Source organism: Primulina tabacum, chromosome 1, assembly GCF_025594145.1.
Source record: "Primulina tabacum isolate GXHZ01 chromosome 1, ASM2559414v2, whole genome shotgun sequence".
Classification (NCBI taxonomy): Eukaryota; Viridiplantae; Streptophyta; class Magnoliopsida; order Lamiales; family Gesneriaceae; genus Primulina; species Primulina tabacum.
Window position 1 is genome coordinate 19983377 of NC_134550.1, and position 72089 is coordinate 20055465.

General features: G+C 38.0%; 3 protein-coding genes, 1 non-coding gene and 1 pseudogene across 5 annotated transcripts in view; all 5 read left to right on the top strand.

The window, feature by feature from the left end:
* Positions 1–1446, top strand: part of LOC142518387 (uncharacterized) — a 1461-nt gene extending 15 nt beyond the window's left edge. Inside the window, exons 1-4 of one of the 2 annotated variants that reach the window (XR_012813537.1) lie at positions 1–208; positions 278–334; positions 413–1133; positions 1258–1446. The exon at positions 1–208 is cut by the window's left edge and continues 15 nt beyond it. Coding sequence is in view for 1 of the 2 variants with exons in the window: in XM_075621173.1 (XP_075477288.1) it covers positions 100–208; positions 278–334; positions 402–721 (486 nt within the window). In the remaining variant the exon portion in view is untranslated. Of the gene's footprint in view, positions 209–277; positions 335–401; positions 1134–1257 lie in introns of both variants that reach the window. The other variant, XM_075621173.1, reaches the window with a different exon arrangement.
* Positions 1447–13673: 12227 nt separating this feature from the next.
* On the top strand, positions 13674–15973 carry LOC142506171 (replication protein A 70 kDa DNA-binding subunit B-like). The gene is made up of 9 exons (XM_075619338.1): positions 13674–13817; positions 14073–14166; positions 14258–14354; positions 14438–14647; positions 14731–14866; positions 14970–15127; positions 15217–15340; positions 15680–15730; positions 15803–15973. Exons 1-9 carry the CDS (start codon positions 13674–13676, stop codon positions 15971–15973), a joined length of 1185 nt encoding a protein of 394 aa, XP_075475453.1.
* Positions 15974–21951: 5978 nt separating this feature from the next.
* On the top strand, positions 21952–48884 carry LOC142506175 (uncharacterized; annotated as a pseudogene).
* LOC142521379 (small nucleolar RNA R71) lies at positions 31947–32053 on the top strand. The gene has a single exon (XR_012814146.1). It is a non-coding gene; the product is annotated as a small nucleolar RNA R71 (small nucleolar RNA).
* A 693-nt stretch (positions 48885–49577) lies between the features above and the next one.
* LOC142542809 (cyclin-H1-1) lies at positions 49578–56719 on the top strand. Its single transcript, XM_075649643.1, has 13 exons — positions 49578–49762; positions 49899–49949; positions 51348–51426; positions 51538–51656; positions 51745–51818; positions 52082–52202; positions 52280–52348; positions 54647–54688; positions 55480–55557; positions 55823–55881; positions 55967–56051; positions 56195–56283; positions 56367–56719. The coding sequence occupies exons 1-13, from the start codon at positions 49703–49705 to the stop codon at positions 56407–56409; spliced, it is 969 nt and encodes a 322-aa protein (XP_075505758.1). The 5' UTR covers positions 49578–49702; the 3' UTR covers positions 56410–56719.
* Positions 56720–72089: the final 15370 nt, after the last annotated feature.

The following is a 72089-nucleotide window of genomic DNA, read 5'->3' on the forward strand; positions in this document are numbered from 1 at the left end:
GAGATAGATTTTGGTGAGTTAATTTTATTAATTTTATTTATGTTTACGTAATAGATTGATTTATTAGAATTGTCATTCTAATTTTAATTTGTTTAATGTATGCTGTTAGGTATGGATGATAATCTGGCTAGGGAAATTGGCAGTAGTAGCCAAACACAACAGATATTTGAGCCTAACTTTCCAGTCATAACAGAGGAATCCTCAGAAGGTGAGATAATGCACTTTTTTCATTTATATTTATGTATAGTTTATTAAACAATAAACTTTTTGTTTTTAGATATTCAAGTGGCTCCTGATGCGGGTATGTCAGGTGGCGAGGCGACCACGTCGAGAGGTTAGTACACCACACCTTATCTATTCATATTTGCATTAAAGTTGTTATAATTTATCAATTTACGCAGCGAACCGTCAGTTTTGGGCAATTATAGATGACGGTGTGAGGCCACTTGCAGAGACCGTGACTTTGAAGGTGAACAACTCGCTGGCACGAGTTAGGGCATCGATGCTCGACCGTTCGCCAAGTAGGATTCCAGATTTTTATGCCGAATATGGGAAATTGTTCTACGGGCCCAAGGCGATCGCGAACTCACATGTCACTATCTATGTAAGCATTTACAAATCGTGTATATTTGTAGAGCACTTATTTTTAAACTTTGAAAACGTATTCTTCTTTCGAATTCAGCACATCGACGAAGCTCTCCGTGGATTTCTTGAGATGTAGATCCAACATCCTGAAGTGATGTCACCAAAGGTGTCGTTGATGGACACGCATTTCTACACTTCGATGTTAATATTGGCCGAAGATAAAGATAAAGTTGTCAAAAATCTGGTGGGGATAGTGAAAGGTATTCATCCAGAATGGTCGTGTCTCTCGTGGGAAAAGGCATGAAGAATTCTCATCCTGTCCACATAGATAGGCGCTGGTTTTTGCTAAAACTCGTGGCAGGGGTGAATAAGTGCATTATATTTGACTTGCAGCGAAGTCACGATCCCAACTTCAAAGCTCTGAATGAGAAAATAGAGCATATACTTATAAACTCTGCTCGTCTGCTATCCATTGTTGGGAACAACCCACACCCCGAGAGGCCATGGTATATAAAGCCACATGATGAATTCAGAGCCAAGATTAAACTGTACATTGTCCTATCTCTAATGTGTAGTATGTTTAGCATTGATACATAGATAGACTAATAATTTTATTACTATTTCTATTAAAAAATAATAACTTCAGTATTATTTTTATTTTTACTTTTACAGCGAGGATTCTGGAGCATTTGTATTAGCTGCTGGATATGCTTTGTCGAGGAGGAGTGAGCAAATAGTACTAAATTTAGATTATAAATTAGTATCAGAGTTCGGATATTTTTTAGCATGTAATATGTTTGATAATCAATGGACATTGTTGTGATGTATTGGACATTTTATATAATTATTGGACATTGTTTATAGTCGAATTTACTTTGTTTAAAGTAGAATTTTGTTTGTTAAATTTTGATATTCATAAAGTCAACCAGGTTCATTTGTGGTCGATTGTGTTGTTCTGGGTCGACCATGTTCACTTGTGGGTCGAGGTCGACCATGGTCGACCAACCATGTTGATCTGGGTCGACCATGTACATTTGTGGTCGACCATGTTGATCTGGGTTGACCATGTTGATTTAGGGTTTATAATATATGAATCATAATTTCATAATTATGTTACATTTTTTAACATAAGATTTTATGTTACATGATTTGACATATAAATCACAATTTCACGACTATGTTATGTTTTTATTAATTCGACAATTATGTTACAATTTATAACATATGAATCATAATGTCACAATTATGTTATAATTTTTAATATATGAATCATAATTTCACAATTATGTTACATTTTTTAACATAAGATTCTCAATTTAACAATTATGTTACATGATTTGACATATGAATCATTATTTCATGACTATGTTATGTTTTTTTATTAATTCGACAATTATGTTACAATTTATAACAAATGAATCATAATGTCACAATTATGTTACATTTTTTAACATAAGATTCTCAATTTAACAATTATGTTACATTTTTTAACATAAGATTCTCAATTTAACAATTATGTTACATGATTTGACATATGAATCATAATTTCACGACTATGTTATGTTTTTTTATCAATTCGACAATTATGTTACAATTTATAACATATGAATAATAATGTCACAATTATGTTACAATTTTTAATATATGAATTATAATTTCACAATTATGTTACATTTTTTAACATAAGATTCTCAATTTAACAATTATGTTACATGATTTGATATATGAATCACAATTTTGCGACTATGTTACGTTTTTTTTTATGAATTTCACAAGCATGAATCATAATTTTACAATTATGTTACATTTTTTAAAATATAAATCAAAATTTTACAACAATTGGGCCTACTAAACAGCGATTACCCAAATCCAGCCTTTTGGATCGACCCAAAACCAAAATGGTCGACCAATTTGATCTGCCTTTGGGTCAACCTTGTAAATTTTGGGTCGATCCAAAGACTGTAACTTTTGGGTCGACCCTTGTTGTTTGCTTTTTGGTCGACCTTTTTTACTTTGGCTCGACCCAAATGATTAATCTGGTTCTATCTTTTGCTGAATTCACCAATCAAAGGAAATCTCTTCTGTTTTTTTCTGCCAAGTCTCTTCTCTAACAAAGGAGATAATACCACTGGAAAATTAATGTTGTGTGGCCATTCACTTTCATCGGGAACTGGATACACAGTCTCTGAAATAAGCCATGCACAATGTCATCGTAGAATAATATTCTGAACACAAATCATATAAATCAATCTTGACTAACCAACTGGCTGTAATGGCATGAGCACATGAGATTCTATCAATATCCAAAACTCGACATGTGCATCTTTTTGATTCTAGGTGTGAGGCCCGAGGCCGAAGAGGGCGGGGGTGATCGCCGGTGCCATGAGGTTGCACGGACAATGAGCGGCTCCTGGTAGGCTTGTAGGTGGAGGGAACATGAATGAACCGATCCCACACCGGAATGAGAGGAATTCCGAGACTGTTCAATGTAATGGACTGTACAGTCGAAGAGGGCTTAAAAGATTTGATTGGTACTACTCATATCACGAAGGTGCATCTTCTTTTCAGCAGCTCATCACATAAGAACTTAAAAGTTAAACGTGCTTGACTTGGGAAAATTTTGGGATGGGTGAACCCCTGGAAAGTTTCCTAGGGTGCGTGTGAGTGATGACATAAGCACGCTGGAAAGACTCGTCTTGGTACAGTGAGGACAGTCGTCGATTCTGGGACGTAACAGTTGGTATCAGAGCGGTGTTCTTGTAAAGGGTTATGCCTACTGCTAGTTGCAAGAAGCTCACAAAACCACACCTCAAGTCTGTAAGTTTTAAAGTTTTGAATTATGTTATGTATTAAGCATTTATTCATGATTTCAGCATGCCATGTTTTAAGTTCGATTTACGTGCATCTTATGCTATTGATATTATGTTCATGCATATTGGGTTTAAGTGTTAGGTAAATTTTTGGAACAGTATGCCTCCTAGACGCTTTATTAACTTTGAAAAAGGGATGAGGACAGGGAGGCTCGAGAGGAAGGGAGAGACGATCCTCCACCACCGCAAGATATGCAAGCACAGATGCTTGCAGGTATGATTCAGTTCTTCGCACAATTTGCGAGGAACCAAGCTGCAGTTGATACGGGGGCTAGGCCCAGGCCAGAGGCGGTGTATGAGAGGTTCAGGAAGATGAACCCAAAGGAATTTTTGGGACTACTGACCCGATGATAGCTGAAGGATGGATTAAGTCCATCGAGGTTATATTCGAGTTCATGGAGCTGCAGGATGCAGACCAGGTTAGGTGCGCCACCTATTTGTTGACTGAAGACACCATGCTATGGTGGGAAGGTACATAAGTGTCAATTAACTTGCTAACACTGACGTGGAATGGATTTAAGGAGGTCTTTTAATCCAATTACTTCACTGAGAAAGTGTGCTCTCGCCTGATCAGGGAGTTCATGACGTTACGTCAAGGGGATAGCAGCGTTGCGGAGTTTGTGAGGAAGTTTGAGAGGGTGTGTCACATTGTACCCCTGATAGCTAATGATGCCCAGGGGAAGCTGAGGCATTTTATGGATGGGTTGTGGCCGATCTTGCGCCACGATGTGAGAGTTGCTGGTCCGACTACCTATGTCGTTGCAGTATCTAGAGCATTGGCGGCAAAGAAGGACCAGAAAGATATCGAGGTCGATTGGCAGGGCAAGAGGCCCTATCAGGCACCACAGCAGCAGCAACAGCGACCTCAGTTCAAGAGGCCATTCCAGGGACAGCGAGGGAAAAATCCGTATCAGAGACCGCCGAAAGACAAGGGTCCTATCCCACAGCCGAAGGCTCCTCAGAGGCCGGAGTACCCAGTGTGCCCGAAGTGCAACCGCCAGCACCCGGGGCAGCGTTTATAAAGGTCGGGCAAATGTTTCAAATGTGGAGCTAGTGATCACATGCTAAAAAAGTGCCCACAATGGAAGCAGCCAACCTAGAGGAGAGTGTTCGCCATGCATCCTCAGGAGACGAACCTAGACACGACACTATTGACTGGTAAACTCATTTAGTTAAGCACCGTATTATTCTGCCATGCATGTTTTGAATTGAATTTAGGATTTTAGTGTGCTAGTTAATATTTAGGTGACTTGGGGTATAAATTTTTTCTATGCTTGAGGTTGAGGTTAGAATTTGGGATATAAGTTTGTGTGTGCTAACGTCTCTCAGCAAACATTTTCATAAAAAGAGTCGCCACGAAGGCCCTGATAGACTCAGGAGCCACCCACCCTTTTATTTCAGAGACATTCGCTAGTCATCTGGACGTCAAGTCTATTGGACTCTACTTGAGCTACTCAGTGACAGTCCCATCAGGGGAAGAATTATCAGCTACTAGTGTGGTCAGCGACATCGATCTCGAGCTACATGGCCACCTAGTGTGTGCCGATTTGATCGTGTTGCCGATGCCAGAGTTTGATATCATTTTGAGAATGGATTGGCTGATGAAGAAAAGAGTTTTGATTTATTTTCAGAAAAGGTCAGTGTTAGTAAGACCTTTGGGAATGGAGCAGTTTCTCTTTGAGCCAGCTAGATGGAGGAGTTTCCCTCGCATGATCTCTTGCATGCAAGCGCGGAGACTTATTCAAAAGGGTTGTAAGGCTTTCTTGGCCAGCATTGTGTCTGCACCTGACGTACCCACTCCGTCATTAACTGATGTACCAGTAGTCAGAGAATTTCCTGACGTCTTTCCAGATGACGTCGCAGGCCTTCCACCGGAGAGAGAGGTGGAGTTTTTCATTGATCTTCTACCAGGCACCGTGCCCATCTCTAAGGCACCGTACCAGTTAGCTCCAACTGAGATGTTAGAACTCAAACAGCAGATTCAGGAGCTTCTAGACAAAGAATTCATCCGCCCTAGTTTCTCACCATGGTGCGCACCAGTGCTCTTTGTGAAGAAGAAGGATGGGAGCATGAGGTTTTGTATCGATTACCGAGAACTAAACAATGTAACGATCAAGAATAAATACCCACTTCCAAGGATCGAGGATTTTTTCGATCAGTTGCAGGGAGTCACAGTGTTCTCTAAGATAGATCTTCGATCGGTTTATCACCATCTGAAGATGAAGGATGCCGATGTTCATAAGACAAATTTCAGAACCAGATATGGGCATTACGAGTTTTTAGTGATGCCGTTTGAACTGACGAATGCTCCAGCGATTTTCATGGACCTCATGAATCGATTATTTCAGCCTTACCTAGATCAGTTCGTCATAGTGTTCATTGACGACATTATTATATACTCGAAGAGCCTTGAAGAGCACAGTCAGCATCTGAGTACAGTTTTGCGGGTTTTGCAGAGTCACAAACTATTTGCAAAGTTCAGTAAATGTGAATTCTGGTTGGAGAAGGTAGCGTATTTGGGTCATATAATATCTAGCAGCGGTATTGAGATGGATCCAGCTAAGGTAGCAACAGTCAAGGAATGGGTTGAACCAAAGAATGCGTCAGAAATTCGCAGTTTCCTAGGCCTAGCAGGCTACTACCGGAAATTTATTCAAGGATTTTCTTCGATAGCAGTGCCACTCACTAAGAATGCAAAATTTGTGTGGACTGAGGAATGTCAGAAGAGCTTTGATACCTTGAAGCAAGCTCTTATTTCAGCGCCAGTGTTAGTCATGCCATTAGGCCAAGGCGATTTTGTGTTATACACCGATGCATCTAAGCTCGCGTTAGGCGCAGTGTTGATGCAGCATAGTCGGGTGATAGCTTATGCTTCCAGGCAGTTAAAGGTGCATGAGAAGAATTATCTGACTCATGATCTTGAGTTAGCTGCGGTTTTCTTTGCGTTGAAGATATGGATTCATTATTTGTATGGCGAGAAATGCCAAATATTCACCGATCACAAGAGTCTCAAGTATTTCTTCACGCAGAAAGAATTGAATATGAGACAAAGACGGTGGTTGGAGTTGGTGAAAGACTACAATTGTGAACTTAGCTACCATCCGGGGAAAGCTAATGTTGTGGCAGATTCCTTGAGCCAAAAGGTTGCAGTCGTAGCACAGTTGTCAGTGCAGAGATCTCTTCATTCAGAGATTCAGAGTTTCGGGTTAGAGGTTTATCAGAAGGGCAGGGCTCCAAACCGTCTAATCTGACAGTCCAGTCTTCCTTTCTAGACCGAATCCGTGCAGGTCAGTCTTCAGATGAGCAGTTGCAGAAATGGAAACTGAAGGTTGAAGCCAAGGGCAGTGTACTCTACACAGTGTCTGATGGTATCGTGAGGTACAGAGGAAGGATGTGGGTGCCTAGTGTTGATTCGATCAGAAAGGATATTCTGACAGAGGCACATGCATTTCCGTATTCCATTCATCCAGGAGGTACCAAGATGTACAAGGATTTACAAATTCTGTACTGGTGGCCAAGTATAAAGCGAGACATCCGCCGATTTGTGTCTAAATGCCTCACTTGTCAGCGGGTGAAGGCATAGCATCAGAGGCCAGCAGGAATGCTTAAGCCACTCCCTATCCCCGAGTGGAAGTGGGAGAATATCATCATGGACTTTGTAGTTGGTTTTCCGAGGTCAGTCAGGGGATCCAATGCTATTTGAGTTATAGTGGATCGACTTACTAAGTCGGCACACTTCTTGCCAGTGAAGATGACTTTCTTCATGACGCAATATGCGGAGCTCTATATCAGGGAGATAGTACGATTGCACGGAATCCCAGTTTATATTGTGTTCGACAGGGACCCGAGGTTTACATCGTCCTTTTGGAAGAGTTTGCATGCAACCATGGGGATGAAGTTGCTGTTCAGTACAGCTTTTCACCCGCAGACAGATGGTCAGTCTGAGTGAGTGATTCAGATTTTGGAGGATCTATTGCGAGCCTGTATGATCGACTTCCAGGGGACTTGGGAATCTAAGCTACCTCTAGTGGAGTTTATCTACAACAACAGCTTCTAATCATCTATTGGTATGGCTCCATACGAGTCATTGTATGGAAGGAAATGCAGATCGTCGATTCATCGGGATGAAGTCGGGGAGAGGTCAGAGCTTGGTCCAGAGATTGTCCAGCAGATTGCAGATGTGGTGGTCAAGATCCGAGACATGATGAAGACCGCCCAGAGCCGTGAAAAGAGTTATGCTGACAAGAGAATGAGAGATCTAGAGTTTGACGTAGGTGATCACGTTTTCGTGAAGATAGCACCCATGAAGGGCGTTATGAGATTTGGGAAGAGAGGCAAACTTAGTCTGAGGTTTATCGGAGCGTTCGAAATTCTTCACAGAGTTGGGACATTAGCTTATCGTATATCTTATCGCCGAATCTGGCCGGTGTACACAAAGTGTTCCACGTCTCGATGCTGAGGAAGTACCTAGCAAATCTTTCGCACATTTTGAGTTTTGAGCCGTTGCAGATTGCTCCAGACCTATCATATGAGGAAAGAACTGTCCAAATCCTAGACAGACAGGAGCGTAGACTTCGGAACAGGGTGACCAAGTTGGTCAAGGTTCAGTGGTTGAACCAATCAGTGGAAGAGGCCACTTGGGAGGCAGAGGCGGATATGAGAATTCGCTACCCGGAGTTGTTCGGTAAGATTTAATTTCGAGGACGAAATTTATATAAGTGGGGGAGGAACTGTAGAGCCCAAAATCAGTACACGTAAAACCCATGCATTTATTTAATTGTTAAATCATTTATTTAAATTTAAAATGATTTTTTTAGTGATGCATGATTTATTAAATTGCATTATTTTAAATTATTTATGCTTATGTGATGCACGTTAAAATATTTCACGAGTTTCATGTTTCAGACTATTATTCGATGAGAGATCGAGAAAAAGAGACCGGTGACGATTTTGGCATTTTTTATGTGGTATTTTATTTTTAAGTTAAGGTTGGGGCATATTAATTAATTTAATAAGTTTCAGCATTTTAAATCCTAAATTATGTAATTAGTGAGTTTAGAATTTTGAAACTTTTAAAGTTGGCTTTGTGCATTTTATGTTGTTAAAAAAGATAATTTTATAAAATTAGTGTGTATTTATTTTAATTGGGGAGTTTGTTTAAAATTAGTGTGAGTTAACCTTTTTATTAGCATTTTAATTAGTTAATTTATCAATAATTTCTCCTAATTAAAACACACACCCACGTTAAACACACTCACACACACTTACACGTTTTTACACACACCAAAACACACAAAACACACCTACACATTTTATTTTCAGAATTTGAGAGCAAAACCTAGGGTTCTTGGTCTGGCACGGGCTCCGTGCACTTTTTCCTCCAAAATGCGAATTTCCAGTGCCTACCCGGACCCCTACACGGACCCGTACATGGGGTCTGTGCAAACCCCTTTAAAAAATTTTTTTAAAAAAATTGAATATAAAATATAGGATTTGTTTTGTGGTTATGAATATAAAACATAGGATTTGTTTTGGGGTTCTATATCATAGTTTAGTACGATTATTAAACGAGGTCAAGTCCCGAGTGATCTAAAATGTCATAAGCTATTTATTTACATTGGTGGTGAGCACGAGCTACCTACGTCTAAGTTATGCAAGATAAGTGTTTGAACTCATGATAGTATGTGCAGCAGTGGCCCCATGCGAGATCCAACGAATCCCTCAACGCCAAGTAAGTAAGTATGTTCGACGTGCAAGAAAATATTTTAAGTTTTTGAGGTATGTTAAATGTCTTGTGACCAAATTATGTATGAGATTGGAAAGCGGTAAAGTATGACAAGGGACCAATCCACCCCGTTAAATTATGAACAGATTTAGATCAGGGTTGAAAAGCGGTAAATTATTACCAGGGACCAATCCACCCGTTAAATTATGAACGTGGATCTCATGTATGTGGTAGTGGATCTTCCTTATCAGCCCAGTACTATGATTTAGTCTGATCAGACGTATTTATGTAAGGGTCACTTGCTTTGAACATGCCTCTATGCAAAATGATGAAGTTTATGTATGTTCAAGTATGTACGAAGTAAGCATGTTTAAGAAAATTTTTATGTTGATGGCACTTCTATGCATGTATATACGTATGATCAATCTTATTTATGCAAGTTCAAGTTCCAGTATGTAAGTTCTATTTTAAAGCTGCATGTGATCTTATTACGTAGTACTTGTTACTTCCAGTTTATACATGCTGAGTCTTTAGACTCACTAGATTTGATCGATGCAGGTGAGGATGAGTTTGAAGAGACGAGGGGTGGAGACCAGCGAGCTGGCTTGGACTGAGCGGGAGGCTAAACCCGAGGATCACCATATTTTAAGTTCTTATGAAATGTTCGAATTACTCCGATTTCACGTTTTGTTTACAATGTCTAAACAAGTATTTATTTCTTTAGCAAATTTTATTGGCAATCACTTTTAACGCAAATATGTTTGGATGAACTATTGATTTACGAACGAAAACTTAAAGTTACGTTATATTTAAGAAAATTTTTATTTTTTCGCAAATTTCAAGTATTTTAAAAGTACGGTACGTTACAGTTGGTATCAGAGCCGACCTCTCTTAGTAAGGTGTGGTTCGGGAACGAACCAAGCGGAAGCTGGTGGGCATGTGAGGCCCGGGGCGAAGAGGGCGGGGGGTGATTGCCGGTACCATGAGGTTGCACGGACAATGAGCGGCTGATGGCAGACTTCTAGGTTGAGGGAACGTGAATGAACCTGATCCCACACCGGAATGAGAGGGATTCCGAGACTGTTCAATGTAATGGACTGCACAGTTGAAAGGGGCTTAAAAAATTTAATTGGTATTACTCATATCACGAATGTGCATCTTCTTTTCGATAGCTCATCACATAAGAACTTCAAAGTTAAGCGGGCTTGACTTGGGGCAATTTTGAGATGGGTGACCCCCTGAGAAGTTTCCTAGGGTGCGTGTGAGTGAGGACATAAGCACGCTGGAAAGACTCGTCTTGGTACAGTGAGGACAGTCGTCGAATCTGGGACGTAACACCAGGTCCACAATGACCGAATGTCCGCGGCTCCTAACATCAAACTCAAGATGTCCTAATTTAAAAACATGCATTCCTTGGGCATTAGTGAACCTGCTACCAAGAATCTCCTCGATGGTAGGGGTCAGAATAGTATTAGCCTCAACTGATGTGTGGCGATATCGGGCAAACCAAGACGAGGCCAGTTTCTGCGAAACATCTAGAAGTGCAATGATGGGAGGTTTCCTCTCTTCAAGTAGTCTAGCATTGATCGACTCAACCCCGTTTGTCGTCATAATATTGTAACGGGTCTTCGGACAATATGCTCGATTCCATCGATCAACTGAATCTCTCTCGTCCAAAAATTGTGCGGCCTCGGGATATCTATTCCTAAAATCATTGTATGCAATATTAAACTCGACATGCTAATAAATTTTTGCAATGTGCAGAAACATTTCTGTTGCACCCTTCTTTTTGCACCTAGTTTTCAAGTTTTGAGATAAATGCCACGTACAATGACTATGATGCGTATTTCTATAGACATTAGAAACCGCATTAATGATTCCCTGATGTCTGTTTAAAATTATCACCAGTTTATCCCCGTCTGGTACTACTTCTAACAACTTCGTTAAAAACCAACTCCACGAAAAAGTACACTCGACATCTACTATTCCCCACGCCAAAGGATATTGGTGATAATTTCCATCTTGTGCCGATGCCACGAGTAAAAAACCATTATACTTGCCTTACAAACACGTACCATCAATTGATACAACTTTCCGCATACTTCGATATCCTTGACGAATGCACCAAATGCAAGAAACATATACTTGAATCGATTTTCCTCGTCGACACATATGTCTGTTAAGCTTTCTCGATTCATCTTCTGAACCATGTGCAAATAACAAGGCAATACAGTAAAACTCTTCGTAGGATCACCTTTCAAAACATTGTCTGCTAGTTTTTTTCCTCTCAAAGCCTTGTAATATGATATATCAGCATTCATACTATTGCGCATCATCGCCATCACCGTTTTTGGTACAGTTGGACCGGATGACCTTGGAAATTATCCACCAGTATATCACGTACAACAGCCGAACTCGCTCTGCAGATTCTATTGCATCTCCCTGTCAAACCACATGTGTGTGTATTGCAATATGTCCGAACGGAGAATGCATGTGAATCATTCTTAATCTTTGAGATCCAAATTCTCCACTTAAAATCAAACACTATACATTTTACGGCGTACAATTTTTGGCTACTTTTTACAGTCTCAAATTCAAAGAAAGCTTCCAAATTTATTCAACGTAAATCCTTTTTCACCGCTTCTCTGTTTGGAAATTCTTGACCAACAAACAATTTTGAACCATCTTCAAATGAAAATATATCATCACCAATATCCATATCTGCAACCACATTTGCGTCATTACATGCAATCACATTTGCCTCGACCTCAACGTCATGGATGACATTCACATCACGTGCTTCATCGTATATCTCAGCCGTGTTACTACGATCAACGTGGATGACATCCATATTATGTACTTTGTTGAAAAACTCATTGCTATTATTACGATCTAAAGAAACAATATTCAAGTGAAAATAACCTGTCAAAATGTCTATGTTCGTTAAAATTACTATTGTATTCATCAATACCAACTCCGTGCACATTATCATAAACATCAAAAGAAGCAACATGTTCAATTTCAACTTGAAGCATTGACCTAGTTTTCAGACAACCAAGATACAAATATGCTTTCAAATCATGGTCATTCTCTATATAAATCGGTTGAATGTTACACGGAAAATCTAGAAGATAACTCAACCTCAAGTTAGCAGTATCGTCTACTTTCCCAGCTCTATGTAGTTCACTTCTTAAATTTTAAAAATAACAAATATTATCATCTACTGAAATAGCTACAAACTTAGCATTGGACCCTGCATTCCATTTATATATCAGTTCTTCGCTTACTTCCCATTTATCATCTATATGAACAACAATAACTGTAGGCATATCCTACAAAATTCAAAAAGGATAATTAGAATTGGAAAAAATTTAAATAAAAAAAACATAAATAAGCACCTTGGTCGACCCAAAATTTGTTGTTCGACCAAAAAATTTGTTGGTCGACTTTCTTGGTCGACCCATAATTTGTTTCGACCAAAATTAAGTTGGTCGACCAAGAAGAATTAGTAAAAAGATGGAGCAGCAACCAGGTCAAGTAAAAATTTGAATTGGCTAAATGAAGAAATAAAGAAAACAATGAAATTAGGTCGAAGGAAAATGGAGAAAACTTACTTGTGTTGGACTTTTTTTTTTCAAATACAGAGGTGATTTCAAAAGGAATCGGGAAAGATTTGGAGTAGATTTAGATCTAAATCTAAAGAATGAGCAAGAAGAGTACACGAATGGGAGGTTGTGATGTTGAATTTAATATAATGCAGAAGCAGCTGAGGGGTAGATGGTTGTTTTAATGGTTTTTTATTTTTATTTTAATAACCTAATTTTAAACATATGTGGATAGACAGAGAAGAAAAAGAAGATGAGAGAAGAAACAGAAGATGACAATTAATTAATTAAATTAAAATTAATCAGAATCTATATCTATATATATATAAAAGCAGAGTTGTCTGCTATATTTAGTAATTTCCCGCCCAAATAGACATTCCAAAAAAGGAAATAATCGAGAAATGCTATTATAATAAATGATTAAAGATATTTAATTCATTATTAAAATTGTAACAACTTGAAAATTGATTCTCTTATCGGAATTACAAACCAAATTAAATTCCATTTCAAATTTCAAATCCAAAAATTTATTCCCTTGTGGGAATTACAAACCAAATAGAAGTCCGAATTAAAAACCAAATACAAATCATATTTTACATCTGAATTATTAAATTTGACCCTTGTTCCCAAAAATTTTGCTTTGTTCAAAATTTTTACATCTGAATTCTGAAATTTGACACATGTTCCAAAAATTTTGCTTCATTTGAAATCGTTTTATTAATTTAAAACTAATGTTTTTTTAATCTATAAATACATATATAAATTTACTTGATATATTATCATCACACACAACACCCAAATTACAAAACCTCACACACGACACCCAAATTACAAAACCTCTGCCCGTGCTCAAATTCATTTTGTAACCAATAAATCTTTTATACCCCAATGGCCCCTTTATTCAGTTTTGTTCGTGAAGTGGAACCTTCAACCTGGCAGTGGGCGTTCAAGCTTCGGCTGATTCGTTGTTACGATCTTCCTCCATATGAAAATAGTGGACCTACTTTCGAATGCATCTTTCATGATCAGGAGGTAACAAATTTTCTTATATTTGGCTATAAAAATCCTCTAAACACGCAAGTATAACATATAGATTATCTCTTTTTTTAGGGTTCGCGCATACATGCAACGATAAAAGAAGGCCTCATACAGAAAATGAAACCAATTCTCAAAGAAGGTCATCTTTTTGCAATTAAAAACGTAATTGTTGCAGATAATCGTCTGAAATACAAGACAACAACACATAAATACAAACTCATGTTTATGAATAAAACTAATGTCTGTGAGATTTTCGATGATTCTTTTACATCAAGTATGTTTGAATTCAAAAACTTTAGAGATTTGAAGAATGCATATGTCATCGATGAGAATGAACTTTTTGGTAAGCTGATTTTTTATTTATTTACTTAGTGATCTATCAAGTTTCTTATTATTTTTATGTTTACTCATGAGTTTTTTTTATTTATTTCTAGATGTCATTGGAAAAATAATAGCAAGAGACTCACCTCAAAATAAAGAGATTAATGTACGTGCAACAAAACTTCTCGACTTGATCATTGAAGATTTAGAGTAACCACCATTTATCTTATTTTCATATTTTATGTGCGAACTAATTTTTGGCATTTCAAAATTATGTATTTACTATTTGTTAGAAACAACAAATTACCATGTACTTTGTGGGAAAACTTTGTTGATAAAATCATGGCATATTTGGGCTCTATCGGTGATGAATCAGTTGTTGTGATTCTTCAAATGTGTCGTGCAAGACGATTTAGGGGTGAAGTGCGAGTTCAAAGTACATTTTTTGTCACCAAAATGATAATAAATGGAAACTTAGCTGAATTTCTTGAATTTCGAAATAGGTATTTTAAATTTACTTCTTTCTATTTTTGATTTAATTTATTTTTTGACATATCATTGAATTCTTTTAACATTTACAATTTAGGATGAATTCTGATTGTAAGACCCCAACAAATTCGATTAGCACCATTTCAATGAAATCTACCCCAAATATCATGGAAGAACTTTCGAATGCGAAGGACATTTTCAGGACCATAGAACAAGTTTCAGAAAATAATGAGGTATATTTATTTATATTCTTTTTTTATAAGAGTTTCACTAATTTTTTTGTTCATTTCAGTATTTACAATTGAAACTTGCTTAAATTATTTTGTCTATTTCCAGGTGGGGAGTTTCTGGGTTTATGCAAGAATTGTATATATTGAATCTCATGGAACTTGGGGGTATTTGTCATGTAAAAAATGTCCCAAGAAGATGATTGTGGTGGGTGATAAATTTTACTGTGAAAAATGTGACAAATTTGATACTACGGGAAATATTAGGTATTTTTTATTTGTAGGGGACTTTGCTTCTTTATTTTATTTTTTTTCTGAGTTATTTACCTAAATTTTTTTTTAAATTTTTTTTCTAGGTTTAAGATTCAAGTTAGAGTTGTAGACAGTACTGGAAATGCAATTTTTTTACTTTGGGATAGAGAGTCTATTCAACTTATTGGGAAAATTGCACTGGAATTGAAGACTGAAATGAAAAATCAGGTTATCTGATCTTTCTTGGTTTTTCGTGATATACTTAAACTTTTTTTATATCAAATATTAATCATCCATATAATATTTCAAGGTACGGAATCGGTAGAAATTCCGAAAGATTTTGAAAATTTAGTAGATCAAAATATTTTGTTCAAAGTTCAAGTTAGATCCAATCAGATTCGGGGATATAATGGGACATACACTGTCATTAAATTGATTTCTGACCCTACTGTTATTGAAAATTACTCTAGAGAATTTCTTGATAGCCGGGTATTATATTGTCTATTACATTGATGTCTTTATTTAAAATTTAATATATGGTTGGTTAAAAATTTTCTTTTGCTACAGGAATCCGATTTGTTCTCAAAACTCAACAACACTGACACAAGAGAAGTTGAGGTAAATATCACGACATTAAATATATATTCTATATGAATTTGGTACAAAACCAAATTAAATTATTCTTTTTAGGTTCTTTCTTCTGGAGATGAAGTCTCTACACCTATACAGTCTACCAGCAAAGAAGTTCCATCACAAGATGTATTAAATGATTCTACATTGAAGAGAACCCATATGGATGAGTTCTTATCAACTGCACCAGATAAAAAGTTTAAAGCTATCATCAAGCAAGAGAAAGACTGAAATATGTTTTCTATAATACTATGAGTCGTATTATTCTAAGTATTATTTAAGGTTTAAGATTTCATGAGACATTATTATCTTGGTTTCAAACATTTGCTTTTGTTAAATTTTAGTTATATTGTTACTGTCTACTTTATTAGTGCAATGAAGTTTTATTGTGACTACAATCTATCAAAAGACAATACAATTCATAATAATAATTTTTGTTATATTAAAAATGTTAAATACTAAATTTTAGAGATACTTGAGTATATATTGAAAAAAAATCAGGCCAAACAATCAAATTTATCCTTATTCAAAAAATTATAATCTTGAATTTTAATGTACTGCATTAACTAACTAATCTTTGCATTTTCGAAATAGAGGCTTAAATATTCAAAAATTAAAATATACAACTATTTTTAGAGTTTCAAAAGAGCCACTAATGATAAATTTTATAATTAATGCCATTAGAATCAACTCAAAACAATTCTCTAAGATACAAATATCATATTTTAACTTCTAGCATATCAATCAATTTCTTATTTTAATAATTACTTTATAAATATAAAATCTCTTAAATAAGAAAAGTTAATTATATACTGCATCAACCGTATATTAAACATATTTCAATTTTTTGTTAAATTAAAAATGTTAAATACTAAAATTTAGAGATACTTGAGTATATATTGAAAGATGCAACACTACCAGCAAACCTAAAATTATGCATGCGTTTAAATAAAAATTATTTATGTCACCCAAAAAACATACATTAATTTTTTTTTTGGAAAATGGTTCCACAATCATCCCATATTCCAAAAAATATTAAATATTTTTTTTTCACATTTAGTCCCTAAATATATTACCAATTAAGGCATTAGGTAGATACTTAAACACACGTTGAAAAAAAAGGCAAGTAAAAATAAAATGGTGAACAAATTTCAATTAAGATTGATATCAAATAAATCTAACATAAATTAAAAAAATCATTCCAAACAATCAAATTTATCCTTGTTCCAAAAATTAGTGTACTGCATTAACTAACTAATCTTTGCATTTTCGAAATAGAGGCTTAAATATTCAAAAATTAAAATATACAACTATTTTTAGAGTTTCAAAAGAGCCACTAATGATAAATTTTATAATTAATGCCATTAGAATTAACTCAAAACAATTCTCTAAGTTACAAATATCATATTTTAACTTCTAGGATGTCAATCAATTTCCTATTTAACTAATAATTGCTTTATAAAAATAAAATCTCTTAATTAAGAAAACTTAATTATATACTGCATCAACCAATACATTTTTCTCAAAATAAAATTCTTAAAATTTTGAAATCTGTTTAATATACGACATTAAATTATACTTATCTAATAATTTATTTTTCAATATCGATAATTAAAACAAAAAAATGACAAGTAAATGCAACTGTTTTTCATTATTAGCAAAACTAATTTCAAGTTTCAAAATATAGACATTAATGAGAAATGCTTGATTGCTACGTTTTTCAAAACTATACTACAAGATTTATGTTTACTTATAATTGTTCAAATTTCCCAACAGGAATATAATTTCTTCAAAACACAATCACAAATCCCATCCATTCATAGTTTTAACGATCAAACACATACTTTCAAAATATTTCATACAAAAGTTGAATTTCGAAGGCTCCAACCAACAATGAAGCGACTGACAAAATCAAGTGTTCTAAGTGGCAAGCGACAGAAGAGTGACGACCAATTAAAAGGTATTTTTTTATCATGCTTTTAATTTAAAAAAATAATGCAATTGTGGTGAAGATGTAGTATACCTTATTTTCTAAGTTTTTAGCAAATAATTGTGGGGACCCGGACGCTAATTCCAATTTTAATCATTCTTAGGAATTATTCAATCAATTATAATAAATAGGGTCTAAAATTTTTTTTTTTCAAATACAATGCGGAAACGTAAGATAAATCAATCTGAAATACACATTATACATAAAAGTACAAATCTTGTATTTCCCACAATGATTCAACTAGGTTCGACTAATATATATCAAGCGATGATTCCTAGTTTACTTTTGAACCCGGATCTCCACGCTATCTAGTCCAACTTCTTTCTCCTCTTGACCCTGATTCTAGCCCACCTGTTGCCATGCACACATACAAACAAGACAACAGCCGGATAACTCCGGTGAGAATTACATTATCAGTATAAATCATGTATACATGCGATCATATAAACCATATAAAAGCATATAACCGACATTCATAACCTATATCAAATTCAGGAACATAAATCAAATATTCAGAGCATGCATCATAATTCGAAACATGTCTCTATATCAATAACCAATCATATTCTAAACATGTACCATAATCAGGAACATAAATCCATATCAATCTATGAATAAAAAGCAACATCAATCATTAAATCCCCATCAGTGACTTTCAGACTTAGACTAGACTCGTTCCTAGTCTAGGGATCCCGGTTTCCAGATGTGGTGTTCCTATATCGAATTCCGTAATAGAAGAAACTCCAATTCTATTTACTCGATATAACCAAGCATCCAGTGTCTTGACCTAACCGTCACAGACTTTGGCATTTTCACCAATATCCTATCTTATGACATCGTGCAATGTGCCCGTGGCGATCCCGCCACTATCAGGTACTTTTGTCACAAGATCCCTCGTCTAATACCTGCAGTCTATAATCAATAGCACAGCATATCAATTCATTCATTGCAAATATCAATGCAATAAAATAAAGTATGTGATTTAGGGAAACTCGAGTCAAACCTCACTCGAGTTGTGCAATCCCAACTCAACATTCATTTATACCTTTATCTTCTCGCTCTGACGAAGACGAAGTCCTGAATTCAACTCTGTCCATTCTCAATCTGGTAATAACAATACCGAACAGACACGATATCAATATATAACTCAATTCAGAACCTGTTCTGATTAATACTCAAATCAAAATACACTCTGATCAATGTTAATCAACATACGGTACCACAAAACAATCTAAAGCAATACCGAATCTGATCCATATCAATCAACTGATATTTCGACGGCATAATAATACAGTCTCGATAACCCCGTCAGTCCCAATATCACAGATATAATACCAGAACTCATAATCACTATCGATATAACTCATAATTCCAACGATAATACAAATCTGATATCGAATTCCAGTCAAATTGATTCCGAAAATCATAACAATTACAGAAACAGTCTGTTCTTTAATCTGACTTCAATTATACGATGTCTACTGTATCAGAAACACCATATATAATTCCTATTCAATTCTGACAATATCATAATTTCAAATCATATCTAAACATAACAAAACTTACGTCCTGTGGAAGCCTGCGTCGATAGGAACACAGTACTGAAGTCGGATTCAAAATTAGACGGACGGATTGAAATCTAAAGGCGTAGATTTTCTTTAACCCTCCTGAAGCTTTTCTCCGTTCATTTCTCTATCATCTGAAGAAATGAATTGTCTAAATGAATATATATATCTCATGCATGCCCAAGCCAAGTGGCTTATTTTTCCAATTGCATGTCTCGCGCTCGGGCGGACATAAAGTTCCGCCCGTGCGCGAAACTCTCGGCCCACGCCCATTAAACAATCGCGCTCGTGCGGACATAAAGTTCCGCCCGGGCGCGATATGTTCGGCTTCCTTCCCTTAAACATGGGCGCTCGGGCGAACAAACACTTCCGCCCGGGCGCTACACCTTCGGCCCAATTTTTATGCTTTCATGTACTTGGTCCAAATCTTATCTCGGAATGGTCCGGCTATAATCACATCAATTCATAATCAATAAATCATCTCAGATTACAATAATCAAATTCTCGGGCATTACAATAATGATCTGAAAGTACCCACCCTGATTTTACTCTTTCGGAGAAGGTGCCGTCAGCCTTTGATAATGTGTTATTCATACTGTAGTTACACCTTCAAGATAAATAAACTTTACTATCAAAATATATTATCTCATGAACCGGATCTATAGATTATTTAACAAAAAAAAACAGTGTTATTTGACAAAAATCTTTTCAGATCTAACCGCTTTTTTATCAATATTGCGAGATCCGAAAAAAAATTTCGAAGAGATGTCAAAAGTTAAGAAAAAAATCATTAAATTGTAGGAAATATTTTATCAGAAAACTTGATAGTAGATCTAAATAAATTAGTCACCGTATCCATTTTTTCTGAAGTAGAGATATAAAAACCATGAAGGATCTGGGTGGAACATCACCGGATCTAAACGGATCTTGTGCCCCAGAAACAGATCTTTAGATCCTTTTCGAAAAAGGATAAATAATGCTTTAAAAAACATGTTTTAAAGCATTCATATTTCGGCGTGAAGATTAAAAAATTCGAGTATGTATCTGTACATCTAAATAAAATTGTAGCGAATATTTTATCAGAACATTTGATAGTAGATCTAAATAAATTAGTCACCGTATCCACTTTTTCTGAGGTAGAGAAATAAAAACCATGAAGATCTGGGTGGAACATCACCAGATCTAAATAGATCTTGTGCCCCGAAACAGATCTTTAGATCTTTTTCGAAAAAGGATGAATAATGCTTTAAAAAACATGTTTTAAAGCATTCCTTTTTCGGCTTTAAAAGATTAAAAATCCGATTATGCATATATATGTACAAGCCATGAATTTCGGCGTCAAGATTACACACTCGAAAAATATGAAAAAAATCCGAGTATGATTCTGTACACGGCATGTAAGTTTAGATCTAAAATTTTTTCCATATCTTCACGCCGAAACCGATGTAATTTCAGTCATGAAAAAAGATTTAGATCGAAAAATACGAAAAATCAAAATGTAAACATTCTTCATGAATCAAAAAAACCGAAAAACAAAAACACAAAAATCATGGTTTTCGGTGCAAAACAAAAACTAAGAAGAAAGAAACGAAAATGTTTTGGTTTGAGATAAAATGTACAAAGAAATGAAGGGATACCAAAAGTCACCTCTTGACCCGGTTATTTTATGTGAATAGTGTGTGGAAAAAAATGGGGGCAAGTCTCGAAACATAAGCATATATATGACTCGATTTAGGGTTTCTTTAGTTGGGTTGGGCTATTTTAATGTTTATTAAGTTGGGTTGGGCTACTTCAATATTTATTTTGTTGGGTTGTTTATTTGTTGTCTTCAAAATTGTGAGGAAAATTAATGGGCTATTTCAATACAATGACACTTATGTATAAATATAAGTTTGTTATAAGATGTAATTGAATAGGCATTGCATCCATGTCTTCAAAATTGTGAGGAAAATAAATGGGCTATTTCATAAAAAAAAAATGGGCTGATTTTAAATTTTATTTTATTTTTTAGGTCTAATATATTTAATTCAATGATAGTATGAAATCATAATTTTTTCTTCAATTTATCAACTTTAATCTTATACCAAAAATTCACCAATTAATTTAGATGAATAAATATAATCGTACGTCAAAGAACTATAAACTAAAATAATATAAACAAGGAAAAATGGTTAATTAACATACTTAGAATTAAAATATATGTATGGAATTTAACATACCCAAAAGGCTAATTTTGTTAGTTAAATTAATTCAAGGCCAAAATTGATTATGGTGTTGTATAGTAGGCTATTGTTAATAATATATATTAAATAAAATTATATTAAATACAATTATTTATTTTTGTTATATTTGAATACATTTATCTTGTAAATTATCATTATAATTTTTTTTAAGAATTAGTTACATTTATTTTAAATGTTTTATGTTGTAAATATTTAAACAGAAAATAAGGATTTGAGAACCAGAGTATTTCAACAATTTAGTTTTCATGGTTCAATCAAGACGCTGATTCCAACATCAGTATCTTCGTTAAGTGAGATTACAAATAGTATGATTTTTTAATTCAATAAAGTACTTTTTTGGGTTTTTTTTCTAATATATAAATTATTGTATTTAATATTTATTTTTTTTTGGCAGTTAATCCATCAAACCGAATGGTCAGAAATATTTCTTTTGAAATACCTAGCAGCTCAACTACAAATATCTCAAAGATCATTAATCTAACAAATGGTGATGATTTTCCTATCTCTTATGTTAAGATTGTTCATAAATTGAAGTATGTTCGTCAAAGTATGTATTTAACCTGAATATTTTTTTAACATTATTATTAATGTTTATCTTTAATTAAAAAAAATGTGAAAATATACGTTAAGTTATTCTAATAGTTAAATAAAAATTTTTAAATTCTCATTTTCATTCTACATATGATAATATTAGAATATTAAAATATATTTTTAATAAATATTTATTGCATTATATCAATAATATTTATTTATTTATTTTTTTCAGTTGAAGAATCTGGTTCAATTCATATTAATTCAATTTCCATATCGGACAGTCAACACGATTGCAATAATCATGACAAAAGAATCTCAATATCATCGATCGATATAGTTAAATTTTATGTTTTTATATAATTTTCAATGAGAATAATTTAATTTTTGTTATGTTATTTATTTATTTAACAATGTCCTTTTATATATAGATTATTGGGATATAGGGGATCCAATGTACAGATGTGATTTTTGTGGTGCAATGTTCTGGTATGAAGAGAGGTTATGTCGAAGTTATAAATCTAGAAATCCTAAGTACTCTCTATGTTGTATGCAAGGAAAAATACAACTTTCTTCTTTAAAAAAACCTCCTTAAGTATTGCATGATTTATTGAACGGAGTAAATGATAAGAGCAAACATTTTCTAGAGAGCATCCGATCATACAATAATATGTTTTGCTTCACGTCGATTGGAGGTGATCGAGCAAAACTTGCACAGTGAATAATCCCAAAATTTATTTTATAAATGAAAGCTCGATTTAAATACCGCAAGTGCACAATAGTCAAGTTATAATAAACGTAAGTAAATACGAGTATCATTCCACAAGGACTGCGTTACACTATTTTTATTTTCAATTAAAATTTCTTTAGCAACGATAAATTGAGTTGATGATTAAACTAATGTAAAGTAAACAATTAAAATAATTAAAATGCAAAGAAAACGTGTTCAAGAACGCAATGATTAATTTGGATTAAATCAAATGAGAAATGAATTTGTTGGGAATTATCAGTTCACCTACCGCTCGTGTTTAACTAATTACACTCGACTTTTACTCGTGCGTTCGACGGAATTCCCTAGACTAATTAATATACTCTGTCGAGCTATATTAATACTAATCAAAAACATGCAGTACTCAAGTGTCCTCAAATATTTAACAGTTCAAGATTGCATTACATTCTATGGAATCCACTAGCTTTCATTCGGGTGAACTATCACTATCGACACGTACCCAATTCCGTATATCTACTAAAATTGTAAATCCGTGGTTTATACTATTTTATCGTATTGTTAACTATTCTATCGAACTCATCAACAACATGAAATAATCAAAGGAAGTTAGCTAGGCTTCGATTGAAACACGAAAGAACAATAGCATAAACAAATCACTAATAAAAACGTCGAGAAATAATGTTCAACACCGAGTACGGGGTAGGATCCCCTCAAATCCCAACAAATCTAGAGTTTAGCTACTGAAATTCATGATAAAAACCAACAATCAATGTAAGAAATAAAATACTGAATAATGAAAATACTAAAGATGACGATGGATGACGGCCACGACGCGTGGAAATCTCGAGGTCTTCGAAATCTCCTTTGCTCCTAGCCTCCTCTCCAAGAAAAATGATGAAAAGTCTGATAAAGATCAAAAAACGGCCGCTGCTCTCGTGTGTTAGGTTATAGTGTAGGATAGAGTCCCTAGAAATTTGGAAACAAATCTTTCTCAATCTCGCTTCTCGCTAGGGCGGTATATTTTGACCGCCTAGCGAGAGGTCCTCGAATAAGCTTCCTCGAGCATGTCCCTGGTTTCGCTGGGGCGGTCACTTTTGACCGCCCTAGCGAGACACTTGCGCAAAATAATCCTCGGCCAGATCACAATGCTCGCTGGGGCGGTCACTTTTGCCGGCCCTAGCGAGACCTCTTCGATATTATGCCAAAGTTTCTCCCACTTTTTGGTTCAATTCCTACAAAATAACCACAGAATACACGAGATTAGTCAAATGCTCAATAATGCTAAAAAATTGCAAAATTCAACTAAAACAAACTAATATGATGCATGAACGCGACTCAAAACCAACACTAAAAACACGTAAAAACGAGTCCTATCAACCCCCTCATACTAACCTTTTGCTCGCCCTCGAGCAAAATAGGTTAAAGCACGAGATTCTAAACAAACAAAACAAACACAAAATACTCAAACAAGAAATAACCAACTCAAGTAAATGTCAATGGTGAGTTAACAACTGTTATGCTCATGCCTCAGTGAACTTTCCCACACACAAATTCATAATCAAGTCGAATCAAAAACGAATACTCATTCTCATCTACACATAAATCTCGACACTAATTTGAACGTGTGTGTGTGTCATGATGGGTCTAGTCATTCGTACTTCAAATAGATCAATCATCCGATCATGCGAGTCACTCAATTAGCACTTCAATACAAGTATCACTAGCATGCACCCCCGTGTCCATTTATCACTAACCATAATTTGAACTTTATTCGATTCTTAAGTGCAGAGAAGGGTGTCGAAAAGAAGGAAAATAAGCTCAAGTGGCTAACAGTCAGGAGTACACCGATCATTTTCATTGTGCAATCGTCAAGACTTTTCGTCTGACTTTCCTCGTCTCCTTACATCTCCCACTTTTAGCCCAGGAATAGAATTTCATTCCTTTTATTTCGGCTCCCCCTCACCTTATATTTTTTTTTTCATTTTATGCACAATTTTCACACGTGTACTCCCTAGGCTAAGAATATATACTTTGGATTACAGCTGGTTAGGAGTATGATATTTTAATTCAGTGCATTGAAAAAGGGGTATATGTAAAGTTCAAGGCAAATCACATGTTCTCATTCGAGGTCCCAATTAGTGACTTATTTTCACGGGTTTACATGCTAAATCAACTCATAAATGATGCCTTTCAAGTTAACCACACAAAACCTTCAAATTTCACCATTATTCCTACAAAATTCTAGTCCCCACACATATGTGCTCAAAAAGTTCAACTTTGTGCCAAAATTCATACTTTAACAATCAAGAGTACCATTCATGAGGTGACCCAATCAATACTTTTGTATACTATCAATTCAACATCATCATTGGCTCATACACTATGTCTTCTCACCATAAACAACACCAAATAAAAGAAATGCAACAATTTAAAACCAATTAACTAAGCAAACAAAACAATCTACCCCCCTCATACTAGAGTTGTGCAATGCCCTCAGTGCACAAAACGAAACAAACACTAAAAACATAAAAAAACTCATGAATGTAAATGCAAAGAAAGAATATGCAAAATAAAAGGCAAGGGGAAACAGTGAACTCCCCTAATCAGAAATCGTCCTCCTCCTCATTCTCAGGCGGTGGGACTCCCTCTTCAGCCGCTGGGGGCATAGGATAATGGTATTGAAACTGGAAGGGTGGCGGGTATGCTGGTGTAGGTGGCCGGCCGGACGTGTCGATGCCCAAATGAGTTGAGATCCCCTGCACCAAGTATTCGATGTTCTGAATGTGGGCTTGATTAACGGCCTGGTACTCAGTCTGATAAGTGGCCCAAGCGCCCAATTCGTCGAGGCGATCTCGCATGGCACGGCGGCGTGGCTGCGGAGGTGGTGGTGCATGTCCTAAGGCCGGAGGTGGTTGAGCTGCTCCCCCATAATCGAAAAATACCTCCTCGGGCAGCTCAGCCTGTCTTTTCTCCCTCTTGGATCTATAAAGAGCCTCATCAATGGCTCTCATCGGCGGTAACCACTCATCATCATCTGCAAATATCACCCCCGCTCGGGCACCCAGCTCAGTCACTATCGTCGGAAAGTAAAAAGCCAAATTGCTGCTATTAATGCACATGTTAAGCTGTCCGAAAATGAGCCTGCCCACATCAATCACCATCCCAGTACAGATGGCATAAAGAACAACCGCCCGCTCACGCTGCACATCACTCGTATGACCGACCGGCATCAATCTCTTAGACAAGAATGCATACCACAATGCCCCCTCCACTTTCAAAAACTTTTCAAGAAAGACCGTGTAAGTCCCCGGTTGTTTCCACGTGGTGCCCGGATAACAGAGTGTGCGAATGATCAAATCATAATCCGGGTTAAGAACCCACGCCTGAAACACCGAATCGTCCACCGACGGTAAACCCAACATATCATTGATCGTCTTGGGATCATACGGGACTAGATGTCCCCTCACAAATGCCTTCGACTCATTTCCCTCCGGAGCATTGGCATAAAATTCACGCACAACCGGAACCACTGCTGCATTCGATTGTGCTACAAAGGCATTCCACCTTCTTCTTTCTATTTGGGACTCCGAAAATTTACCGATAAGAAACGAGCTAAATCCACGCTCAGGGATTGGTTTCCTATGTAGTCTAGCATGCTCAAATCTTTCCCTAGCTTTTTCATTCACAAACATAGATGGAGTGGAACGAGAACCAGAAGCACCCTGAGTTACCTTAGATCTTTTGGGTGCCATGTAGAGATTGGAGTGCACAAAGTATCCAACCGCCGGAAAATTGTTGAGGGTCGCCGGAGAAGCTCACCGGAATATGTGGAAGATGACCGGAGTTGCTTGAAAGACCGCCAGAGAAGAAAATCTTGTAGCCTAAATGCTTCCTCGTGGAGTGTATGGACCAAGATTGAGTCTCTGCCCTGAAAAATCACCAAATAATAAGGATTGAGTACAAAAGATGGAGGGGGGTGCCGAAAATCGGAGGGGAGGAGTAGGGTTCGAAGTGGGGAGGAAAAGAGAAAAGGAAAGTATTTATAATCTGCGCGACTCGCTAGGGCGGTAAAAACAGACCGCCCGAGCGAGAAGTTTTCGAAAAAACAATTTTTTGTTAATCTGTGCGACTCGCTAGGGCGGTCAAAATCGACCGCCCGAGCGAGAAGTTTCGGGGAGAAAAATTTTTTTAATCTGCGCGACTCGCTAGGGCGGTATATTTTTCCCGCCCTGGCGAGACGTTTTCGCAAAAGGCTTTTCTTTAAAAACGAGTACCCGCTGGGGCGGTCAGTTTTGACCGCCCGAGCGAGAAGTGTTCGGGAAAAAATTTGAATGCAATGCCATGCAACTATCTAAATGCAAATGATGCGATTAATAACTAAAAAAAAAAAACTATAATCAAAATCAAAATAAGGAGTAGAAGTAGTTCTCAATTTATAGTCTAGAGCTCGACTCTTCACCCATGTCCTCAATGACTGTCATGGAGCCGAGTGACTCCAATTTGTGGCTCAATTGTGCCACCGATATAGTGCTTCAATCTTTGAGCGTTCACAGTAAATGTCCCGTCCTTGCCATCATGCAACACCACTGCACCCGATGGGAACACCTTGGCTATAGTGAATGGTCCTGACCACCTTGACTTTAGCTTGCCCGGAAAGAGTCGTAAGCGAGAATTGTATACCAACACCGCTTCACCCACTTTGAATTCCCTTCTTATAATGTGTTTGTCATGGGCTCGTTTGGTGCGTTCCTTGTATGATAGTGCAAGATCATAAGCTCTTCCCCGAAACTCATCTAACTGATTCAACTGCAGCAATCGTTTTTCACCTGCAAGAGCAAAATCAAAGTTTAGTGCTTTGGTCGCCCAATATGCTCTATGCTCTAATTCGACTGGTAGATGACATGCTTTACCAAAAAGCAACCTATATGGTGTAGTGCCTATAGGTGTTTTAAAAGCAGTACGATACGCCCACAAAGCATCATCTAACCGAATGGACCAGTCCTTCCTATTCACATTAACTGTCTTCTCTAAAATCCTCTTAATTTCTCGATTGGATACTTCAACTTGTCCACTAGTTTGGGGATGGTATGGAGTGGAAACTTTGTGGGTGACACCATATTTGCCCAACAGTTTATCAAAAATTTTGTTGCAAAAATGGGTGCCACCATCACTTATGATTGCACGTGGTGCACCAAATCGATTAAAAATATGTTTCTTCAAAAATTTTAACACCACTTGTGCATCATTAGTGGCACAAGCCTCTGCCTCCACCCATTTAGATACATACTCCACTGCCACCAGAATAAATTCCTTTGCAAAAGACGCAGGAAAAGGACCCATAAAATCAATCCCCCACACATCAAATATTTCACACTCAATAATGTTATTTAAAGGCATCTCATGACGGTTGGAAATATTACCTGTGCGTTGGCATCTATCACAATTGAGAACATACAAACGAGCATCCTTAAAAAGAGTTGGCCAATAGAAGCCACATTCAAGTACCTTAGATGTCGTCCGTATGGGTCCAAAGTGACCACCTACCTCACGGTCATGACAATGGTTTAGAATTTGATTGGTCTCCTCCTCCGCCACACATCTTCTTATCATGGAGTCTGCACAAATCTTAAACAAGAACGGTTCCTCCCAAAAATAATATTTCACGTCTGAAAAGAATTTCTTTCTTTGGTGAAACAATAAATTAGGTGGAGGTGTGCCAGTGACAAGAAAATTTGAAAAATCGGCATACCAAGGGTACGCATTTACCTCAAGCAATTGTTCATCAGGAAACCAGTCATCTATATCATCGTCACTGCCCTTAATTTCAACATGCTCAAGCCTAGACAGGTGGTCAGCAACTACATTTTCCACACCCTTTTTATCTCGAATTTCGAGATCAAATTCTTGCAATAATAAAATCCACCTAATTAACCTAGGTTTCGCATCTTTCTTAGCAAGCAAGTATTTTAGGGCAGAATGATCTGTATACACAGTTACTTTAGACAGAACAAGGTATGAATGAAATTTGTCAAAAGCAAATACTATAGCAAGCAATTCCTTTTCAGTAGTAGCGTAATTCAATTGAGCATCATTTAAAGTCTTACTTGCATAGTAGATGGTATGAAATACCTTGTTCTTCCTTTGACCCAGCACCGCACCAACAGCTGTATCACTAGCATCGCACATCACCTCAAACGGTAGCTCCCAATCAGGGACAGTCAGAACAGGTGCTGTCACCAAGCTTTCCTTGAGTATCTCGAATGCATGCAGACAAGTAGAATCAAAATTAAATTCAGCATCTTTCAGCAACAAAGAGGATAAAGGTTTAGCAATTTTGGAAAAATCTTTAATGAAACGCCTATAAAAACCAGCATGCCCTAGGAAACTTCTAACTCCTTTTATTGATGAAGGTGGGGGTAAGTTTTTGATTACTTCCACCTTGGCTTTGTCAACCTCAATTCCATTCTCCGATACTTTGTGTCCTAACACAATCCCCTCTTGAACCATAAAATGACATTTCTCCCAATTCAACACCAAATTGCTCTCCTCACATCTAACTAACACCAAGTTCAAATTCTCTAAACATTCATTAAATGAGGAGCCAAAAATAGAGAAGTCATCCATAAAGATTTCAAGGAAATTTTCAGTCATGTCATGAAAGATAGCGGTCATGCATCTTTGAAATGTTGCAGGTGCATTGCATAAACCAAAGGGCATACGCCTAAACGCAAAAGTACCATAAGGGCAAGTGAAAGTAGTTTTCTCTTGGTCCTCAGGTGCAATTGTGATTTGATTGTATCCCGAGTATCCATCTAAAAAGCAATAAAATTCATGACCTACTAATCGTTCAATCATTTGATCGATAAATGGCAAGGGAAAGTGATCTTTACGGGTTGCATCATTCAATTTCCTATAATCTATGCATACACGCCAACCCGTAACAGTTCTAGTGGGAATCAACTCATTTTTTTCATTAGTAATAACAGTAATCCCACCCTTTTTAGGCACACATTGTACAGGACTTACCCACGCACTATCAGAGATAGGATAGATAATACCTGCATCCAGAAGTTTAATTGTTTCAGCTTTTACTACCTCTTGCATCTTTGGATTGAGTCTCCTTTGTGGTTGTGCTAGAGGTGAGTATTTATCTTCCATCAGAATTTTGTGCATGCAGATCGAAGGACTTATCCCTTTTATGTCCGAAACCTTCCAAGCGAACGCTCCTTTATGCTCCTTGAGAACTCCCAAGAGCTTACTCTCCATATCATCTGTCAAAGAAGAGGAAATAATAACAGGCAATTTATTATTTTCTCCTAGATATACGTACTTGAGATGTGGAGGTAATGGTTTGAGCTCCAAAGTAGGTGGCTCCTCTAGGCTTGACTTTTGAGGCATTAAATCTTTTCTGTCTCCCAATTCCGCTAGTCTAAGCCTCACTTGCTTTCTCCAAGGTGGAATGGCATTCAAATGAGCTACCATCTCCATCTTTTCCTCGTCTAGCTCGTCCTTCTGCTTTTCAGTAGTGAGAGTGGCCTCCAATGGTTCTTTCAATCCATCCTGCACAAAATCACAAACAAGCGAATCCAATACATCAATACGAAAGCAACTATCATTGTGCATTGTGTGCTTGAGAGTATTGAAAACATCAAAAATAATTTCTTCTTCTCCAACTCTCAGTCTCAATTTCCCCTCCTCAACATCAATCAGTGCTTTCCCTGTAGCCAGAAAAGGTCTCCCTAGGATGAAAGGCATCTCTAAATCTTCTTCCATGTCAAGTACCACAAAGTCTGCAGGAAAAATAAACTTATCCACTTTCACCAGAACATCTTCGATAATCCCACGTGGATACTTGACAGATCTGTCAGCCAGCTGCAACGACATCCTAGTTGGCTTGGGTTCACCTAATCCCAGTCTCCTAAACACAGAAAAAGGCATCAGATTAATACTCGCACCAAGATCACATAAAGCTTTATGAAAATTAATGTCACCAATAATGCAAGGCATCGAGAAACTCCCTGGATCTTTTTGCTTCGGAGGCATCTTGTTTTGAACTAAAGCGGAGCAATTTTCGGTCAAATTCACCATCATATGATCTTCTAGCTTCCGCTTATTTGCTAAGATATCTTTCAAGAATTTTGCATAACTTCGCATATTCAATAAAGCATCAGCAAAAAGAATGTTAATATGCAATTTTTTAAATATCTCAAGAAATTTATCAAATTGTGCATCTAATTTAGCTTTCTTCATTGCTGCAGGAAAAGGTGGAGGGATAACAATTTTATTCTGTGCAATAGGTGTAGATGTAGAGTTAGAAGACTTACCTCCTCGATTTTTCACCTCATCCTCACCGTGCTTGGTCTTTTCCTCATTAGACCCGAGTGTTTTTCCACTACGCAATTCCACCGCCTTCACATGTTCTCTTGGGTTAGTTTCCGTGTTGCTTGGTAAAGTTCCTTGCTCCCTATTAGCAATCAACTTGGCCAATTGTCCAATTTGATTCTCTAACCCCTTTATGGATGCATCTTGGTTCTGAAATCTCGTCTCTGTTGCAGAAATAAATTTAGTCATCATTTGCTCTAAATTGGACTTCTCCTCCCGAGACGGTTCTGGCTTGAATCCTTGGTGCATCACATATGGTGGACCTCTTTGTTGGCGATGTTGGTTGTTTTGACCTCGCCGTGAAAAGTTTGGGTGATTCCTCCATCCCGGATTATATGTGTTCGAGTAAGGGTCATTTCTATGACGGTTCTGGAATCCCACTTGTTTTACCGGTGCTCCCTCAGGCACATAGAATGGGTTGCCATCTTGGCAATCCTGCACATCATGCTCACCCCCACACTTATCACAGAAAATTTCTTGCAGACGCATAGGCGACCCACTCATGCTCATCCCATCAATCTTTCTATTCAAAGCCTCTAACTGTGCTGAAACCGCCGACAAATCATTAACTTGATTAACTCCAGCACCTCGTCTCTGCCTATCAGACTGAGGATGATAGCGACTAGCAGCCATCTCCTCCAATAACTCATATCCTTCCTCCGCCGTCTTTCTCAGTAAGTTACCACAGGCAGCAGCATCTATCATAGTACGGTTAGGAGTAAGCAGACCGTAGTAGAAAGTTTGAACAACTAACCCAAGAGGCAGCTCATGGTGTGGACATCTCCTCAACAAGTCCTTGTAGCACTCCCATGCCTCGTAAAGTGACTCTTGCTCATATTGAGCAAAAGTAGTAATGTCGGCTCTGAGCTTCATAGTCTTCGACGGAGGAAAGTACTTGATCAGGAACGCCTTTGCCATATCTTTCCATGTAGTAATAGACCCTACAGGCAAACAGTTTAACCACGACTTAGCTTTATCTCTCAGTGAAAATGGAAATAAACGCAAACGAATAGCGTCATCAGACACGCCATTAAACTTAAAAGTATCACAAATTTCAAGAAAGTCAGCTATATGAGAATTAGGGTCGTAAAGTGCACTTCCCCCAAATTGGACAGTGTTCTGAATCATCTGAATGATAGCTGGCTTGATCTCAAACTGATTAGCTCGGATGACTGGTCTTACGATGCTTGGACGTGCTCCATCAAGAGACGGCTGTGCATAATCCAACATCGGTATACGCCTTGGCTCCTCTCTTTGTTGATCGCCTTCCATTCTTTCCTTCGCTCTTTGCTGCTGTAGTCGACGTCTAGCTGTGCGTTCGATCTCGGGGTCAAAAGGCTCAAGCTTAAACTCGAGTGATCTTCGCATGCACCACAAGAAAAATCTGCAACACAATGAGAGTATCAAATAACAATAAAATAAATAATACTAAAGAATTTAACTGAAAAATAAAAAATTGTGAATCAACAGTCCCCGGCAACGGCGCCAAAAACTTGATCGAGCAAAACTTGCACAGTGAATAATCCCAAAATTTATTTTATAAATGAAAGCTCGATTTAAATATCGCAAGTGCACGATAGTCAAGTTATAATAAACGTAAGTAAATACGAGTATCGTTCCACAAGGACTGCGTTACACTATTTTTATTTTCAATTAAAATTTCTTTAGCAACGATAAATTGAGTTGATGATTAAACTAATGTAAAGTAAACAATTAAAATAATTAAAATGCAAAGAAAACGTGTTCAAGAACGCAATGATTAATTTGGATTAAATCAAATGAGAAATGAATTTGTTGGGAATTATCAGTTCACCTACCGCTCGTGTTTAACTAATTACACTCGACTTTTACTCGTGCGTTCGACGGAATTCCCTAGACTAATTAATATACTCTGTCGAGGTATATTAAAACTAATAAAAAACATGCAGTACTCAAGTGTCCTCAAATATTTAACAGTTCAAGATTGCATTACATTCTATAGAATCCACTAGCTTTCATTCGGGTGAACTATCACTATCGACACGTACCCAATTCCGTATATCTACTAAAATTGTAAATCCGTGGTTTATACTATTTGTCATATTGTTAACTATTCTATCGAACTCATCAACAACATGAAATAATCAAAGGAAGTTAGCTAGGCTTCGATTGAAACACGAAAGAACAATAGCATAAACAAATCACTAATAAAAACGTCGAGAAATAATGTTCAACACCGAGTACGGGGTAGGATCCCCTCAAATCCCAACAAATCTAGAGTTTAGCTACTGAAATTCATGATAAAAACCAACAATCAATGTAAGAAATAAAATACTGAATAATGAAAATACTAAAGATGACGATGGATGACGGCCACGACGCGTGGAAATCTCGAGGTCTTCGAAATCTCCTTTGCTCCTAGCCTCCTCTCCAAGAAAAATGATGAAAAGTCTGATAAAGATCAAAAAACGGCCGCTGCTCTCGTGTGTTAGGTTATAGTGTAGGATAGATGTGAAGGACCTAAAACTCCTTTCTTGAAAATTTGCGGAAAATTAAAAATTTTCTTTTTAAAAGAACTTAAATGGCCTCATTCATAAAATCACTGGTGAATCAAGTTCAATATTTCAAAATATTGCAGCGGAAGAAAATTAAGTTTGCCAAAAATCACAATTTAAAAATATCCAACCACTGATAAAAATTGTTTGCGGAATAAAATAACAACTGCTGCACTGAGGTCCTCGGGTGCCACTACTGCCGACCCAAGCTGGCTCACTGGTCCCCGCCCTCGGCCCTGGCCTCATCAGTACCTACAACAATCAAGTCTAGTGAGCCTAAAGACTCAGCATGCATATATCGCAGGTAACGAGTAAAAATCTGAATTAAAATATGCATGAGTTAACATATCCTGTCCTGAGGCATACTGAAAAATAATCTGTACTGAGCAATTATAATACGTGCATAACTGAACTGGAAATCACTGTAAAAATATTTGCTCCTTGGAGCCTGTACTGAAATATCTGGTAAAATTTTCTGTTGAGATTATGTTTTACGCCTGTGGCCACTGCACTAAGCTGAACTGATCGGTAACTGGCTACCGGGGAGGCTGAAACTGAACTGAGCTGGCCGGTCACTGGCGACCGGGTGGTACCATACTGAACTGATCGGTCACTGGCGACCGTATAAAATAACACTCCCACATAGTGAATGAACCACAAGCCATATCGCATAAATCTCAAAAATAATCATTTTTTTTTTAATGCACGTAAAATAATTAACTGGCGTAATGAAAATTCCTGTAATTTTACCAACTGGATTGGATTGGATCGTTCCCAGGCTCGCTGCAACCTAACTGTGCCATGAAAAATATGCAATAGCTTAAACTTGACCAACTACGCAATTTACGTTCAAAAGATGCGACTATGAAGCCTAATGACTTCGCATTTAATCATGACTCCGAGCCAACTTGAACCGACACTGAACCGACGTATAGTCATGATTAAAATACGCTGAAAAATCATAAAATAATGCTCCTAAAATGATAGGGTCGAAATCTAGGTGGAATGGAGGCCAAAACACGAAACGCTCTTTCGAGAGTCAATTTGGCACATTGCACCGTAAATTCTCGTACGACCTCAAAAATGATCCAAATGACGAACGGTCAAAAACATGACCTTCCTAACTCAATGAGGCACTGTCCAGTCCAAGGCCATGGGCTAAAAGCCAACCAAGAACTCAAACGACGCTTCTGAACAGCAGCATACTTGCTGTCAAAAAAGTACAGCAGCTGCGCACTACAAGACTTGAATTGGTTTCGAGACTATCGGCCATTAGGGGCGTGAACCACCGACCAGAGACTCTTACCAACATCCCAAGGAATGATTTGAACCATGGCTAAGGGCCCTAGGCCAGCCACAATCCGCATCACACCAAATCTTAACCGAAGGGTCCAACCGAGAGCAACGTGCATGCGTGTGTAGTGTTTATGCTATGATCGATGTCTTGCATCATTCCAGTGGCCATTTGATTGACCATGGCATGATCTAGACATCTAGGAGCATGATATGAACCGTGGCTAAGGGCCATAGGCCAACCAAGATCCACACCAAGCCACAAAAGAAACAAACCATATGCTGAAAATGGAAGGGCCGAATGGGGAAAGGGGCTGTTCTTGTTGATTATTTAAAAACCGATGAGCCATGGACCAAGCCACCAAAAGGGCGACTTAGTCACGTCTTAGACATGCTAGGGAAGTGATCCAACCATGGATAAAGGCCCTTGGGGCAGCCAAGATCAGATCCACAACCCTTGACACAAAACTGAAATTTCGAATCACATTTTTCTGCACCTAAGGGACTTGCTGTCATTCTGAATTTCCAGCAAGCATGGGGCTGGTTTGAATGGACCAACATGGTCCTAATGCATCCTACTACATGTATACAAGCCGCCTTGGGAGCCTGGAATCGAACCAATCACCTGAAACCACAAAACTCAGAAAAACGTGAAGCTTGTCATGAAAGGGCCGAAATTCTGCATGTGTGTTCCAAAATATTTTGACATGTATCTCGGTTTTTGCTTGCTAAAACATGATCATGTACTGAAAAATAAATGATAATATGACTTGATTGAGGTTTGAAAGAAATCTAGACATGCCTGGTTTCGTTTTGAAAGAAAACGAACGAAACAACGACGACGCGGCACGGAGGAGGTGGAGCGCTTCTCTTGCTCTTTATAGTTCTCGATTTTTCTTGCCTTCCCTCTAGCTAAGACTCACGATTTTTCTACACTGAAAATGGATCTGAATGGTGAGGTATTTCGGTGGAGAGGGAGAGGGATTGAGTGGTTATGAAGGTGAGGAGAAGGGTGCACAAAAATAGGATCATATCAAGACCAAGTCCACTCCCCTTTTGAATTTGAATTTTGAATTGATATCAAATGAGTTGGTGGATGCTTCTAGGAGGTGGTGGCCGAAATTTAGCTTGATTCTAGACTAGGATATGTCCATTTATTTAATTAAATTGTGCTCCCAAAAATCCTAGAATTATCCTACTAATTACATGCAAAGAATTGGTCAAAGTTGGTGAGTTGGAAAATGAATCTTCTAGCACTAAGGGTGGCCGAAAAATGCATGATAAAATAAAGGGAAATGTTGATTATCTAGTCAACTAATAATCCTTGAAAGCCTTACTAATCCTTTAATTAATTTAGTGAGCTAACCCCTTAATTTAATAACTTAAATGAGTTCATTTCTTAATCACCTCAAATAATTAAATTAAATCTTCAAACCTTCCTTTCTAACTTAAATGAACTTAGTTACTAGCTAAATTAACTTCTGGAAATATTTCTCAAATCTTAAATTCTATCTCAAAACTCCAACTCCGGTCCGGCCTCACTGAAAATACTGAAATGCTAAAAATCAATCTACTGAACTGAAATAATGAAATAATTAACTTCAAACAAATGCATTTAAAATAATCATGCAATGAAGTCAATTAAATTTAAAAATCTAGAATTATGCATGGCTTATACGTCTACTGACTTACGGGTTCTACAATCCTTCCCCCCTTAAATAAATTTCGTCCTCGAAATTAGAACTCACCGAATAACTCGGGGTATCGACTTCTCATCTCCGGCTCAGACTCCCACGTAGCTTCCTCCTCTGAATGGTTGAGCCATTTGACTTTGACTCGCTTAACCAACTTGTTCCGAAGTTTCTTCTCCTGTCTGTCTAGGATCTGCACGGGTCTCTCCTCATAAGATAAGTTCGGAGTAAGCTGCAACGGCTCGAAATTCAGCACATGCGAAGGATTTGCCATATACTTCCTCAGCATGGAGACATGAAAGACATTGTGTACTCCGGCCAGATTTGGCGGAAGAGCCACACGATACGCTAGCGTCCCAACTCTGTCGAGGATCTCAAACGGTCCAATGAATCTCGGACTGAGCTTCCCTTTCTTGCCAAATCTCATGACACCCTTCATAGGTGCCACTTTCACGAAGACATGATCGCCCACTGCAAACTCTAACTCTCTCCTCCGCTGATCGGCATAACTCTTCTGTCGGCTCTGAGCAGTCCTCATCCTATCACGGATCTTGACTACTACATCTGCTGCCTGCTGAACAATCTCTGGACCCAACTCTGCTCTCTCTCCTACTTCATCCCAATGAACAGGAGATCTACACTTGCGACCATACAGCGCTTCATACGGAGCCATACCTATAGACGACTGGAAACTGTTGTTATAGGTGAACTCTACCAATGGTAAGTTCGACTCCCAACTCCCAGAGAAATCAATGACGCAAGCACGGAGAAGATCCTCTAAGATCTGAATAACTCGCTCCGACTGTCCATCTGTCTGCGGATGGAAAGCTGTGCTAAAAAGCAACTTTGTACCCAAAGTCGAATGCAAACTCTTCCAAAACGAGGAAGTGAATCTGGGATCTCTGTCGGATACGATAGAAACTGGAATACCGTGGAGTCGGACTATCTCTCGGATATACAGCTCTGCATACTGAACCATGGTGAAAGTCGTCTTAATAGGCAAGAAGTGCGCTGATTTGGTAAGACGATCTACAATCACCCAAATAGCATTCGATCCTCTGGCTGACCTCGGCAATCCGGTCACAAAGTCCATGGTAACATTCTCCCACTTCCACTCGGGAATAGGAAGAGGCTTGAGCAAACCTGCTGGTCTCTGATGCTCGGCCTTCACTAACTGGCAAGTCAGGCACTCGGATACAAAACGCCTGATGTCCTTCTTCATCCCTGGCCACCAATACAGTAGCTGCAGATCTTTGTACATCTTCATACTCCCAGGGTGAATGGAGTACGGGGACGTATGGGCCTCTGATAAGATGTCTGCTCGGATAGAATCACTGCTGGGAACCCATATCCTATCTCGGTATCTCACAATACCGTCGCTGACTGAATACAAAACACTGCCCTTAGCTTCATCTCTCTTCTTCCACTGTGCCAACTGCTCATCTGCTGCCTGACCGCTGCGAATACGGTCAAAAAGAGAGGACTGGATAGTCAAGGTAGATAAACGAGGAACTTTACCTCGAGGGTAAGTCTCAAGATCAAACCTCTGCATCTCAATCTGAAGAGGTTTCTGCATCGTCAAATGAGCCATCGCTGCGACTTTCCTGCTCAAAGCATCCGCAACTACATTAGCTTTACCCGGGTGGTAGCTAATGTCACAATCGTAGTCTTTCACAAGCTCCAACCAACGTCTCTGACGCATGTTCAGCTCCTTCTGCGTAAAGAAATACTTGAGGCTCTTATGGTCGGTAAAGATCTGACACTTCTCCCCATACAGATAGTGCCTCCAAATCTTCAAAGCAAAAACTACGGCCGCTAACTCCAGATCATGGGTAGGGTAATTCTTCTCGTGGATTTTCAGCTGTCGAGAAGCATACGCTATCACTCTCCCATGCTGCATCAAAACTGCACCTAAACCAAGCTTCGAAGCATCGGTATAAAGGACAAACTCGCCGGATCCTGACGGTACAGCCAAAACTGGTGCTGAAATAAGAGCTTGCTTCAAAGTATCGAAGCTCTTCTGACACTCCTCGCTCCACACAAACTTCACATTTTTCTTTGTCAGTGCTGTGAGTGGAACGGCGATAGAGGAAAATCCTTGGATGAATTTTCTATAATATCCTGCTAGCCCAAGGAAACTGCGGATCTCGGATGCATTCTGAGGCACAACCCAATCTCTGAATGCTACAACTTTTGCGGGGTCTACCTCAATACCACTGCTAGAAACAATGTGGCCCAAGAACGCCACCTTCTCTAACCAGAATTCGCACTTACTGAACTTTGCGAATAATTTGTGCTTCTGCAATGTCTGCAACACTGTGGTCAGATGCCTGCTGTGCTCCTCCCGATTCTTGGAGTAGACGAGAATGTCATCTATGAACACTATCACAAACTGGTCGAGGTACGGCTGAAATACGCGATTAATGAGATCCATGAAGATCGCTGGCGCATTCGTCAGACCGAACGGCATCACAAGGAACTCGTAGTGACCATAACGAGTCCTGAAAGCTGTCTTCGAGACATCAGCATCTCTCACCCTCAACTGGTGATAACCGGAACGCAAATCTATCTTGGAGAAAATCGAAGCTCCCTGCAACTGGTCAAACAGATCCTCAATCCTCGGCAGTGGGTATTTATTCTTCACTGTAACCCTGTTCAACTCCCGGTAGTCAATGCAAAGCCTCATCGAGCCATCCTTCTTTTTCACGAATAAGACCGGCGCGCCCCATGGAGAAAAGCTCGGGCGAATGAACTCCTTGTCGAGAAGTTCCTGGATCTGCTTCTTAAGCTCTGCCATCTCTGTCGGTGCTAGTCGGTATGGCGCTTTGGATATCGGAGTCGTACCTGGCATAAGCTCAATGGAAAACTCGACCTCTCTCTCTGGTGGCATACCAGAGACGTCTTCGGGAAAAACGTCTAAGAAATCTCTAACAATCGGAACATCTGGGGCTGACAGGCTGGGTTCCTCGGGGACAGATAAAAGGGTTGCTAGAAATGCCCGACACCCTCTATGCATGAGCTTCCTAGCCTGAACATAAGGAATAATGCGCGGTAAGGAAAAGTACCTGTCCGGCTCAAATAAGAACTGCTCCATTCCAGGCGGTCGGACAAGAACGGATCTCCGCTGGAAGTCTATCAACACTCTGTTCTTCAATAGCCAGTCCATCCCTAGGATGATGTCAAATTCCGGCATCGGTAGCACAATCAGATCCGCATAAACAAGATTACCGTGCAGCTCAAGGTCTATATCTCGGATAACATTGGTCGCTGCCATCTCCTCGCCTGACGGCAACACTATTGAAAAGGCTGTATCTAGCCCAATGGTCTGGATCTTGAGAAAGTTTGCAAAGACCTCCGAAATAAATGAGTGAGTGGCCCCTGAATCTATCAAGGCCTTGGTAGCGGAACCAGATATAAAAATTCTCCCTGAAAGAGCAGAGCTCTAAGTTGAATCCCACTACAAGATCTAAACTTATAGACACGCAAAGGTCTAGGTTCCTCTAGCTTAATTTCCCCGAAATAAATCTAAGTAGAGCATGCAATCCTATAACAGTTCTAAGTTCAAAATCTAAATCCCGATTCCCAAAACGCGGAAATTCAAATAATAACTTAAAGTTTAAAGGTACCTGTCAACAACATAGTCTCCGGGTTGGCTTCCGCGGCATGGAGAGCAAAAACTCTGCCTTGGGTAGGCAGATTCCTCTGAGGGCACTGCAGCAACATGTGGTCTGGACTGCCACACTTAAAACACTTTCCTGAGCCAGCCATACATGCTCCAGGATGGCGACGTGAGCACCTGGGACAGACTGGGTGCTCCTGAGTCCTCGGGGCTGGGCGTCCCCGCTGCTGCTGGCCTCTGTTCCTGGGCGGTCCATGAAAAGGCCTCTTATTCTGCTGCTGATGCTGATGAGGAGGAGGGCGGTGCGGTGCCTGGACTGGGCGCTTGCCCTGGCGATCCCTCTCGATATCCCGCAGATCCTGCTCTGCGGCTAAGGCCTTGGAGACGGCAACCTCATAAGTAGCAGGGTCAGATACCCTAACATCCCGGCGCAAGATCGGCCGTAAACCCACCAGGAAGTGCATCAGCTTGGCTTTGGCATCATTCGCTATCAGGGGCACAAAGTGACAGCCCCTCTCGAACTTACGGATAAACTCCGTAACCGACATATCCCCCTGTCTCAGGCTCATGAACTCGGTGGTCAGCCTGGTGCGAACCTCCTCAGCAAAATACTTGGAGTAGAAAACCTCCGTAAAGCGGGTCCAAGAAAGTGTAGCCAATGTCAGGGCTACCGAAGCTCCTTCCCACCATAAGCGGGCGTCTCCAGTGAACAGGTAGGTGGCACATCGGACTCGGTCTGCGTCCCCCAGCTCCATAAAATCGAAGATAACCTCGAGGGATTTGATCCATCCCTCGGCAACCATGGGGTCAGATGCCCCAGAGAATTCCTTCGGGCGCATCTTCATGAATCGCTCATAAACAGCCTCGGGCCCTGTCGGCCTGGCTGCGGCTGCGGCTACGGCTGCGGCATTGCCCCCCGCAAACTGTGCGAAGAACTGTGCCATCCCAGCTAACATCTGGGCATTCATGTCCGGTGGGGGCGGTGGAGGAGGTGGTAGGTCTCCCTCCGGTCTATGCTCCTCTCTGTCCTCTCGGCGAGGCTCCACCTCTCTGCTGCGCTCTAAAATGCGTCTAGGGGGCATACTGTTCCAACATAACCCATACGTAACTAACATGCATAATTCCATAATTTATTTTAAATGAACTCTGAAATACTGAAAATCTGGAAGCATGCTGACAAAATAATTCATGCTTTAACTAAAATGCTGAACAAAATGCTGAACTGAAAAACTTACAGACCAAAGGCGTGGCTTCGTGAGCTTCTCGCGGTCAGTAGTAGTGAAACCCTATACAGAACCACCGCTCTGATACCAACTGTGAAGGACCTAAAACTCCTTTCTTGAAAATTTGCGGAAAATTAAAAATTTTCTTTTTAAAAGAACTTAAATGGCCTCATTCATAAAATCACTGGTGAATCAAGTTCAATATTTCAAAATATTGCAGCGGAAGAAAATTAAGTTTGCCAAAAATCACAATTTAAAAATATCCAACCACTGATAAAAATTGTTTGCGGAATAAAATAACAACTGCTGCACTAAGGTCCTCGGGTGCCACTACTGCCGACCCAAGCTGGCTCACTGGTTCCCGCCCTCGGCCCTGGCCTCATCAGTACCTACAACAATCAAGTCTAGTGAGCCTAAAGACTCAGCATGCATATATCGCAGGTAACGAGTAAAAATCTGAATTAAAATATGCATGAGTTAACATATCCTGTCCTGAGGCATACTGAAAAATAATCTGTACTGAGCAATTATAATACGTGCATAACTGAACTGGAAATCACTGTAAAAATATTTGCTCCTTGGAGCCTGTACTGAAATATCTGGTAAAATTTTCTGTTGAGATTATGTTTTACGCCTGTGGCCACTGCACTAAGCTGAACTGATCGGTAACTGGCTACCGGGGAGGCTGAAACTGAACTGAGCTGGCCGGTCACTGGCGACCGGGTGGTACCATACTGAACTGATCGGTCACTGGCGACCGTATAAAATAACACTCCCACATAGTGAATGAACCACAAGCCATATCGCATAAATCTCAAAAATAATCATTTTTTTTTAATGCACGTAAAATAATTAACTGGCGTAATGAAAATTCCTGTAATTTTACCAACTGGATTGGATTGGATCGTTCCCAGGCTCGGTGCAACCTAACTGTGCCATGAAAAATATGCAATAGCTTAAACTTGACCAACTACGCAATTTACGTTCAAAAGATGCGACTATGAAGCCTAATGACTTCGCATTTAATCATGACTCCGAGCCAACTTGAACCGACACTGAACCGACGTATAGTCATGATTAAAATACGCTGAAAAATCATAAAATAATGCTCCTAAAATGATAGGGTCGAAATCTAGGTGGAATGGAGGCCAAAACACGAAACGCTCTTTCGAGAGTCAATTTGGCACATTGCACCGTAAATTCTCGTACGACCTCAAAAATGATCCAAATGACGAACGGTCAAAAACATGACCTTCCTAACTCAATGAGGCACTGTCCAGTCCAAGGCCATGGGCTAAAAGCCAACCAAGAACTCAAACGACGCTTCTGAACAGCAGCATACTTGCTGTCAAAAAAGTACAGCAGCTGCGCACTACAAGACTTGAATTGGTTTCGAGACTATCGGCCATTAGGGGCGTGAACCACCGACCAGAGACTCTTACCAACATCCCAAGGAATGATTTGAACCATGGCTAAGGGCCCTAGGCCAGCCACAATCCGCATCACACCAAATCTTAACCGAAGGGTCCAACCGAGAGCAACGTGCATGCGTGTGTAGTGTTTATGCTATGATCGATGTCTTGCGTCATTCCAGTGGCCATTTGATTGACCATGGCATGATCTAGACATCTAGGAGCATGATATGAACCGTGGCTAAGGGCCATAGGCCAACCAAGATCCACACCAAGCCACAAAAGAAACAAACCATATGCTGAAAATGGAAGGGCCGAATGGGGAAAGGGGCTGTTCTTGTTGATTATTTAAAAACCGATGAGCCATGGACCAAGCCACCAAAAGGGCGACTTAGTCACGTCTTAGACATGCTAGGGAAGTGATCCAACCATGGCTAAAGGCCCTTGGGGCAGCCAAGATCAGATCCACAACCCTTGACACAAAACTGAAATTTCGAATCACATTTTTCTGCACCTAAGGGACTTGCTGTCATTCTGAATTTCCAGCAAGCATGGGGCTGGTTTGAATGGACCAACATGGTCCTAATGCATCCTACTACATGTATACAAGCCGCCTTGGGAGCCTGGAATCGAACCAATCACCTGAAACCACAAAACTCAGAAAAACGTAAAGCTTGTCATGAAAGGGCCGAAATTCTGCATGTGTGTTCCAAAATATTTTGACATGTATCTCGGTTTTTGCTTGCTAAAACATGATCATGTACTGAAAAATAAATGATAATATGACTTGATTGAGGTTTGAAAGAAATCTAGACATGCCTGGTTTCGTTTTGAAAGAAAACGAACGAAACAACGACGACGCGGCACGGAGGAGGTGGAGCGCTTCTCTTGCTCTTTATAGTTCTCGATTTTTCTTGCCTTCCCTCTAGCTAAGACTCACGATTTTTCTACACTGAAAATGGATCTGAATGGTGAGGTATTTCGGTGGAGAGGGAGAGGGATTGAGTGGTTATGAAGGTGAGGAGAAGGGTGCACAAAAATAGGATCATATCAAGACCAAGTCCACTCCCCTTTTGAATTTGAATTTTGAATTGATATCAAATGAGTTGGTGGATGCTTCTAGGAGGTGGTGGCCGAAATTTAGCTTGATTCTAGACTAGGATATGTCCATTTATTTAATTAAATTGTGCTCCCAAAAATCCTAGAATTATCCTACTAATTACATGCAAAGAATTGGTCAAAGTTGGTGAGTTGGAAAATGAATCTTCTAGCACTAAGGGTGGCCGAAAAATGCATGATAAAATAAAGGGAAATGTTGATTATCTAGTCAACTAATAATCCTTGAAAGCCTTACTAATCCTTTAATTAATTTAGTGAGCTAACCCCTTAATTTAATAACTTAAATGAGTTCATTTCTTAATCACCTCAAATAATTAAATTAAATCTTCAAACCTTCCTTTCTAACTTAAATGAACTTAGTTACTAGCTAAATTAACTTCTGGAAATATTTCTCAAATCTTAAATTCTATCTCAAAACTCCAACTCCGGTCCGGCCTCACTGAAAATACTGAAATGCTAAAAATCAATCTACTGAACTGAAATAATGAAATAATTAACTTCAAACAAATGCATTTAAAATAATCATGCAATGAAGTCAATTAAATTTAAAAATCTAGAATTATGCATGGCTTATACGTCTACTGACTTACGGGTTCTACAATAGAGTCCCTAGAAATTTGGAAACAAATCTTTCTCAATCTCGCTAGGGCGGTATATTTTGACCGCCTAGCGAGAGGTCCTCGAATAAGCTTCCTCGAGCATGTCCCTGGTTTCGCTGGGGCGGTCACTTTTGACCGCCCTAGCGAGACACTTGCGCAAAATAATCCTCGGCCAGATCACAATGCTCGCTGGGGCGGTCACTTTTGCCCGCCCTAGCGAGACCTCTTCGATATTATGCCAAAGTTTCTCCCACTTTTTGGTTCAATTCCTACAAAATAACCACAGAATACACGAGATTAGTCAAATGCTCAATAATGCTAAAAAATTGCAAAATTCAACTAAAACAAACTAATATGATGCATGAGCGCGACTCAAAACCAACACTAAAAACACGTAAAAACGAGTCCTATCAGGAGGGAAGATAGATTCAAGTTTAAATCGAGGCGGCTCCCCTCCATGTTTTAAACTTCATGGTCAGAATTATCATTTAATCGGAAGCCTACTTCCATGTGAAGGTGCATCCCTGAAGTTTGCTCAGCTGTATATTTACGACACAGAAAACGAAATTCCTAATCGGATTTCTGCTGTTAGGTATATCTTTAAATCTATTTATTATATTGAATATACCATATTTTATATTTTTTTGTTCTAGAAATTAATTTTTATTTAATTGAAATACTTTTTCAGAAAAAATAACGACACAAATAATCTGCATTTAGAGATAGTTTCTGATTTGAAGGCAATGTTAGATGAAAACAATGTTTTGGTCAAGTGTTTTAGGATGACCAAAGAAAGAATGATGGTGGAAGGACGATCCGATGTGAAATTAAAGTTGATTGGTAGAAGAAGTGGTGACGGAAGGAGATATAATCTTCCATCTGCTGCTGAGGTTGCTTCATTAATTGTGGGGGATTTCGATGAGTCTTTGGGCAACCAAGATATTTTAGTAGAAACTCAAACAGGGCATCTAAAATGTATCAATGAGTTGAATCCTGCGTATCTTGCTCTCCAATATCCTATACTTTTTCCATATCGTGAGGATGGTTATAGATAAGATATTCCATTTTCAGAATCTAAGTCAAGTGCTGGAGGAAGAAAAAAAGTGAGTCAGAGAATTTTTTGCTTATCGACTGCATGACAAAGATTTTGAATCTTCGAATATTTTGTTTTCGAGAAGACTATTTCAACAATTCATTGTCGATGCATACACAATGGTTGAATCTGCAAGGTTGACATATATTCGGCTGCATAAAAAACAATTGAGATGTGAAATGTACAAAGGTCTTCATGATGCGCTTTTGCATGGTGAAACAAACGCATCTACACAAGGAAGACGTATTATCTTGCCTTCTTCTTTTACTGGAGGGGCAAGATATATGATTCAGAACTATCAAGATGCGATGGCTATATGTAAATGGGCCGGTTACCCAGATTTGTTTATCACATTTACCTGTAATCCAAAATGGCCAGAAATTGTGAGATTTATCGAGCACTATGGGTTGAGGGCTGAAGACCATCCAGATATTGTTTGCAGAATCTTTAAAATGAAGTTGGATGCCTTGATTAAAGATCTCCGAAATAATAAAATATTTGGAAATGTTAAAGCATGTAAAATTTTTATAATTTATGTAATTATATATATGGTACTTCTAATTTGGATTTTACAAAATTAATATTTTTTAGTAAATATAATTAATTCTTATTCTCATATTGTTAGTAATATACACCGTGGAATTCCAAAAGCGAGGATTACCGCACGCCCACATTTTGCTTTTCCTCTGTAAAGAAGACAAATATCCAGCAGCAGAGGCAATAGATCATATCATTTCTGCTGAAATTCCTGATGAAAAAAATGATCCTGTTTATTATGGTGCAGTACGGGATCTAATGATGCACGGTCCATGCGGCGAAACAAGAAAGAACTCTCCATGCATGTCTAACGGTCGTTGTACAAAGCATTTTCCTAAAAAGTTCGTTGAAGTGACATCAATTGACGAGGATGGATACCCAAGTTATAAACGCAAAGATAATGGGCGAACAATTATCAAGAATGGTGTTAATCTTGATAACAGATTTGTTGTTCCCCATAATCGTTATTTGTTAATTCGGTACGGAGCCCATATGAATGTTGAATGCTGCAATCAATCTCGAGCTATCAAATATTTGTTCAAGTATATAAATAAAGGACATGATCGTGTGACGGCCTCATTCTATAAGAGCTCGGATGATGAGAGTTTAGGGGAAAATGTTGATGAAGTTAATATGTACTACGACTGCAGATATATTTCACCATGTGAGGCTGCCTGGAGAATTTTTGGATTTGATATTCAATACAGAGATCCACCTGTCGAGCGTCTGAGCTTTCGTCTTCCAAACGAACAAAATATTATTTTTTCAGATTCAGATGAAATCAGTACTGTTCTCGATAGACCTACTATTAACCAGAGCATGTTTCTTGCTTGGATGGAAGCTAATAAGAAATATTCAGAGGCAAGAGAATTAACATATGCTGAATTACCAATGAAGTTTGTTTGGAAGCAAGAAACACGAGAATTTGTTCCCAGAAAACAGAGATTTTCCATCGGACACATTTTTTATGTTCCTCCTGGTTGTGGGGAAATGTACTATTTAAGATGTCTTCTCAATGTAAACCGTGGCGCCACGTGCTATGATGATATAACTTTTGTTAACGGTGTTCAATACCGTTCATTTCGTGATGCTTGCTATGCATTAGGATTGTTGAGTGATGACAAGAAGTATATCGACGGCATTATTGTGTATATGATACAATATTGAAAGCAGTTGTTTCAAATAACGGAGGAGTATTCTTTGTATATGGATATGGAGATACTGGAAAAACATTTTTCTGGAAAACTCTGTCTGCATACTTGAGATCGAAGGGGGAAATTGTCTTGAATGTGGCATCCAGTGGTATAGCATCTCTTCTACTGCCTGGTGGAAGAACTGCCCATTCTCGTTTTGCAATTCCATTTAATCCCAATGAAGAATCAACATGCAATATCAAACAAGGGAGTCATCTTGCAGAGCTTATTGTAAAATCTAAACTTATCATTTGGGATGAGGCTCCAATGACGCATAAGTTTTGTTTCGAAGCTTTGAATAATAGCATGAAAGATATAATGAGATTTGTCAATCCTTCAAGTCTTCATTTGCCTTTTGGAGGCAAAATGGTGGTTTTTGGTGGGAATTTTCGACAAATATTGCCTGTTATTCCAAAAGACAGTAGACAAGATATTGTTCACGTCACTATCAATTCTTCATATCTTTGAAGACATTGTATAGTTTTGAGATTGACAAAAAATATACGATTACAGAATTTAGGTTCTTATGAAGAATGTGCTAAAATCAAAAAATTTTCAGATTGGATTGCTGATTTAGGAGATGGAAAAATTGGAGAAATTGGAGAATATAACGACGGTTATGCCACAATAGATATTCCTGATGAACTTTTGATCAAAGATGGCAATGATTCTATTACAGCAATAGTTGACAGTACATATTTGTCATTAGACAACACTATCAATAATAATGCATATTTTCAGCAAAGAGCTATTTTGGCACCAACACTTGTCGTTCAATCCATAAATGAATACATGATATCTCTAAACCATTCAGAAGGAAGGTTGTATTTAAGTTCTGATACGACGTGTCAGTCAGATAGACATGTTGATTTGTTGAATGATGTGCATACCCCGGAATTCTTAAATGGAATAAGATGTTCTGGAGTACCGAATCACGAGTTAAATTTGAAGGTTGGAACTCCGGTTATGTTGCTGCGGAATATAGATCATTCTCTTGGATTATGCAATGGCACTAGATTGATCGTGACAAGGCTCGGAAACCATGTTTTGGAAGGACAAATTATAACTGGAAGTAATGCGATCATAAAGTGCTTATTCCAAGAATGCCATTGACGTCTTCTGATCCAAGACTTCCTTTTAAATTTCAACGAAGACAGTATCCTTTGGTTGTATCTTACGCAATGACAATAAACAAAAGTCAGGGACAATCATTGTCTCATGTAGAACTTTTTTCGAAGAACCCTGTTTTTAGTCATGGTCAGTTGTACGTTGCTGTATCCAGAGTTACGAATCCTAAAGGTCTAAAAATTTTGATATGTGATGGTGATAGCAACTCGAAAAAATCAACGATAAATGTTGTATTTAAAGAAGTTTTTAAAAATTTGTAATTTTTTGTTTTCTTATTGTATGATCTATAATCCATTTAGTTTATTAGTATTTTAATTTTAATTATTTTTTCAAATGTGCATTCTTAATAAATTTAATATTTAATTATATAAACTAACTTCTCGTGTCAATTTAGTAAATTCCCCCAAAATGAATTTTCTAAATGAGAAAATTATGTATCATGTAAGTAACCGTTTAACATATTAAATGTTTAATAATTAATATATAATTTATATGTTATTGTACCAATTTATAATAAATATGTTATTGTATCATGTCAATTCGATGACTTTTCAAATTTCAAATTAGAATATGACCCCTTATTGAAATTAAAACCCCATTATTTTTATTACCGTTACTGTTTTGTATATAGTACATAAATTTATATGTGTATATGATTTAATTGATAAACACATTATGTCATTCATTGTCTAATATAAATGTGATATTATTTTTTAGCCGAAATACAAAAATAGCTCTTTTATTCAGTGTTTCATTGTTCAGATCTATATGTATATGAAAACAACATACATTTTAGTTTGATAAACAATCACGTTATGGAGAAAGTGAAACAGATTATCATACTTACTAATTTTAATCATTAATTAAAAAAAATAATTAACGCACGGGTGAAAAACTAGTTAATGTAATACTAAAGAGTTAACTCATTGTTTTTTTTTTTTTTTAAAGTCCTGCTCCTATTTTATAAATTGGCCCTTTCTAAAATTCGCCGTCGCACAGCATCTCCGTCGCGTTCTAGCCCACCCGTTATATTTCATCTGCAATTCTCTATATTCAAGTATCCTTCGAAGTGTAAGAAATGGCGGACTTTGCAACTTCGACTCATAGAGCAAAGTGGATTTTTACTTCTCAAGATCTCGTAACGTTGCTATTATCTAAATACCCTTTAATTTTTGTCTATGTTTATTGATCGGCTTCCCCGTATATCGATGTTGGCCTTTAGTTCACCTGAAATAAATTGACGCTTGGTATTTTTTTTTACTGATTTTTGGCAGAAAGACAAGTATAGGGACGCTAATCAGAGAGCTAGGCAAACGCTGGAAAGGGTATGTGTCTATGATGTTTTTGTGCATAAATGAGTGAAATGAACTTCCATTTAATTTTTGGATTTTTTCCTTCCAAAGAGCTGACTGTTTATGATTGAGGGACATTGCAGCTGTAGATTGAAAATTATTTCTGCATCTTGTAGTTTCTTTTTTCTTTTTTAATGTTGTATTATAGAAGAAGGATTTGATAAATTCGTACCTGAACAAGAAAGAACTTTTAAGATGTGATTGGAAATTCTTGATGAGGCAGTTGGGAAGTTTATGCGTGGCAAAGCTGCAACACAAATTTGGCCACCTTGGTTGGTAAATAATCATTACACCGAAGAAATCCCTACTGTTTCATTGTGCAGATAGTAAAGATCTTCGAATTTTAACAGTGATTAAATGGGTTTGGTGTGCTGTGATTGGTTCGGATTACTCAAAGTAGATGTCCTTGTTAAAAACACAGTAAAATGATGATGAAAAGTAAAAATTGGATTTGCGGAGTGTTTGCTTAATATTGATATTTGCGGGCATGCCAGGTGCGAAAATGCACCGATTTGTGTGAAAATGATAAAAATATAACTTCTAAAATCAAGCGAAAGCGAATCCTAAATTTGATTGTCGGTTCTAATCTCCTAAAACAACTATAACGCCAAAATGAAGAAAACCATTGGAAATGCCCTGATATTGTTTATATTTTCAATAAAGCGTAGGAATTTACAAGACATAAAAATATAACATATAAAGTTGTTGAAATCTAAAACGAGAGAATGCTAGAAATTATATTGGAATGCCTGAAAACTAATGCTTGAAGATTGAAAATTTAGCGGAGAGTATTTGCAGATTTTTGCTGAGTTGAGTTGTGTGTGTCTCCTTTTCTGTGTCGGCTGATCCTTTTCTTCTGACTGCTGTGCAGTTTTCTCCACTCCCCCATGATCCACGTTCTTCCGCCTTCCATTCCACGATCTCCTCCCTTTGCCGTGCTTCATGATCAGTTTTTGAAAATTAATCCGTTGCATTTGATGGGCTTCTATTAACTTCTAATTGAATTGGGCTTCTAATTAAATTATTTTGGCCCAAACACCACCTTACCACCTTTATGGCATTTCTTTACTAGTTAGTAATTTTGTAGATGAAACCAGAGAATGGAAGAACATTTGTAAATGATTCTAATATTGGCAATTTGTTTTACCATACCCTGACTGGTAGACTGGTAGGGACGCAGTAGCAAGGAAATAACCAGGAGGGACGCAGTAGCAAGGAAATATGTTTCTTATTATGTCGATGAAGGCCTGCAAAACTGATATTGTTCGAGTATTTTCATTATCTGCTTGAACATACTTAAAATGTTATGGTCTCATGGTCTCGTCAATGAATATGGTATTCAAAATGCTAAAATTTCAATACATTGTGAAGTATGGAGCAACAAGAATGGAAGTGGATATTGATGGGTCTTTATCTTATGTGGAACATCAAAATGATGTCAAAGATAACGGTAATTCCCTCATCTTTGAACAGGCACGTCTGCATAATTTTGTTTGATTACATGTGTGTCATAATTCTTGTTTTCATTTTCTTATTACAAATGTTACTGCTGAAATTTTAGCTGAGAAGCATTCTCGTACAAAGCCACTCAAGCCTGAAGAAGAACAACTTCTGCGGGCATTCTACGAGTTTAAAATTCAAGATGTATGTGATGCCTTCAAGTTTCCGCGTAAGATTCAGGTTAGCTGCCATGTTTCTTGGAAACGATAATGATCAAGAAGTTGTAATTGGAAATTTGTATTAACTTCAGTTTCTATTTGCTTTGCAGGCAACAGCTCTTATTTACTTTAAAAGATTTTATTTGCAATGGTCTGTGATGGAGCATCACCCAAAGAATATCATGTATGTCTTTTTATGATGATTTGGGTTTGGATTCATTATTTAGTGTCTTCTGGCTTCAAAGTTAGAAACACCAATATCAAATATCATGAACACACATCTGCATTGACGAGCATCTTATTCTACATGCACTTGATGTTTTCAAATTTAGTCAATGCATGTGAAATTAATTGTTCTTTTTTCCTGCTGTGCTTAGCCACTTGACAATGGAATTTTTAATCACATAAACAGGCAAGTTAAATGTCTCACTTCGCACCCCTTTTCAGGTTAACCTGTATATACGCTGCTTGTAAGGCAGAAGAAAACCATGTCTCGGCAGAGGAGCTTGGAAAAGGTATCGAGCAAGATCACCAGATGATCCTGAATAATGAAATGTTGGTTCTTCAGGTATGGATTATGCTTAACTTCTTTTTCCTTTCTATTGCTTTTGTCTTGTATTTATACATAGTTTGATGTCTTTTCAGAGTCTAGGATTTGATCTTATTGTTTATGCACCGTATCGTGCACTCGAAGGCTTTGTCATCGACGTGGAGGTTCGTTCGCAACTGAATTAATGATAAGTGTTGTATTATACTATAATGGAGAGTTTGTTTCCTTTACTGATGTGTGCAAAAATTGGAGGGAATTAAAACTTGAAAGAAGACATGGAACTTATGTGAAAGTTTTCTATGTTTATCAAAAAATCATTCCTACAAATTATGCACTTTGTTGAAAGCTGGACAAAACCACCAAAGGAAATATTTGGATCCCGTAAAACAGTAAAATAAAGTCGGATAGTTTAAACACAGTCTTGTCAAATATCCACATAACTAACTTATTTGTCAATCCCTTTCACATGATGATTTTTAACATTCATGCTCAAGCTGGTGCATAGGTATTGATTATTCTTGACTTGCCACTCAGCTCTGTAAAGTTCTTTTAGTTGCCTTACTTTTAAGAATATCTTTCTCTTGTAAGATTAGTTGGAAGATTAGTCATGTGCCTGCAGCGATTCACAACCTTATCATTGATAAAGTGATGTCCTTTTCTTTTCTTTTCTTCTCCCTTTTTGACTACAGTGAAGCCCTTTTCCTCGGGTGTGTTCCAGATACCAAAGGATTCTGATTACTACCCTTTGATGTCTCTCTGCCAGAAAGTGCATGAATTGACTGACAACACTTGCAAGTAGCGACCTAGGTTATAAAGATCAACTTCTTTGCTTTTCTTTATCTCTTCTATTCCAAGTTTATGATCGGGCTCCCCTTATATGAGAGTTTCTTTTGCAGCAAATCCATTCATAGTTGTCAAAGGCGAGTGACTCTCGCCTGAAGGCAAGAAGCACCACCAGGCAAGGAGCCGGTGGCTGGGGTCATCCCAGGCCCATCGACTCACTAAGGTGATCCTAGCCGCTCGCCTGGACTGGCCTTAGAAGTTCACTCAGGCACGTCTAAAGCACGCCTTAGTGAATTTTTTTTAATCTCGCCTAGACTAGCCTTGGAAGAGTGAACTTTTTTTAATTATTTGTTTAAAACAAAAAGCCCAAATCCAAACCCTAGCAACCCAACGCTGGAATTAGAAGAAGAGAGCAGACATCTACATCTAAAACAACCAGAAAAAGATCGATTTAACATCTTTTGGATGAAGAGGAAGAAAAATTGATGTTGATCATGAAAACTATGAAGACCAAGAAGAATACAAGTTTGAAAGTTATGGGGAATATGATGATTCGATGGAAGAAGATGAACTTGATTTGGACAATTGAAAAATTTTCTGTAAGGCGTGCGCCTCGCGTTGCCCCTCAGGCTTCATGGCGCTTGTGTTCCTCGATGCGCTTTGCGCTCTTGACAACTATGAATCCATTATATATATCTGTTTGGGAGATGGTGTTACAACCACAATAAAAAAACTGAAATTATATTGCAAATGAAATTGAATGTTTTCCCAGAGCAAACTCTGTATAAAAAACCCTATCTAATAGCTAGTATTTCCCTAGCCTAAGCTAGTCACAACACTCAACAGATAGAATAACAATTGTTTTATCTAAAGGACTCGAGTTGCGAATTTGAGATTCTGTCATTTCAAATACACCTATACAAACTTAGTGTAAGATGTCTTTTTCAGCTCGCCATATTTTTGGGTAAATCCCCTTGCATTAAATCTTGCTTTCTATTGGTGACCACTCCTATCCACCTTGTATTTAGTAGCGAATAATATTTACGATCAACTACCTTCTTATCTGAGATAAATCAGTAATCTTCTGGGTACAATTTTGCTTGAGTGCATACATCTCTTCCCTGTTGGTTTTTCTCTCCTCTATACTTTCTGAAATCTTGCGGATGTTTTAGAAGTAAGGACATTGAAATATTGCTAAAAAAGTGCTCAATAATGTGGAGATTGTTTATCATAAATAATATACTGGAAATTGTGATACATGAGCTGAACTCATTCCTAAGTGCAATTAGATAAAGTTTCTTCAAGTGTTGGAACTTCTGATGGGTTCGATGATGATCTTTATAAGTTAATAGTGTCCACTCCTCCCTATATAGAAATTTTCAGGGTTGGAGTAACTTCTTGGTTGGAATACTCCAAAGGGCCGAGTGTTAAGCCCCTCTAATCTTTGTTGGAGACACCTTCGAATATAAACGTGCAAGTTTGGACTATTAAATAGAGATTTAGCTCCTCTTGTTTGTTGTTTCTCGTTTATAATTATTTTCCCTCTTCTACATTCCTCGTATGTATTTTCTCCTTCTCTGTTTTATTTTTTACATCAATGATATTTTTTCTTCAATTTATTGACTGTTTATGTTTGATAAATTTGCATTACATATTGACAACAATTCTTGCCCATATAGGAGCTCTTTGGGGAAAACGAGGGGCTGTTGGAGATCATAAAGGTGCCTAGTGAACTTGCCCATGGTTTTTTTTTGTAAATGCACTGAACGTGTTTTAACATTGGGCGAACAACTATAACTTGTATTCATAAGGTCAGTATATTTTCGACATAGTTCAGGTTAATCGCTGCCCTAGTGAATGATTTCTCTATGTTCGTGGTCATTTGACATATGTTATGTCAGTAATTTCTTTTTTCTTTGGAGTTTTAAATGATAATTTCATTTGGCCAGATTTCCATTTGTTACATTTTAGTAAAGTTTCTCCATTTGAAAGCTATTAATTGCTAAGACAGCTATAAATTGCTGATGATAGGGCTTCAAAGTCTGTGAATCAGACCGTTGGCGGCTGATGCACGCTATGAATTTGTTTTTGAGTTTTTTTTAGGGTATAAAACAAGTGTCTTTGTGGTGCTGAGTATGTTATGAAGGGAAATGGCGTAGTGTCCAGTGTCCAATGTGTTTGGGTGCTGTGGCTTTGCTTGTCGACTTTGTTTTGCTGATGAGATGAGCAATGCATATGGCATGGGGTTTTGTCCACCTCTGTGGAAGTCTAAGATTCTAATGAAATGCTATTCCACGGTTCTAAGACAATTAGTTAGATGTTGAGCTTTTCGCTTCAAACTTCATAGAGTATCTTATTATATAAATGGGCTGGTGAATGGACCATAATCTACTTGAAATAAAATAAATATCCTTCCTCCACAAACTAAAAGCATATCTCCCCATCTGACTCGATACAGATTTAAGTGCTACAGACAAATGTAGTTTGATCAATTTGTGATTATTTGCTGCAGGATTTGCGTGAATCTGCTACAGCAGAAGTAGATAAAATTATGCGGACAAATGCTCCGCTACTATTTCCACCTGGACAGGTATTATTTTCTGAATGCGAAGTATTTTCTGTCATCCACTTTCTTGTTTTCCCTATCGATATCGTGAAGAAATTTATAAACTTTGAACTTTAATAAAAGTCATCTTCAAGGTATTTTGTGCGTTGTCCGGATCTTGTCCGGATCTTATCATTTGGATTTTCATTCCATCATTTTCTTGTCGTTTGTTTGGGCCTCATTCTTTGTTTGTTGATGATTCCATATTTGCATTCAAGCACTGGAGTTTTGACTTTCTACGCATGTGCAGCTAGCATTGGCAGCTTTGCGCAGGGCTTCCAGTTATAATAAATTTATCGACTTCGAGAGGTTTGAATACCACCAACCTTCAAGTTAGTATGCAACTCACTGACCATTTCTGGTTTGATAAATCTGTGGATCAAACCTCTTGCAGATACCTAAAAAGCATGCTCTCGAGGTACCATCCTTCTCATGCCATTTCCGAGCTCAACCTTCGCTTGAGCGAAATTGATACACTGGTATACTTATTTTTCTCCTTCCTCTGTGACTTGATAGTAAAAATTTATTATAAGTTTAGATAGATGGTATTATAGGATGATTAATATCTTATCTTTGTTTTCTCACCACTCCGAGGAGCTTAATTTAACTGTTTGTACTCCAGATTGATACACTTGAGACCCCTACCTCCAAAGATGTGAAGCACATTGATCGTAAACTCAAATCGTGTTTGGATCCAAGTTCACACGAAAAGTACTTGCTAAACATTGCGCCCTTCGCCCGCTTCTCCTCCTCTACCACTATCTTGTGTTAAAAACATGCTTTCTTCCATGCAGGAGTAAGAAACGGAAGCACAAATCAAAGGAGAGTTCAAATTAAATTATTGTATTTATGTTGGAGGCTACATTTACCGCGGTATCACCTGTCTAGTTGTACATTTTTTGGACTTGGATTGTTGTTATTCTGTTGTAGTTGTGTCGGGCCGGCACATAGGAGTTATATCGTTTTCGAGCCAATGCGGATCTAGTTGTTGATGGATTCACGTTATGGTGTTATGGTGTGATAATCGAGTGTAGAATTTGGTTATCATTTGTTTGGGGTTTTCCGGTTCGTCATTTTTATTTAGTGGTCATGCCGAATTTTTTTCTAGGCCGGAAGAATATTTTAACTCACTTTCCAATTATATGATTAATCTAAATTGTGCATGTTAACTCTCTCACAGACATATATACATGCTTGTTCAGACCACAATGCGCAGAGTATTAAGAAATTCAATTGAATAATAAGGTGAAATTGAGAACTTAAATATTTCCAATCTATTTTAAATACTACAAGTCAGTTCATTCCCCTTGTTTTTGTTGTTTTAAGAAGTTTAATTTAATAAATATAACCTATCTTTCAGTTTAAATAGAATAAAATAATTTGTTAAACATCTTGGAAATTAGTTCGATGTTTTGAAGATCAAATATACCATGAATTCTACTGATTAAATGCCTAATCGATATGCGTATTTTAAATAAATTGATATCAAATTTTTAATTCAAATCCATTATTTATATTTAGGCAAAGATTTTAGCTAGCATTTCAAATTCCTCGTATTTCTGTAATGTATCATTCGTATGTTTTGAAAGGATTTCAAACTTCATGTCATTTTAAATTTATGATTTTTAAATTTTTTGATTTTAAATATATCTTTAAATTCCAATACATCAATATTCCTAATGTAGCCTAAATTTATTGTTATGAAAGTATCTGTAAATGATCTTTTATATAATAGTAAGTAAATTTTTTTTTTGTTGAAAATAAGAGTTGGAAATATTGAAAATTAGTGTGTGATGATGTATGTAATGATGTAATTATTTTTGGATTATTTTCAAAAAAATTCTATAAATAGGTCTCTCAATTTATGAAGAAGATACATAATTGAGTGCAGAAAATTTTATAAAGTGTGTAGTTTAATATATTTTGTGAGTTTGAGTTTTTACGGTAAATATTTATTTTTAACACGTTATCAGCACGAAACTCTTAGGTTCTCCATATTTTTCCAAGCTCCAAAACACAAGAAAAATGTAACAATATTCAAAAGAAAAAATTTTAATTTTACTCTTTATTTATTGTGTATATATTTAATATATAATATCATGTTATTATACAAAAGAGATATATGACACCTCATTATATTAATGTGATATGGTTATATTATCACATTGTTTATATATTTTTATTGTGTTACTGTTTATGTAACACCCGAAAACCCGAACACATTAACCACATGAATGCATGAAAATTTATTTGAAATTTATCTAAATGAGTGGTCTAGAAGCATGTTTAGGTATTGGCATGATTTAATGATTATTTGACCGAATGTTATGAATGTGAACTTTCTGTAGTCGAATACGCGATGCACGGCAAAAGGCGAGAGAACCGGGGACGATTTTAATAAGTTTTTACTTTTAGAAAGTTATAAATGGAAACTCTATATTTAGCAAGTCCAAATTAGGAAAGCGACTATCTATTTATAATAAGTGACAAATTAAATCAGTAACAAACTTTTGCTAGAAAATGGAAAGTTTCAGGCTTGCGATACTAGAAACGAGTGACACCAAATATTTTCTTAATATTGTTGGGACTTTTTAGTAGGATTAATTAAGTGTTTAATTAATTCTTTATTTGGCCTAGATTAGCAAGGATTTAATTAATTAGGGTCCTTAATGTAAAATAAACCCATTAATAACTAATTAAATAGAAATGGTGATGTTTTTAATCTCGTACTTGTGCATCTCATGTTTTCATGAAGGATTCTTAATGTTTAAGGAATTGTTGAGGGAGGGGTGCAAACCAAGGGATTTAAGAGTCGAACTAAACGTCTAAGAGAATTTTTTGAAGGGACTATAGCCATAACTGACGCCCAAGGGTAGCACCATCTGCAAGCTATTTCCGGGGTTCCATCGGCCAAGGGTCTGCATGGGGTCCTAACAAGGTCTTGAGTGAAAGTTTAGGGTCATGAGAAAGTCTAGGGAGAGTTTCAGCTAAGGCCTGGACGTTCTTGTGCAGCACAGCGGCCGAGACTCGAAAAGTTGATCATGTTGGCTTGTTAGGGGTCGTGTGGTTCCTAGGGCAATGGGATGTTGGAAAGGTCTGGTCCAGGGGCTAGAGTCGTGCCTTAGGATCCCGGTGAGTGTCTAGTGTGAGCCAAAAGTCGAATCAAGGGCAGCCACATCTGCTGGAGCGTTTGTTCCTCAGCTACGGATCACGGCTGTTGTGAGGGGTTTAGAGCATGGGGCGTGTGAGGGCCCGTATTTCGTATTCATAATTTTTTTCGGAATTATTAATAATTTTCTCTTTAAATAAATAAACTTGTAACATATAAAAACTTTCGTAAAATAACCCAACGGTTTAACATAAACATAGCAGCAGAAACTGAATAATGTTTTAAACAATAACTTAAAATGAATAAAAGTTATAACAAGAGTTTGAACATAAAACTGAATAACTAAACGTGAGGTCCTCGGGTTCATACTACCGCCGATCTGAGCTAACTCACTGGTCCCCGCCCTCAGCCTCTGCATCGTCAGTACCTACATCAATCAAGAGTAGTGAGTCTAAAGATCCAGCATGCATATATCGTGAATAACGAATAAATGCGTAATAAGATCGCATGCAACGTAAAAATATCGTAAACTGAATTGAACATGATAACATAAACATGAGTAAGTATAGATACGTGCATATCATAAAAATCGTACGTAAAAGCTTTGCTTACTACGAGCCATGTCATATCATATCGTAATTTTCTGTAGAAATAATGTGTCAAAGCAAGTGGCCCATAACATAATCGCCTGATCAGACTAAACCACAGTATACTGGGCAGTAGAGATCACTACAGCCCTTGGACTGGATGTCCATACTCGTACATAATCCTAAACCGGTCTTAATTCACCGGGTGGAGAGGTCTCCGGTCACGCATCCCGGCTTCCAAACCCACACTACTTGGAGAGGTCCCCGACTGCATGCGTCGGCTTCCAAACCCATAACATAAATGACCACAAGACAGATCGCATATCTCAAAAAAATAAAGCATTTTCATATTTTGCACGTAAATATACTTACAACCCTTATGCTTGGCTTAGTTGGATCGTTTCCCAGGCTCGCTGCGACGTAAATCATCGCGGGACTCATGAACCCTAATTTGACCTAAAATGCACCCGAATGATGTACGGTGACTTAGGGACTTCCGAACGACTTGATACTCGAACCGTACTTAACCAACTTAATAAGTTATCGAATGTAATGCACAACAATAAAATATCATGTCCGAACCACAATCAATGAAATTGATGAGATACGGCCATGCATGCATCAAAACCGAGCCAATCTAGACCATGAACTCTAATTTCAACCATGGCTCCGAACTAACCCGAACCAACATCTAGCCATGATCAAAATATGCTTAAACTTACTGTAATTACACAAAATGCTACTGGAAATATGGTTTAAAGGAACCAAAATCGTGAGGCGCTCTTACGAGAGTCACTTTGGCACTTCGCACCGTAATTTCTCGTACGACTTCTAAGCTTAACCAAATCATGAACGGCCAAAAACACGACCTCCGTAACATATTTGGGCATGTCTTAGTCCAGGGTTAATGGCCATAGGCCAACCAAGAACCAAGAACAAGACCCAAGAGCCGAAGCTCACTGCTGCCGAGAACACCCTCTGGAGCAGCTTGTCACTTGTTGTCAAAATGGCTATTAGAACCTGACCATGGCTCATGATAGACTAGTTAGGGTGTTGTAAGAACCATGGCTAATGGCCCTAGGCCAACCATGAGCCATACAAACCCGTAGACCAACAACAAACCACCCACGCAACTGCTACTGTCAAACGCGACCAACTTGAGTTGTTTCTGTCCAAACGATTTGGGACATGGCTCAAGCCACTTAGGGCCGACTTGACCACATCCTAGGCTTGCTAGGTAAGGGTCCTAGCCATGGCTACTGGCCTTAGGCAAGCGATGGCTCGAGCACTATCCTACACAACCCATTGACAGCAAATGAACCCCAAATGTGACACTTGTTTCTTACTTACTGTTTTGAGCCCTTAACTTACGGTTTTGGGGCTTGAACCCTTGATCAAACTTGACCCTAACACCCCCCCTAGGACATGACCATAAGCAGCCTTGGGAGCCTCGGAACCGAGCCAACCTGCAAATCAACAAAACAAGCAAGGAACGTGACCTGCACAGGATGGCCGTGAATGGCCTATGGTTCTCAAAAATATTTTCTTGTGGTTTCTTGCTATAAAATCGAAACCATGCACATATATCATATTAAAAATATGTAATACACTTGATTGATGAGAAAAAGGGAGAAAATACACATGCCTTAAGTTGTTTTTACAATAAACAACACGATACGTCGGACCGGGAGACACGACAACGAAAATGAAGAAACCTTGTTATTGTTGCTGTTTTGGCCGAGAATGGGAGCTGATAAACCTTTGATATTTTTGTGCTAGGTGGAGTGTAGAAGGTGGTGGTGAAGGCTGGTGGTTAATAAGGTGGTGCATGGGTGAGTAAATGATGTCAAGTTGGGGGGGGGGGGACATGAATGTTGAATGGGTGTCATTTGTGTTGTTGGGAGAGTTAAATGGTTTGGGATTGTGTGGAGTAGAAATGACCGAGAGTTGGCTGCCCAATTAGTGTAGAATTTTGTTTAAGTTTTGCTAAGTAGAATCCTATGTTAGATAAGCTTGATTAAAAGGTTAATTAAGCATAATCTTGATGAATTAAGAAGCCTAAAATTAAATTGATAATTAATTAATTAAAGTAGACTTAATTCCACTTGATTTCATTAAATTAAATTATTTCTTAGCTTGGAATAAATTTAGGAATATTTTTGGATCATAAAATTCATCTCCGATTTCCTATCTTCGGTCCGGTCTCGCGTATATATCTAAAAATCTAAAATTTGAAATATGCGATTTAAAATCCTTAAAAATAACGTAAATGATTTAAATTCAATTAAATCAACATATTCTTAAAATAATAATCACTTAAAATTAAATAATAGAAATTATGCACATATCTACGCATATTGGTTTTTCGTGTACAACAGGGCGTCTGGTCTGTGTCCGAAAGGGACTAATCATGGTCTTATTTAGTGTCTAAGAAAGGGTTCTAGGGCCTGGTTCTGGGTCGTTTCGAGCCGTGGTCCGTTTGGGGTCGTAAATTGCCCGAACGTGTCAAAAAAGGGGCGAATCGAACTTAGGTTAAATTTTAAATCCATGTTTTTGGTTTTGGATTGGGCTTGGGGACTTCCAGCAACTTATATTGAGTCTTAGGATGTTAATAAAGGTCTGGTATCGGGTTGGTTCTATTAAGAAGGGTAGTTTGGTCATTTTTTCACCAAAAATACGAAAACGGTAGTAAACGAGTCATCCAATAAGCGAATCAAGTCGTTTTTGAAACGTAGGTCCCAAGATTGAATTTCCAGCAAGCTACTGGATTTTTTGGGTGTTTTTAAAGTTTGAAATTGAGTCGTCTACTTGAGTCAAAGTTTAAAGTTTTTCGGGTACGTATCGCGTTGAATCTTGTGCGATCGGTTCGAGGAAATTCGAGGGTGGTTTGTAACTTCCAAAACAATTTCAAATAATTTTAAATGTTATTTTTAGAAGTTTTAAAGTATATGCATGTTATACACCATTTTTAGAAGTTTTAATATATTTGCATGTATTTGATATTTTTAGCAATCTCTACGTATATGAATGATATAAAGCATCTTTTTGGGAATTTTTAAAGAATATGAAGTTATGAATGTTTTATGAAATGATAAAATAAAGGAAAATATTTTTGAGGAATGTGAATTGATTGTGACGAAAAAGTAGTAAGAGATTCGTTGAAACGGAAACGGTGAACTTGCAATGAAAAGGGAGTAAACCATCGAAATGGGGCGGGAATCTCAATGATAATGGATCCATTGAAGAAGTGAACAGTGAAGTTATTTTGATGATAGTCGGTGGGATCATCGATGAAGTAGACGTTGAACCCGGCGACCTATTACTATGATTTATAGATTGATCAATCAAATGAATGTCGTCACTTTCGAGGATCGGACTTCACCAAAAAAATGATAATTTTAAATGGAAAATGTTCATATCTATGCATGGTTTAAAAAGTTGCATATTTTGAAGGTTTCAAGATTGCATGGAAAAATCTATTTTTAGTAAAAATAATTTTTTATACATGTGAGAGTATGTCTACGTATTTGATATATTAGGTTTTAGCATGCTGAGTCATTAGATTCACTAGTTTTGAATTGTTGCAGGTAATGATGATTTTGAGCCGTGAGGTGCGGACTATCGAGTCATCCGGGAGGCACAGTGCATACCCGAGGACCTAAAAATTTCGCATGTGTTAAAGATTTTTGATGATTTTATGGATTATCGATTTTATTTATAGACTTTTAAGATGCTAGATTTATTGAGTTGAATTTTAAACTTTTATTGCTTTATTTACTTATTTTACATTAAAGGTTTTGGATATTACGGAGTTCGTTTATGATGAATTAATTATGCATGGTTTAGAAAAAAAACTAGTGCAAATTTAATGAATTTAGAAGTATGGTCGTTTTAGTTTATTTATTGTGTATATATTTAATATATAATATCATGTTATTACAAAAGGAGTCTATGACACCTCATTATAATAACGTGATGTGATAATATTATTACATTGTTTTTATATTTTTATTGTGTTATATAATAATTATATATATTTAAATAATGTCACAGTATTATATAAAAGGAGTCTCTGACACCTCATTATAATAATGTGATGTGATATACATAATTATTTAAACATGATTAACATTATATATATCATATTATTACCATAAAATTATGCATATACATACATTTATTTTTTAAGATTTTGTATTTGTATAAACGGTCATAAACGGCTTGTTTTTGCCATATAAATATAATTTCACAAACACATTCAATCATTTCAAACTTACTATTCCTCCCTAAAAAAATTTTGATCAATTTTTCGAAAAAGATGAAGATGGTTTTTTCAAGGTTATTTTGTTATTTTGGTTATTATACTCACTAGTCTTGTTTTTATCGAAGAATATCTGCCTCACATTTTTCCTTTATTTTTAAATAAGCTTGTACTTATAATTTATTCCTTAATTTTTATTGTCATATTAATAGATTTAGAAATTAACTAATAAAATGCATTGTTACTTTTTTTCCTAGTACCACCATTCAAATTTGGCAAAGCTCAAATTCGTTGCGCTTGACATTACGGGAAAAAATTATATGTCATGGACTCTCGATGTAGAAATGCATATTGAGTCATTGGGTCTAAATGAGACCATTAAAGAAAATAGTATCTCATCATCACAAGAAAAAGAAAAATCTATTATATTTTTGCGTCGACATCTTGATGAAGGATTAAAATGTGAATATCTCATTGAAAAAGATCCCATGACTTTATGGAAAGGACTAAAGGAAAGATTTGAACATATAAGAGAAGTTATACTTCCGACCGCTGATCGAGCAAAACTTGCACTGTAAAATCTTTAGTAAAAGTTTATAAAATTAAAGCTCGAAATAATCGTAAGTGCAAGATATCAAGTAATAATATAGTGTACGAGAGTACGAGTATCGTTCCTCTAGGGACTGTATTTCGCAATTGTTATTCTCAGTTATTAAAATCTTTAGAAACGATAATTTGAATGATTGTTTACTACTATAATGATCAAATAAAAAAAACTCAATGAAATGGTTCAAGGATTAAATAATGAAATGAATAAGCTAGAATGATTGATTAAAGTTCAATGTGAAATGAATTTGTTGGGAATCTCGGTTCATCTACCCCTCGCTAATCTACTTAATTCATTCGACAATGATCTTTGCTTTCGATGATATTTCCTATCCAATTGAACACGCCCTCTCGAGCTATGCCAAACTAATTCGACTCGGTGAAGTAATTAAATTTTTTAATTATTTATCAAAGGTGAATTGCATGTCGTTCTATGAAATCCTCTAGCTTTCGACCTACTGGACTATGACTATCGATGTGTATCCGACTTCATAGTTCTATATAAATTGTAAATCCACGGATTATGCTACTCGTTCCTATCACGGGCTATTCTCTCGAACTCACTTGCAATATGATATCATTATTAAAGTTAGCTACGCTTCAACAACGTAATAAAAATAATAGCACAATCAAGAATAAATCAACAGTCGATAGATAAATCAACTAAACTCGGTTTCGGGGTAGGATCTCCTTAAATCCCAACAAATAATGAAAATTAGCTACTAGAATTAATGATCAAACTAAGCAAAACAATATTTAAATAAGAGAAAATAAACTTGAAATACTAGACGTGAAGAAAATGCAAAGAATGTTGCCCGAAAATCTTGAAATCTTCAACTCCAAGCTTCCTCCAAGCCTTTTTCTCTTCCAAACCTCGGTGACTGCTGAATAATGTCAATTTTCGTGCCCTAAGATCTTTTGTGCAGCCTGCCTTGGTAAGCATCTCACGGAAGGAAAGAAATAATACTCAAGAATTTTTTCAAAAATTAGTTCCGCTCAGGCGGTAGGATCGAGTCCTTTGGAACTTCGATCCCAATGTGCGGCACTCGCGCTCGGGCTGTAGAATGTAAGATTCTACCGCTCGAGCGCCGAATCTTCTGTAATCTTCACTTGGCACAGACACCACTCACAACCGAGCAGTAAGATCCTACCGCTCTGGCGCCAGCTCTTCTGTCACCACTTCAAGAGATCCATCCTCGCGCCCGAGCGGTAAGATTTTACCGCTTGGTCGATCGATTTTTTGCCAATTTCTTGTGGCTTGCATATTTCTGCCCCGATTTCAGCTCTCCGGTCATTTAACCTGTAAATTCATCACGTACAAGTTAGACACGATCATATGCATATGCTAATTCTAAATAAACAGAATGTATATGAAATGCACGCACACACAATGCAAAAACACACAAAAAAAATTCAATAAAATACGTAAAAACAATACGTATCAACCCCCGTGATGAATAAGATAAGTTAAGATTCCAAGATTTTAAAAAAGTCAGTGATTTCAACTCGCCAATGTATCGAATAATCTCGCAATTAAGATTTTGTGAACGCTAGGTTACGCAATCGAAAATGCTTGAAAAAACATTTTCCACTTTTCACGCATAAAATTTAATTCTACAACAACTGTAACATAAACTGTTAAAATGCGGAAGTATTTTTTTTTGAAAGCTCACATTTTGAAAATAAACACTTAAGTAATTTGCATGCATGCAACTCTACTAAAGAAAAATGCTATTTAAAAATAATGGTAAAAATTTGACAATTAAAAGACATGCTACCATTTAAAATGATCGATCTCAAACGAAACAAGAACAAATAAAAATGCTAATACCCATCAGTAAATCAACAACAGTGTAAAAATATCAATTTTCTCTCATCTCTCCTAAAATCATGATGTACGGAAAAATGTGGTCCCCGGGTCGTGTCCACATCCAGGCCTGCCTACTAAGAGTTCGACACCTCTAGTCCCCTCAATATCATGATCACATGCATCACACATGCCTAGTGATTCTAAAGACTCAACAAACCTGTACCGGAATAGCGAATACATATACATAACAAGCAGCAATGAAAAATATCGTAATCAACATACATTTCATGTCTGTAGTGAAATCGAATGCATAACCGTGACCTGTCAAAGCATGTTAATAATAATAGCACATATCATCATAAAAACATATACGTGTTCATTTTTCTTAATTTGAATTCCGTTCGTCAGCTGTGACTTTCGTATTATCATGTCATTCGATGGATTAATCTACGTGTAACCGAGGTACCCAGCGTCGGAGGCATCAGTGACGACATTACCCGTCCACTGAGTCCCAACCTTTCGTGTCATCATGTCATCGTGTCATTGTGTCAACGTGTTAGTCACAACCAACTCACATCCTTCAAAAACGTGTCATCATATTCACTACTTAAATAAAAACATGCATATACATAGTTTTTCCTTCAAACCAAGCATGCAACGTATTTATCGTATTACATAAAAATCATTTACATGATGCATAAACATTTAAAAACATGATAATATGTGCTCTGGGCGCTGCCGGGGCTAAAACTCACCCCGGGTTCAAAATGACCAATTTGCCCCTCGAGACCTAAAATTACCGTTTTACCCTTGGACCTCTAAATTTTGACCCAAAGCTTACCAAACTCCTTAAAATGTCCCAAAACATATTTATAAACATTCATAGGTGTAAACTCGAGCCCATAATCAAACTAAACCGATTCGTTTTAAAACTTGGACCGGGATCCCGGTTTTAACACGAATCGACTCGAAACTTAACCGAATTTTCCCAACCTTTTTACCATACTTAGTATACATTTAAAAGGCCCTAAAACCTCAAAAACCAGACCCCTAAACTTTCTAAAATTAGGACATCCAGCTGCTGAATTTTCGTGACTCCCTATTTCTACAAACCCTAGTGCACTAATTCCCATTTTTGCACTCTAGCCTACACCCGATCGATCCAGCCCCGACTCAACCCTTCTTAGACCACCCAAGAAGTCCCTGAACCTACTTAACCCACGCAAATAGTCCCATGCACACTGGAGATCCCAGCTTCTCGCTAGACCTCCCAAGATGCTCGACTTTGACCCCACTTCGTTACAGCTCCCTCACGCGGCCCTAGAGTCAAGTCCAGCGGTGTTCAAGCTCTTCCAGATCGCGACTCACTCATCGGAGACCAGTCCACGGTTTGGAGATGCCCTCACCCCGTCGGCTTTACCTTTGGTCTGAGCCCCAACCCAAAATAAGGCACCACTCGCTCAACCTCTCGGCTCCTGAATCGATTCATGCACTACTCCACCAAGCTGCGATCCCCTCTTAAAAAACTCTTGAAACTCGACATATAGAGCCCCTTAAGGCCCTAGATCGGCAGCCCCTCGCAACCACATCAAGTAAATCGTGAGAACCAAATGAGAAGTGAAGTAAAATGCTTGAAACTAATACCGAGACACACACATGCATACACCGAGAATTTCACATGCTATCACACAAATTTTACACATAAAATCAGTGTGTATGATGCACAAGAGAAGAACACGCATGCCTTGATGATATACGTAAGAGGATTGAAGAACGAGCGTCAAGAGATTGCCGAATGAATTTATATTTGAAGGAAGAGATATGGCCGAAGCCTTGCAGCTGAGGGAGGTGCTGAAAATGAGAGGAAACTTCTGAATGAAGGGAGTGTCGGCTGGTGGGGAGGAGTGTTTAGGTTAAATAATAATTTAGGTGCTAGGTTAAGGTTAAATAAAAGGGTTAATGGGCCCCCCTAGCATAAAATTAAAGGGTAGGAAATGGATTGGGAGTCCATTAAGCCTAAAAGTAGGCTCATTAAGTCCAAACACAATCTCGGAAAATATTTCGTCTTGGTAAGTCCTCGAAAATATTAGCCGACCTTCAAAAAGTCCCCCGATTCAATTAAATTTGCGTACTGCTGAAAAATATGCTCTGACGGGTAAAAATACCCAATAAATCCCATTTATTGAAAAATAAATTTAAAACATCTTATACTAATTAATAAAAATTAATCATGTACTAAAAATAATTTTCCTGATAATTCCCCGTCTTCGTTCCTCGTTCGAGTGCGAAATGCAACTTAAAAATCTTTAATGCATGAACCTTTAAAATTTCATGAAACAAATTCTATCATGCAAGAATTATGCACAAAATGCATAAAAATAATTAAATTCATAATTTAAATAAAATCTTAGATTGCATGCATTCAGGTTACGTGAATTAAATTCCTGGACCTTACAACTCTCCCCTCCTTAAATAAAATTTCATCCTCAAAATTTAAAATATACCGAATAACTCCGGGTAGCAACTTCTCATCTCGGTCTCGGTTTCCGAAGTAGTCTCCTCGGAATGATTTTGCCACTTGATCTTGACCATCTGGATCACCTTGTTCCGGAGCCTCTTCTCTTGCTTGTCCAGTATCTGAGTGGGTTTCTCTTCGAATGGAAGGTGCAGTGTCAGCTGAAGTGGCTCATAGTTCAGCACATGTGAAGGATTCGACATGTACTTCCGCAGCATGGAGACGTGGAACACGTTATGAAGTCCTGCCAGATTCGGAGGTAAAGCAACTCTGTATGCATGTGTCCTGACTCTCTCTAGGATCTCAAAGGTTCGATGAATCTAGGGTTGAGCTTGCCCTTCTTCCCGAACCTCATCACACCCTTCATCGGTGCGACCTTCATGAAAACATGATCCCCTACTGCGAACTCAAGATGTCGCCGCCTCTGATCTGCATAACTCTTCTGACGGCTCTGTGCAGTCTTCATCCTGTCCCAAATCGTGGTCACTAAATCTGCTGTCTGTCTGACAATATCTGGACCCAACTCTGCTCGCTCTCCCACCTCATCCCAATAAACTGGCGACCTACACTTCCTCCCGTATAGTGCCTCGTACGGAGCCATACCTATCGATGCTTGATAACTATTGTTGTATGTGAACTCCACAAGAGGTAACTTAGGCTCCCAGCTGCCCTGGAAGTCGATCATGCAAGCTTGGAGTAGGTCCTTCAGAATCTGAAGCACCCTCTCTGACTGACCGTCCGTCTGAGGAAGAAAAGCAGTACTGAACAGTAGCTTCATACTCAACGCCTGATGGAGACTCTTCTAGAATGCAGACGTGAGCCTCGGATCCCTGTCTGACACGATGGACACTGGAATCCCGTGCAGTATGACTATCTCTATGATGTATAGCTCTGCGTACCGAGTCATGTTGAATGTCTTCCTGATCGGTAAGAAATGAGCTGATTTAGTGAACCGATCAACAATCATCCATATGACATTGAATCCTTTAGTAGTCCTTGAAAGCCCTGTAACAAAATCCATAGTAATGTTCTCCCATTTTCACTCGGGAATAAAGAGTGGTCTCAGCTTCCCTGCAGGTCTCTGATGCTCTGCTTTGACCTGCTGACAAGTCAAACACTCGGAGAGAAAAAGTAGAATATCTCGCTTCATGCCCGGCCACCAATAAAGAGTCTGTAGATTCTTATACATCTTCGTACTCCCTGGATGGGTGGAGTACGGGGTGCTGTGTGCCTTGCTCAAGATATCTGCTCGAAATGAATCACTTTCAGGAAACCATAGGCGGTCCCTATATCTGGCTATGTCGTCCATCACTATATACAGTCTCTGGCCCTTAGCCTCGTTCCTCTGTCTCCACTTCTGTAACTGCTAATCAGAAGTTTGCCCTGCTCGAATTCTGTCTCTCAGTGTCGGCTGTACTGTCAGAGTAGCAAGATTTGGGGCTTCGCCCATGACATAAACTGCAAGCTAAAATCTTTGAATATCAGCCTGTAGCGGTCTCTGCAGTGACAAATGAGCAATCACTGCATGCTTCCTGCTCAGAGCGTCCGCAACCACATTAGCCTAACGCGGATGGTAGCTAATATCACAATCATAGTCCTTCCCTAGCTCAAGCAACCTTCTCTGTCGCATATTCAGCTATTTCCGTGTGAATAAGTACTTAGGCTCTTATGATAGTGTCTCCGATCTTGAGGGCAAATACCACTATTGCTAGCTCGAGGTCACGAGTCGGATAATTCTTCTCATGGACCTTCAGCTGTCAGGATGCGTAGGCTATCACTATGTTCTGCTGCATCAGAACCGCACCCCAAACCTAGCTTCGATGCATCTGTATAAACCACAAAATCTCCTGCCCTGATGGCATAGCTAGTACTGGTGCAGTGGTCAAAGCCTGGTTCAGTCTGTAAAAGCTCTCCTGGCACTCAGATCCCCATATAAACTTGGCATTCTTCTTTGTTAGAGAGGTCATAGGCACCGCAATAGAAGAGAAGCCCTGGATGAACTTCCTGTAATAGCCTGCCAATCTGAAGAAACTACGGATCTCTGTCACGCTCTTAGGAACTGGCCAATCTCTGACTGTCTCTACCTTACTGGGGTCGACCTCTATGCCATCCTGCCCAAGAATCCCACCCTGTAAAGCCAGAACTCACATTTGCTGAACTCGGCATCTATTTCTCTATCCTGTAGAGTCTACAGTACTGTCCTCAGGTGCTGACTGTGCTCCTCTCTGCTCTTTGAGTAGATCAGGATATCGTCAATGAAAACTATGACGAACTGATCCAAGTATGGTTGAAACACGCGATTTTTGAGATCCAGGAAGATCGCTGGCACATTCGTCAGTCCGAAGAGCATCACTATAAACTCATAGTGTCCGTAACACGTCTGGAAGGCTGTTTTATGCACATCTGACTCCCTCACTTTCTGCTGGTGGTAATCGGATCGAAGATCTATCTTTGAGAACACTGCTGCTCCCTGCAGCTGATCAAACAAATCCTTGATCCTCGGAAATGGATATTATTCTTGATTGTGACCCTGTTCAGCTCTTTGTATGCACAGTCTCATGCTGCCATCTTTTTTCTTAACAAAAAGAACTGGTGCGCCCCAAGGAGAAAATCTAGGGCGAATGAATCCCTTATCTATCAAATCCTGTATCTGATATTTCAATTCTTTCATCTTGGTAGGTGCTAGACGGCAGGGTGCCTTAGAAATCGGCACTGTCCCTGGCATGAGCTCAATAGAGAAGTCCACCTCTCTGTCTGGTGGAATGCCTGAAACATCGTCAGGGAAAACACTGGAGAACTCCCTGACCACATCAACGTCCTATAGCCTCTGACTGACTGGCTCAGACACTGATACCATACTTGCTAGGAATGCCTGGCACCCTCTCTTCATAAGCTTTTTCGCGCACAAGCAGGAAATGACGTGAGACATCTGCTGATGTCTGGCTGCCTCGAAAACAAATGGCTTCCCACTGGATGGTTTGACAGACACTGACCTCTGTCTAAAATCTATGATTGCTCCATGAGAAGATAGCCAGTCCATACCCAAGATGATGTCAAACTCCGGTAGTGGTAGCACTATCAAATCTGCGTGCACGACATACTTCCGTAATCGAAGCTCCAATCTCTTCACTATCTGAGAGGTGAACATCTGATCCCCGGATGAGATCGACACTCTGAATCCTGAATCCATCGCCACTGGTATGATTCCTAGTCTCTTTACGAAAGATTCGGATATAAACGAATGTGTAGCCCCTGAATCTAGCAATGCATGAGTAGCTACACCTGAAATATATAACCTCCCTGCGACAGAACATACCATCAAATCTAATCGTGTTGAAACTTAAAAATTTTTTTAACGTCAATTACCCCAAAATCCTCAAAATTTACTGAATTAACCCTATGCATTCCTCGAAAATTTTGAAGTTAACCTCCAAAAATCTTGAATTTTGCATTTTAGCCCCTAAAGTTTCAAAAATACACTCTGGCCCTTCAAAAATTTTGAATTTAGCCTCTAAAATTCTCAATTCATGTACTTAAATCCTTAATTCTAACTAGTTAGAGCATGCATCCTAATCCTTCTATATTTTCAATCTCCTAATTAAATTCTCATAATCATCAAATCATCCAGT

What these genes read in the sequence shown, in the direction of transcription:
- LOC142506171 (XM_075619338.1), top strand. Translation starts at nt 13,674, where the DNA reads ATGGCCCCTTTATTCAGTTTTGTTCGTGAAGTGGAACCTTCAACCTGG. An exon ending in TTTCTTGAATTTCGAAATAG is followed by an intron (nt 14,648 to 14,730) that starts GTATTTTAAATT and finishes TTTACAATTTAG; the next exon opens with GATGAATTCTGATTGTAAGA. An exon ending in GATACTACGGGAAATATTAG is followed by an intron (nt 15,128 to 15,216) that starts GTATTTTTTATT and finishes TTTTTTTTCTAG; the next exon opens with GTTTAAGATTCAAGTTAGAG.
- LOC142542809 (XM_075649643.1), top strand. Translation starts at nt 49,703, where the DNA reads ATGGCGGACTTTGCAACTTCGACTCATAGAGCAAAGTGGATTTTTACT. An exon ending in AGTTTCCGCGTAAGATTCAG is followed by an intron (nt 51,657 to 51,744) that starts GTTAGCTGCCAT and finishes TTTGCTTTGCAG; the next exon opens with GCAACAGCTCTTATTTACTT. An exon ending in TGAGCGAAATTGATACACTG is followed by an intron (nt 56,052 to 56,194) that starts GTATACTTATTT and finishes TTTGTACTCCAG; the next exon opens with ATTGATACACTTGAGACCCC.